Here is a 64462-nt window from a genome sequence, read left to right on the forward strand (position 1 = left end):
ATGAACCTAGATTTCTAAGCCATAAGATAGTTGTATTCCTATCTAGTCTGGTTAAAAAAAAAAACAAAGTGACATTATTCTAAGAAAAGAAGTGTGATTACCCCATTGTTATGTCTATTTAGAGAACAACTTAATGTAGTATGGGAGGGTCCCTGCAGCAAGGCTGGCAGGTTTGGGCTTGAGTGAGTGTGGTGCTGTGCTTACTATGCTAAAAATATCTAATTATCACAGAGAAAATACCTTTGTGAAGAAGGTCTCAAGCGCTTCTCCCAAAGGCCATAAATATCCAATGTCATCATATAAAAAGCTGATAAATCTATGCTGCATCTGTAAATAACATTTATATTTTATATTTTACTCACTTTTTCCTTTTTAACTTTGAACCTTCCTCTCGTATGGCCAAAGTCACATGATTATAAAGACAGATCTTAAGAAATCCATCATTCTCTTCATAATGAGGAAAAGGAAACTCTTAAGGTTAAATAAATAACCAAACAAGAAACAACTAGTGACAAAAGCCAGGGTTCAGTGCACAATTCTATAGTTAAATAATTTATTCAAAATTGATCCAGGAATATTCTATATGTTGAATGAAATAACAAAAAATAACTGTCTGATGTCATTTCCATCATTTTCCCCCAAAGGCTTGCTTAACAAATGGTTTATGGTTCTAAAGCTAAAAAATTCTCTAGCTTGTCAATCTTTGTTTTCAAAATTTTAGCTCATGCAATTGAATAATTAAAAACAGTACACACACACAAATTAAAAACAAGAAGATATTGTAGGAACTTCAGTAAACCACCTACTCAAAAATCTTTTTGCTCCTGTTTCATTATACTGGCTGAAATTAGCCTATTTGTTTAATGTTTAATCTAATTTCTCCATGCAAATTTTGCACTTTCAAGTTGAGAACAGTGGTTCAGCAGTGAGCGAAAGACCACTCTTTATACTTTATCCAAATCAATAGAAATGTTAAGTCAATTATCAAAATACCTAAAATTACTTTTTGTCAGTTGTGACTCATTCCACTGAATCTCACTTCAAGAATACAAATCAGTTTCACCTGCCACATCTCATTTCCTTCACAATGACAACCTCCAGCAAGTGTTGGAGAGGCTGCAGAGTCAAACAAATCCTGTTATACTATTGGCAGAGATGTAAATTGGTACAACTATTATAGAAAGCAGTCTGGATTCACCTGAAAAATTATAAGTATTGAAATACCATCTGATCCAGCAATTGTACTCTTGGACATATTTTCAAATATGATAGAATAGGAAGCCATCAACACAAAAATTTATATGTTCCACTGTTCATCACAGCATTGTTTACAATAGGTAAGACACAGAAGCAACTTAAAATTAATGCCCACTGATGGATGGACTATTGGGATCCAGAATGTGGTATATCCACACTATGGAGCATTATGAAGCCATAATGAAAGAGGAAATGCAGCATTTTCAACAAAATGGAGGGAGATTGAGAAAATTATATGTAGTAAAGCAAGTCATAAGGACAAAAATAAACAATGGACATTTACACTCGACTTTGCTCCTGGAATACACTTCACGTGACTCTCTGGCCTTGCTGGCCTGTCTTCTTGATTGTTATTTCTCACCTTGGCTAACTCATTCTCTTCTTCTGAGTCTTGATTCAGGTTTTTCCTGCCAGTGGGTGCTCTCCCATGTGTTCCCATGGTACCCCATAGTGTCCAGTTCACAGCACTTGTCACCATTTATGACAATACCGTTTGAATACTTATTTGCCTGGTGTCACATAGTCTTTATTAAATTAAAAAATAGTTAAATTTAGATAGTTAAATTTAGATATTATAATTCCATCTGTTGCTTTCATGTTCACTTTTTAAATATGAATACAGTCAAGAGAGGTTACATAACTTGCCGAAGATCATACAGTTTGTAGATAGTGGCATGAGAATTTGAGGGCAGGTACGATTGACTTCAAAATGTGTTTTCTTAAGAACTGTACCTGTGCCTTTCTCCAGACTGTAATCAGGTGTCTCTATCTTCTACAGACTCAACATTATGACCTTGCCTGCCTCTTGGGCACTGTATCACGCTGTCTGGTGGCTGCCTGGTACATAGCAGGTGCTCAAAATTATTTATTCAATGAATATGGCTGAATGTGAGTAAATAATTTGTTGGCCTGATTCTCCTCCTGAGAGGAGTGGGTGCTGGATTGTATAACACGCCTGTTATAACAAAATGTCCTGAACAAATATGGATACAAAGTCCCAAATAGAATTTCTCTGCACCTAAGTCAGAGATCTTTCCAATCCAGGTGCTTTCGTGTCCAGGGAACCTGGCGTGGTTGCGTTTGTTTTGTAATACTTACAAATAACCCCGAATGTAGAGCGCGCCGTGTTGCCTAGCAGGCCTCTCCACCTCCAATTCTCTATACTCTACAACCTGGAGAAGAGGTTGACGCGGGAAGCGTTCTCCATGGCTGCAACCCTGCTTAGTCAGCACCCTCGCCAACAGGCAGAATGAACAAGTCAAGGAAGAGCCGGGCATGCATTTCCTCCCGACTCTTTTTGTAAGCGACAGAGGATCCTTATCACAGAACGAAGCAAGACAGACATACAGACAGCCCTAAACCAACATTACCAGTGAACCCCCAACCCGTCCTAGTTGGGCGAAGACCAGGACGGCTAAAGGAGGTCAGCTGTTTTAAAAACGCTGTCAGCAAAATGCCGAGCCGTCTTCAGAAATGTTCTCTGCCCACGTGGATCGTGCAGACGCTCATTCCTAAGCAGCCGAGAAACCTGCAGCCGGGGAGGCCGGCCGCCCCACGGGGAATAAACCGGCACCTCTAGAAATAAGGCTCCGCAACCAATGCGGCGCTTCGGCCGGCGGGATTGGCAGCCTCGGCCGTGACGTGGCCTGGGCGGGCAGGGTCGGCTTGCGACGGGGGCCGCGGTCCCGGCCGGGGGAGCCGAGGGGGGACCCGCAGCTCGGCGCCGGGCTCTCCGCCAGTTGGGAAAGCCTCTCCCTTCCCCGCGCGCGTCGCCGGCGCCCCGAGCCGCGGCCCGGAACCCCCGAGCGGGCGTGGGCCCCGGGCCCCGCGGAGCCCAGCGCGGCCGCGACTCCTCGGCGTGCGGGCGGCGGGGGACACCGAGGTTTGGCCTGCGGGCGCGGGGCGTCTCCCGGGAGGGGGCCGGGCGGTCCAGGGCCGGGGCGGGATTCTCTGCGCGGCGGCTGCCCGCGCGGCTGCCCGGCGGGGGGCGCGAGGCGAGCCGGCGCGCGGGCGGAGGCGACCCGCGAGGGGGATCCAGGTTGCTTGGCGCGGCCGCGCCCGCGACCTACGGGGTGCGCGGGGCTCTGGGCTCTGCTCCCGCAACTTCACTTTTCCTGTCACCGGGGCGAGGGGGGCATGGAGAAGGGAGCGGAGGGCTTGGACGGGGGCCTGTTGGTAATGCCTGCTGCTGCGAAAACTTCTTCCCTGCCTGGGCGTGAAGGTATACGCGCGCGCTGAAGAAAATTTAGAAAGCGTGAGAAATTACTGTGTAAAGAAATGGGGAGTGGGGGTGGGGAAAAGGGGGGGTCCAGGGGGAATCACGTGTTGCCCCGGGGAGAAGGGGAAGCCGATTCGCTCCGCGAGCTGCAGCGCCCGGCGGACCGTGCGGCCGAGGATCCGGCGGGCTCAGCCGAGCGCCGAGATTTGGGGAAGTGGGAGCCGCAGGGGCCGGGCGGCCCGCGGAGAGCCCGCCACGCGCTGTTTGTTTCCTTTCACTTCCTGCGGCAGCTGCTCAAGATGAAGAGCGCGGGGCTGGGGCGCAGCGGCCTCGTCTCCTGCATCTGAGCGCTCACCACCCACCCCGGCCGCCGCCGGGACTTCCCAGCCCCACCTGGGTTTCAGCCATGAGTGCTTGGTGAATAAACCGGCGGCGTTGGGAGTCGCGGACCTGAGACCGCGGGAGGTAATGCTGGCTCGGTTTTGAGTGGCCTGGGGAAAGTGAAGAACCCCCCCACCCCCCAAAATGGAGGACTTTTCAACCAGGACCTACGGCACCAGTGGCCTGGACAACAGACCTCTGTTTGGAGAGACGTCGGCAAAGGTGAGTGCGCCGGGATTCCGGGCCCTGGGTGTGTTTATTTGTCTGTTTCTCTGCTTGTCTGCCCTATGGCCTGGAGTCCCCGCCGGGCCCGTCTGTGTTTCCTGAGGCACTTGGTGGAAGAAAGAGCCGGTTCTTCAACTCCGCTTCCCACTCAAGATATTTGCCCTGCCACTCGTCACCTTCTTTGGGGCCGGGCTGGCCCACAGCCTTGAACACCGGTAGTGAAGAAAAGTTCAGAAAGTTCTGGGCTGTTGGGGATTTACAGGGAAGAGCAGAGGCCTCTCTTTGGAGGGAAGGTGTACTATGGTCAGGTGGTACAAGCACCGGTGGAGCTGGAGTGCTCAGGTTCAAGAGGCTTCACTTGGGTGCTAGAGGCCTCCTTGGGAACCATAGAGCTGTACTGCTGATCGCTGTTTATTTAGGGCCGTGAAGAGTTTACTGCTGAGGCAGCCAAGCAGAGAAAAAGGAGAGAGACATGAAGTGAGGGCTGCCTTGATGGTGCCCCAGTCCAGGAAGTGATCAGAGACACTCTGGACCCAGATAAGCTCTAGTACATTATTTTCGGCTTTTTAAAAGTATAACTTCTTTTTACAAACTTAATCATGTGATGTCCTGAGCCAACAGTTGAAGAGCACCCCTTTCCTGTCCTCAACATTAACTTGAAGTAGTTTGCACAAGATTTAGACTCTTCGGTGGTTTTGTTGTTTCCCCACCTAGAAAGTGACATTGGTGATCTTTGACATCCGAAAGTACTTTCAGCTTTTCACAAAGTCAGGTGTAAATGGGTTCCTGAGCTGCCTGAGTTTCTCCGCTTTGACAGGGCCCTCTAACAGAAAAAGGATAGGGCACTTGTACACCTAGTACTTTGGGGCATAGCCTTGAACTTGTACCCTGCAGGTCTGTGACAAACTGCTGCTTTTTTTTTTTTTTTTTTTTTTACTTGCCTTTCATCTTTTCAAAGTGTCTTACTAAGAAAATGTTTTAAGCTTGAGCTCTAAGATGGACCATGTTATCTAATGGCTTGGCATAATCCCACTCCAGAGGACACTTGGTTTGAGAAACATGGCTCTGGTTCAGAGCATTATGTGGTAGATCTGGGGAGTCCGAGGAGCCCAGCAGAAATATGTAAACAGGTGCCCTTGTATCTGTGCCACCACAGGCGTTTAAAGAGGCATCTCAGGATACAGCAGAGAAACTAGTAACTTCCCTATGAGAAGTTTGGGAAAGACCTTACAGGATAGCTTTTCCATTTGGTCTGTGGTGCTTTAGACTTTCAGATGTGAGTGTCCCTAAATTGGAGTTTTACTGGAAGAGGATTTGGGGAGTAGAAGGCAGCTTTGCCGCCTGAAGAGGTCACATCCAGGGCAACTGGCTGCTCCACTGCCCCAGAGCTAAGAGGTTCACTTTTGCTCCCACATGCCTTGGGACACAAATTGGGGTTCCAGGTGGTATAGACTTCTGATCCCTTTTGTTGCCAAATGCAGAGAAGATGACTTGGTAATGGACTTGTTGATTTTTATAGATACTTAGAAATATTGATGTTTTCTGACTAGCTTGGGCTGAAATATTCAATGACTGTAAATTTCTGTGATCTATTTGAAACCTATACATTCTCCAAATGTATCTCTGTTTATTGCACACTTATTTAGTCCAAGAGTTTATATTGTTACTTAGGCAACTATGGCATTATAAGGATAGATTCAGTTACTCGGAGAAAAAGTTAAGAGTAACACATAATTCCAGATCTCTCAAAATTGCTCCCTTTATCTCCCTGTGAGGATCACAGGATGATTACACATGGAGGAATTGTTTAGAATGAAGAAAAGATATATCTCTGGTCTGAGGATGGAAGAAAGTATCATATTTATCATAAATTGAGATGCCAGGTCTGAAGGAGAGGTCTTGACAGCAAACGATTTTATTTGAGACCCAAGGTGGAAGGCAAGGCACAGTAGTGGATCTTAATAATGAAGGGTTAGGACACATGACAGGGGAGGCTTTGCCATAGTGGAGTCACTGGTTGAACAGGATGGGTTCCGGAGATCCCTGAGGAACCTTTGCTGGCTCGGGGATGTGGATGTTCCCAGCTGGCTCTGTTTCAGATGCCTGGAAACTGGGCACAACAGCCAGTCTTAGTGAACTACCACTTTGGAGGAAAATATCCAGAAAAAGGAAAACCTATTCCTGTCATACTTCTACAGTTCTTTGGAACTTTTAGTAATAGTATAATGCCTTAAAACAACTGGCCATATATAGCTTCTTAATTTTAAATCAGTAGAGCAGACCAGAGCCTTTAAGGACGGTCCCTAACTGTTAAGCAAAAATTACTTCAGCCCACAGAGTAGGATCTGGAGGGAAGTTTGTGTTTCCTCAGTGCCAGGTACCACGGAAGACTTTCAGCTGTTTTCAGCATTTCCTTGTTTGATATCGAATTCCTTTGTAAGACTGGTCTTGTTGTTCCTATTTTACAACTAGGGGAGTTGAACCTTAAAGCAGACTACTTGTTCTGCCCCACAACTCCTCCTTTTGTAATGTTTCGCAATGTGCATCCACATACCTGCTGCCCTTTCACAGGAAATGGGTGAAGTGGTTTCTTGAAGAAGTCGTGAAGTGATGAAAGGTCTGGAATCCACTTTAGAACAATACCTATGTAATCCAGTGGGCCTTGAGCAGCACCCTTGAGGGCAGTCCCTGAAGGGGACTGTCTTCACCTGTACTGGATGCAGGTGGGGATTTTGGCTACCCAGCCCCAAATTTTATTCAGTCTTTATTATGCTCCATAGGAATGACTTTATAAATGGAGCCATGGAGCAAAAGGTGAAAGGAAACAGTTCTTTTATCATTACATAAATAAGGAAAAGGAAGGATGTTCATCTTTTGTAGAAACATATTTTTCATTCCTTGATAACTTTGGAGTTACATATTGCTGTGTGGGCCTTCTCCAGAGTCATAGTCAGAAAGTCCAGATGCTCTTTTTTTTTTTTTCCTTTTTCTTTTTTCCTTCTGTTTTATCCATTCCTAAGTTCTGTGGTGCAAAAACAAGTGTGGCACAGATGCTGTGACAATATACATCTAAGGTTTTTAAACCTGTGCTATAGTTCAGCACTTTCAAAAGGAGTACAGACTAGTAGAAATATAATGAGTCACACAGGTAGTTTTAAATGTCTCGGTAGCCATGTTAAAGTATAAACAGATGAAGCTAATTTTAATAATGTATTTTCTTTAACACCATACATCCAAAGTAGTGTCATTTCAGTATATAATCAAAACACTATAATTTCTGTGTACAATCAACATGAAAGGTACAGATATTTTTACATTTATTTTTTGCTTAAAACCCCTCTTAGTTGCACAAGCGTATTTCAGGTGCTCATGAACCACCTAGCTAGCACTACCTTATTGAATGGCATAGTTCTAAAGCCAGTTATTAGTTCTGGTGGCTCCACACTCATGTTTGGGAAACATTTTTTTATATTCTGGGACTTCTTATAGCCTATATTGTGCTACTTTTCACAGGGACTCTAGTTAGTGGGCAAGTCGTACTTTTAGAACTATTTGGGGTCCAGCCTTTAATTAAGCACAGTGCCCTACCCAGTTCTTAGCTCCCCTGCACAGGAGCATTACTGAACCAAGCTTCCAGAGAACCCTTTGGGAAATGTCTAGGGATCTCCTTCCCCTGCCCCTCCCTTCTCTCACCCCTTGTGAACTAAAACCTGGAGATACTCCCCTCTCTCTCACCCAACCCTCCTTCAAAGTTTGCCCTAGGACAGCACACTGTTGGGGCCTCTTCTGTCGTGCTGGAAAGGCATTAAGTTGTCCTGGGGCTTATCAGCCCATCTAGATTTCTTGATTGCCAGCTGGCTACCCAACCATCTGAAATCAGTTCCAGCCCAGTATGGATTGGGGCGCCTCAGAGGGGAGTGGGAGGATGGTAATGTCTTTAAGAGAAAGCACACTCGTGGTCCAGAGCTTGTGCAGACGTGAAGAGGAGGATTGCAGCCCATGGTAGAAGGCAGTGCAAACTTCTTTCTGGACAAGCCTATTCTATTGACTTTTTTCACTGATCACAGAGGAAGTGATTCATCCTTTAAGATGTACCAGCATCCTCTCCTTTATATTTCTATTTGGATGTGATACAAGAAAAAGTAAGTGACTTTGGGGGAAATGCACTCAATTCAGCAGCTAGCAAGGGTGTGGGCACCTCTGTATAGGGAATAAGTTAGTCAACCCTGAATAGGTTACATCTTTTTGGTTCCAAAGCCAAAAAAATTCCGTGTGCTAAAACTTTATTTACCTCATCTTCCCTTCCTCTCCCTACTGAGGGAGGGAAAAGCAAACAAAAACAATGAAAATGAAAAGTAGGGTCTTTTATGATGTTTATCCAATTCAGGCAACCCAAACTTGGAGCAATTGGCTCCTGAAAATATTAATAGTAGGATAAGGTTAGAGCACCACTTAAAACCCTTTTTAAGTGGGGAATTGCTGCTTAATAAAGAACAAAATTGTGGTTGAAATTGTTGTTTCTAAACCTGCCTCCTCAAAGCCCTAAAGACTGTCCTCTGAGGAGTGTGGGGCGCTTGTTTCCATTCCCCTTGACAGCTTTTAGGTGATACTCTGAGCTCAACCCCTTGTCCCGTCCCAGGGATCAGATCTGTTTTCCCTTTGCCTCTCTTCCATCCTGACACACCACTTTTAAAAAGCTGCCATTTCTCTTGCTGGACAGTTTTGGATGCTAGACCTGGTGACTTATTCTTTACTTTCAGTAAGTGTTTTCTTACTTACCCCCAGACCAGGGCTGTCTGGGGTTGGGCTCAGATGTTGGTATTTTGAAAAAGCTCCTGAGAGGATGCTGGTACATGGGAAGGGGTGGGATCCCCTAGAAGCTAAGTAAGCCCAGTCCAGCCTCACATCTTCCTATGGACCCCTTTAGCTGCAAAGCTCACTCTTAACTCCCTGCTTTAGAATCTTCCTCACAACTCAGCCTGCATCTGTGCTCCTTCCTAAGAGCCTGGGGGTCAGAAAAGTCCTAGGACTTCTCTCCTTGTGCTGTGAGAAATATGTTTAGATATGGATCCTTGACTCAGTACCAGATCCTTGAGGATAGGAGCCTGTTGTCTCATTTCTTTGGCCTTTCTAGTGCTAGACACAATGCCTACCCAATTCTTGATTTTATTTATATTAAATTTTAAGGTAAAAAGATTTAACATCATCAAAAGTAACCTGTATTCTTGGGACATTTGAACCCACATGAGGTGGGGACTGTCTTCAGAAACATAGAATGCCAGACACCCAGAGGTACCTCCGTCTCTCAGACAGTTGAAGTCATCCCTCTCTCCCTGCATGAGCCACAGCACAGAAGCCATAGAAAGGGGTAATACGATATTATATAAAAAACTTAAGCCAAGGCCTGGCCTCGCAGAAGCTGGTGGCCTTCTGGGTTTACCTCTCTGTGGACATAGTTTTTGCAGTAATAGGCCGGGAATGTCTTTTTTTCCTTAGTCCACAGGTCACATTAAGGTAGAATTACTTTTATTTTCCAAGGGATATGTGGGTTGACGTGTTCTTATGGGAGTAATAAGAGTGCATTTGAAATTAGAGCAGCCCTAGAAATTGGGGCCAGGGCATAGGGCTCACTCAGCCCCCGGTCATCTCTGAGGACCTCATCTCTCATTGGTAAGATGCCTCATTAAGTGTAGTAGCAGTGACACTAATACCATGTTAGCTACTGCTTACTGACCCTCCGCTAAATGTGACTCTGTTCTGGGGGATTTACAGTTTCGTCATTGCACTGATAAGGAATCTAGGGTTAAATATAAAGTGAGTTGGCCTTGACCACATGCAGGCATAGGGCAAGAGAATTAATTAAAGGTCTGTGAGACTCCTCCCAGACCTTGAACTATGCCCAGCACAAATACAGACAGGTACTTCCCTGTAGGTTCTAAGTCTAGGGCTCATTTTTATCCCTTAAACATGTGGAGTAGGTTTGTCTTACTGTGAGCTGGTTTTTGTAAGTGGTACTTCAATGAGATTCTCCCGAGAAGGAGAATCTGTTAGAAGGGATATACAAAAATATTCACAACTGAACAATGCTTCAAAATATGAATCTGAAAAATAAGGGCACCATTTTAATATATCTACACGTTTACTTTCTTCTCCAAATGGACATGAGGAAAAAGTTGGTGTTAGGATCTACACTTAGCAGTGAAGGTCACGGTGTGTTGGAGAGTGTGAGTTGTAAAGTGTGGGTGTGTCTGTGTTCCCATAAATGCTTTCTCATGCATCCTCTGTTCCTGGCACTTTGTGAAGTTTGGTGTTTTTTGGGAAGTCTCCAAACAATAGTGCCTGTGATCAGATCCCCTTGCTTTGCCCAAGGTGAATGTCCCCATGATGGATGCTGTTCCCAGGACTGTTTCTGTCAATAGTGGGAGCGGAAGCCAGGGGGACCAAGAAAAACCCACTTTTAAAGTCTGGTTTTTTGCGTCAGCTGAGACCAAACCTTCCCCCACTTCTCACATCCTCATGGTGTGTTTATTCCTAGAGGGTTGCTGCACAGGCTTCTGACTGGGCCATTTCCAAGCTCCCCTGAATGGTTTTCCCCTGTGGTTTGGAAGAAGAAAAGGAAAATTCATTTCTGAGAACTGGGCTTTTATTTATGGTATTAGAACCCTTAAGTTTGAGAAAGGCAAAACTTGGGTTGCAAAATTGTAGGATGTGGCTCAAGGGTCTGAATCACTGTCCAGGTTAACAATTGTAGGAAGTAGTGCCTTTGGACATTTCTAATACTTGCTGAATGGATTGCCTTTCTTGACTCTCCCTCGCAAGAAGAGAGAATCACTGCCTGAGAGAGGGGAGAGGAGGATAAGCACTGAATAAAAAATGGGATTGGGGCCTCCCCAGTGGTGCAGCGGTTGAGCCCTGGGTTGCAAAGCTGCCCGCAGCCTCTGCAGCACCGGTTCGATCCCCAGCTGCTCCCCGGCCACTGGAGGAGGGTCCCACAAGGTGCGCAGACCTCTCCTGCCACCCGCTGCTCCCCTCAGCAGTGTACTTTGGTCCTTTTGCCAGCTCTGCTCCCCTCTCTGCCTCTGGTGAATTCTCTCACCCTCCCCTGCTTCTGACTGTACCCAGTGCTTGTATAAATAAATAAAAAAATAAATCTTTAAAAAAAAAAAGGGATTGAACCCTTTACTAGAGGGATGAACAAAGTGCCAGGGAGCATGGAAGAAGAGAATAATGCTATAGGAGGCATTGGGATACAGGATTTTTAAGCCTTAAACCTAAAAACAGCAGACAATATTTGAAGGAGGTAACTGGGAATCCCAAGCAAGAGCGCCTGCTTGTGTCAAAGGGGTTGGAGCAGGAAAAGTACAGGTATCGGTGAGGGACCTCCGAGTGCTTCATTGTGCCTGGACTCCAGAACTTGGAAGGAAAGGTCAGCAGAAAGGCTGGGCTAGGTAAAGACCTTCAATTGCTGTGCTAAGGAATATAATTTACTTGTGGAGCCTGGGTTAGAAATGTGCATGTATTCTTTAATTTACATTATATATTCTTTATAGTATGTATTCTGTAAGTTAGGCATGTATCCTATAACTTAGGTCATAAGTGTGCATGTATGTCTTCTTTTATTTAGTTGCTAATCAAGTGCATACTACATCCCAGGAAATGTGCTGGATAGTATATCTTGTATATCTTATTCCTTTTTCTTTTAAAGGCCCTGCTTAAATGGCATGCCCTTAGAGAGGATTCCTAGAACTTATTTTGAAAAACAGTCACCCATCTCCACCCTGGTCATTCTTCCTGTCCTGTTAGATTTTCTTCATAACATTAATCATGTGAAAAAGAGGAGGCACTGCATGCTTAACATCAAAGTGGGAAGCAGGATGATGGAAGGCTCTTCTGATATTGGAAGGAGCTGAGATTTTGGGGCCAGAGATGGACTTCAGGAGAGAGGTGGGATGAGGACAGAGATAATTAATCAAGTCAGAGGATGGGTGCAGAACTGGCGGAGAAGTAGGTCACATTCCGGTACTCTTCAGGCTGAAGGGACAGAAATGGGGAGGATGAATTTTCCTTTTTTTTCTTTACATTTTATTTTTATAAGGTTGTTTGCTGACTTGCTTTAAGAGTGGGATTGGGAACCTGAGTTGAATTGGAGTGTCAAACCACTTTCCGGAGACGCATGGAGAGGCCATGAAGTGCTGCTGGCCATTACGGGCAGCTGCCTTTTCATTCTTGCCGCTTCTGTGTTTTAAGGAAATGTAAAGGCTAATACTTTTCAATTTAAAGATTCCATTAAAAGTCCCACTTAATGACTAGGAGACAGAAACCCTTGTGAGATTTTGTACAAATGTCTGGAATATTGTCTTCTACATTTGCTTTTTTGTATCCCCTTTCTCTACATTTGAAGGATGGTGTTCTAAACAAAATTAATTCACTTGTTACTTAAGTTGACAACATGAGTTTAGCCGCCAGCATGTTATTTGTGGTAAACCCAATTAGTTTGTTCTTTCAACTGAGTTGAGCTTGTAACTTGGCGGGCACCATGGTAGCCAGAGGGATGCCACCACTGCCACCACCTGCTGGTACAGTGACTTCTCTAATGTGGTCGGTCAGGTTATCAGGTTACCTCTGTGTTTGATAGTGGCAGTTCCCAGAACTAATTGTCAGTATTAGAAAAGGGTGCTGTTGCCTCTGGGAGGACTCAAGCCTGTCCCAGAGTGCACAGCTCCGAGAGTGCTGCATTGGCTGGATTTCAGCCACACAGTTAAGTACAATGGCCCTGAACCCAACAATGAACAAAGAAGATATGGCCCTCAGGTTCCCAGACCTTACAGTGTGGAGGAGGAGATAGATGAGTAAACTCTTGAGATAGAATTGAGGTGTTTAAGTGAATAAATGACATTAGGCAATATATGCAGACTCTCTCTCAGAACTGTACTATGTATGAATATTTACATGTTGGTGTGTGTATGGTATATAAATACACACACACAAGCACGTGGGTTAAAACTTTTTCATATGGTTGTAATTTCTTTGGGAAGGACACCCCGCTTCCCAGTCCTGTTTTCTCTGCTGGTGAGGATCAGGGCTGATTCTGATCCTGGTGCCCTTCCTTGGGGAGTAAAAGTAAGCAACAATAGAGGGTGGAAAGCTCTGGAAGAGAATAATTTTGGTACATAGAAATAGGGTAATAGAATGGGAGGAGACAAAGCTATTTCCTGTGAGATAATAGTTGGAGACTAGCTGTAGAAGTGGAAATAACATGGATTTTCAGCTCATTCCATAAACAGCAAAGTTTAAATGCTGTATTCTTTCTCCTTGTAGTTGATTTGGAGCATATTACTTCTAATACTGCCCTTTGAAATGCTAAGTAGTGTCTTATTCTTTATTGTTGTCCTATCTTTAGAGAATGGGAAATGGGAGAGCCCCTAAAGCCTGAAAAATAACCTCTGGGCCTGGGAAGAGTCTTCACTCTGATTTGAACTTAATCAATATTTAAAGTGGTATAGTTGAGATTCTAAACTTTTAAGTGAGTTTACTAAATTAACCATTGAGTTCATTTAGATGTGCGCACAATGACCTGAGGCTCTTTTTCAAATGCAGATTCTGATTCTGTAGGTCTGGGGCAAGGGGTCTTCCTTGGTTTTGCACTTCTTGCAGGCTCGCAGCTGAGGCCTCTGCTTCCTAGGGCCACAGACCAACACTTCGTGTTGTAAGAATTGAGAACAGGGAGCCTGAGAATGGGGAGTCTTCCAAGGTTAATGCTTGTTTCTTTGGCCTGGATTCATGGTTACTTTGATAGAAGACCTGAAAGCCAAGACCTTGTCTTGAAGAAAGAAAACCCTGTGAAAAACCCCTCATTCATATCCTGAAGAGCTCTTCCCTTCTTGTGTTCAGTGAACTGTCTGGAAGGCAGAAAGGGCCAGGGAAGTATCTTAAATTTAGATTTCTTTCCACTGGAATAATTAAAATCATGCTTGCATGGCTAAGTTCAACAATAGGGAAAATCATGAGAAACCTTCACTTCTGAAATATATACACTTTAATGTAGTATTTTGCAAATAGAGTTTTTGAAATCTGCCTTATTTTTATCTAGTTCAACAGTAGCTTTTTAGGGTGCTCTTCCAATGAGGAGTACAAGTCTAGTATGTTGGCTTTCTTCATTTATTGGTATTGAGACCATGGGCAAATTCTCAGTTTTCTTGTGCTGCTTTCCATTATGTGTGATAGTCTATAGTTCCTGGAGTTTTTAGAAGATACACTAAAGCTCTTGGCATAGTTACTGTCCTTTCTCTATTATTATTCCCCTTCCCTCCAACCCCACACCATTCCCTGGCCCCCACCTTTAATTCTCCCTGGCAAACTTGCTTTGCTGTTAGGAAGTTATGATATTTTTTCTGGCTACCGCTCACCTGAACCTTTTCACTGGCTTCTTCCTATTGTGAGAGGCACACTAACCTTTCCAAACTTCTGCAATTCCCTGGAGCTTGTGGATGGGAGCAGATAGTCTTGATTTCTCAGAATAGACCAGATTTTAGTTGAACCTTTTTCATAAAGTGGAAATAATGAGGCTCCACAGGTTGTCTTATATATGTATTTTAAATACACACATTTGTCATGTATGAATAAGTGATTTGCCCTGGGTCTCTTCCTTAACAATTGGTCTTAATTGCAGACTACTGTGCGCTGTGTAAGCTTCCTTACTGAAGTAGTAATAAGATCTGAGTCCTCCAAGTTTAGTAAGGGTGTGGCTGGAGTTGTTTCCTTTGTCCTGTGTAACTGTTGAATTGTAATTTGTGGTTTGTCCTCGGAAGACCAGGCACACTGACATTATACTTGGCCTTCCTTCACCCTTCCTCCCAGCTTTGCCTGCCTCTTAAACTTCTTTGGGTTTTTATCTTTAATAGCAGATCACTTGGAATGAGTGTTCAGTGCTGCTCTGTGCTTGTTCAGTGTCCTTCCCACTTCTGGACCTTGGTTTCTTGGTGCTCACATTCCGTAGTCTGTTACCCTGCTGAGATTTACTGAGACAACCTTTATGACCACAGATTGATTTAAGACTCATCTTTGACTTCTCAGAAATAAGACTACTTGGTATTCACATGGCTTTAGTGTTTCTACTTAGGTCTCAACTCCTGTGGCTTTATTCTTTAAGCTCCTATAAACCCAAATCTTGTAAAATCAGTACTAATTAGGTTGTAGTTTTTCAAAACATTCTGTAAAATTGGTGGGGTGGGGTGGGAATGACAAGCAGCTCAATGGGTAGGATCCTAGGATCCCATTGAATCAAAATATACTCTTTTATGCTTTGAAGACTTTTGTTATTAAATAAGGTGGAAAACCACTTGACTAGATGTTCTAGGATTGTTCCTACCTTTGGCATGATCCTCTCTTAGCAGTACCATCTAGTTCTAGATTACAATGGACAAAGACACATAAGCCGTGTCACAAACTGTCCAAACTCATGACACCTGATATCATCTACATTCTGATTCCTGAGAATTTCACCAAGCCTCTGTGCTGGCCGTCTTAGTGCCTCGTCCCTTTGCTTCTGGTCATATGGTCCTGAACAGCACACATATGGTTGTGAGTCTCCTGTCCCCATTCATTCCTCCCCAATCTTGTGTACAAAATACGCTGTCTCTTCAAGAAGCCTCCAGTTAGTTGTCCGAGTGTTCCCAAAGTATCTTTTCCACTCTAGTAACATTATATATATATATTTGCTTCGTCTGGTGGTTGTATGTGTCAAGCTTAGAAAAGGGCAGGGTTTTTGGTTTCTTCATTTTAAATCACCCCAAAGCCTAGCACTATACTCTGAAAGTGCCACACTTCTACCACTTGGCTCAAAAAACTCTTTTTTTCTTTCTTTCAGGATCGAATCATCAATTTAGTTGTTGGTGGCTTAACATCCTTACTGATTCTAGTAAGTATCTTTATTTTGTATCTCACCCAGGCTTTTAACCAAAGCTCTGAAAACTTTATTGTGGTTCAGTTATTTCTCAAAAAAAGAAACAAAACATCAATAAAACTCCACCTTCTAGGGCCTCCCCTGGTGGCGCAGGGGGTTGAGCGCCATGCTGTGAAGCTGTCTGCAGCCTCAGCAGCGCCGGTTCAACCCCTGCCGGCCAGCAAGGGTCTCGTCCGCTGCTCCCCTCAGCAGTGTGTTTTGTCAGTCTGCCTGTTCTGGTCCCCGCTCTGTCTCTGGTGAATCCTCTCACCCTCCCGCGCATCTGGCCTGTACCCCGGTTCTTGTATAAATAAATAAATAAATCTTAAAAAAAAAAAAAAAAAAAAAAAAAAAAAAAAAACAAAGCAAAACACCACCATCTAAATGTGCCAGTATACCAGTATGTGAAGTATTGGTTTGTTCTGTTAACACTTTAGATGCCATGTTAACACTGAAACAAAATTGTAGTAGCTAAAATGATTTCTACCCCACCCCCAATTTATTATATGAAATCAACAACTAGGTTCTCTGAGTTTGTCATGTTTGTTCCCTAATACATTTGTAAATATGTCAGTGGTTACCAGCAACTTTCTTTTCTTATAGTTTACCTAATGCCTGATTTCTGCTAGTACCTTAAGTTAACTTTGTTCCTAAACCAGATTCATTATCCTCTGGTTTAAAAAGATTACTTGGTCAACATATAGTGACTTTTCATCTTGGTTTTTATAGCTTAGTGATATTACAGTTAAATAAAAACCTAGCTGTGTGTCCCAAGAATGACAATTCTGTGGCACATCTGATTAAAAGAATGTTAGTCAAGTTTGTTTCAATGAGTTTATGAAAAGAATGGATATTTCTATGGTAGAAAGAGAACTATAGGATATTACAACCCAGTTTCTCAGTATTTTTCATAATGTTAAGCAAAACAAGTTTGGGCATTTCTAATTGGAGTATTCAAAATAACAAAAAGGTTAAAATGTTTCCCAAAATAATCATCAATCCTGGGAATGATGCCTAAATGATTTTTAAGCTGTTAATGGAGAGGTTATTTTGAGGTTAATTTTACTCCACTATGATATTTTGGCCTCTTTTCGTAAGTATGTATGAAAGGTTAGGAAAAGCACAAAACCTACAATTGAACATATTTACAACTTTTGTTACATGAATGTTCCAGAAGACAAATCTTGTGTTAGATATCATTTTATAATATGACGCATTTTGTAATATTACATTGCCCGGACTACAGGCTAACCATCTTAGAATTACTCACGAGGCCTGACATAATTTCTCTTTGTACAGGTAACGCTGATCAGTGCTTTTGTTTTCCCTCAACTACCTCCAAAACCACTCAATATATTTTTTGCTGTCTGCATCTCTTTGAGTAGTATTACTGCCTGCATACTTGTGAGTACTATTTAGAATTTAAATGGAGTATCCTGAGGGCTAAGGGTTGCAGTGCCTAGAATGGTTACTAGGCCTGGGTCTATAGAACATACCCCCTCTACCATGTCATAATTCTCAATAGTGATTGCAGGGCATTTAAAGAAAAACAAAATATGAGTTTCCACCACACCTCCACCCCCAATCCTAAAGTGGTAAACCTATGTGAAAACTATTCCCTTGACAGTTGAAAAATGGAAGAAAAGACTTAGGTAGTCAAAAATTCCATATAGTTTACCTAACTCATCTTCCTTTGAGGACCACATACAGGGACCAGTAGACATTAAGACATGCTGTTCTCTTTAGGGAAAAGGTAAAAGCTAATCTTTGCTCTTATTTCCCAAAATGAAAGTAATTAATAGCAAGATTTCCTGTGAAACCTCAAGCTGCAGTTATATCCTTATATAGAATATTCAATTTTACTTATACAGAAGCCTTTCTTATAGGGTAAAGAAAGAAACATGGTGGTGGAGGCTCAGTTGGATGATTGCCAAGTGTTTAGCCAATTCATTAGTTGGTGGTTTTTCCATTTCCCTCAAGGAAAGGCAGAATCTAAAACAGTAAACCCTTAAAAACAGCTGTTTTGCTTTACATAGAGCTTAAATCATAACAGTAAAGTGCTTATCTAATATTAAACTAAGGGATATCTCCAAGCTTCTGATTTTGCTATACTCCTATGACCTAAGAAAGAATGGGCTCATCCCACTTTGGGAGCCATTGGAATGGAGCAATGGAGATGCCCTCCACCTCCAGCCCCATTACCAGAAGTGACCCAACAGTGATATATGCATTATGTAAGCCCTGTTTTGTATTGGCAATATGAATATCAGTTGATTAACTTCTTAGACCTGAAAGAGTTGTACCTTTTACCCAAATATATTTAAAATAAGCTTAGAAAGTATATATTCCTCCATGGCTTTTCCAATGAATTGGTGGATTCTATAGGTTTAAACATAGAAAAAGTTAATTGAGAAAGCAAGAATTAGTATGACTTTGGATGTGAAAACTCAGTTGATACTTCAGTTATGAAGAAAAAGAAATTCTGGCTGTGTTAGTCTCAGGAATATAAAGCCTGCCTCATTTAGGAGGAAAAGCATATACTGATGAAATTGGTCACAGTGGAAAAATTAGTTGTATTTAAATTTTTAATTTTTTAACATCTGTCCAGTGGCTATTACTTAAACTTTTATTTAATTTTTTTTTTTTTTTTAGATCTACTGGTACCGACAAGGAGACTTAGAACCGAAATTTAGAAATCTAATTTACTATATCTTATTTTCTATCATCATGTTATGTATATGTGCAAACCTGTACTTCCATGATGTGGGAAAATGAGGCGGCCAAGGAGAAATACTTATCAGATCTCTTCAACACGATAATATTAGGACTGTGAATAAGAGCTGGATAAGGTATGCCGAACAAGCTCCCACAGAAGTCTAATACATGATTTTCATGTTAATTGTAAATCTCAATTCCCTTTTTCGGGGGGAGACATATCACTTTGCTTTTCTTTGAGGACCTAATGCTGCACTCAAATATTCCAAGAGCACAAGTAATTTTCACTTTTGAAATGAAAATTTTTTATAATGTTATTACTGCATGGCGAAAGGCTATGTAACAATCTTGCATTTTAAGACAAATAATCTTTTATTTCTGTTAAACTGAATATACAATTATTGTTCCCTAGGCAACCAACTTTTGCTTATTACTACAATTTAATCTCACGTTAACAAAACACAGATGGTGAAAAGACAACTTTGATTGTGAATACCTAATTACAATAATAAATAAAATAATTTATACAAGGGGTTTTTTTGTGACTTTCTATAGGGATCATATTCATTAAAGCCCTAGAGGCTAGTTTTGGCTTAACCTTTTCTAGTATAGGAATGACTCTTGATTTGTTTCCTTTCATAACAAGTAAATTTTGTTTATTTTTTTAAAATTGCCTGAGAGGGAGAAGTTACATCCAATCCCCACCAGCTAATGCACTAAGTGAACAACAAACTTTGATACCCTCCTCAACTGTTTTCTGGGCAATTTATATAGCAAAACATGTAAGAAATGGTCGTGGTACAGGCACCATTACCTCCTTTTTCATTTAGGTTAATTTTACTTCAAAGTGCTAACTTTGTAAACTGATGACAGTGGTTCTGGGTGGGGGAAGGGGGTTATAACTCTACTTAGCTTCTGGTGAATTCTTTCTGTTACTACTCTCACTGTTACTATTTTCACTCGTTCCCTTTTAAAGTAATAATAAAAAAAAACCTGTAGTGAATTTTCTTAACTCCTTTAATGCTTTTCTTTCTACCTAGGCTAAATGTGCTCCCACTGCCAGCAATGGGTAAACCAAAAGGAACTGTCACACAATCACCTCCTAGGTCTCTGTACTGTATGATGGTCAAATCCCAAACTAATGATATTTAATCTCTTTGGAGAGGTTTACTGGTAAGCTGTGGACCTTGCTGATCTGACTTCTCTGAAATATAAACGGGTCTACTTGAGACTGACTAGGAAGCCATGTCCGTTCTTTAGGGATGAAGTACTACTTTTAGAGCAGAGTAATTAAGCTTTGGTGATTTTAAACTTTTCTTAGTAGCTGAAGTAAATAAAATTTCCTGTGGACAAATAACACTAATCATAGGGATTTATGCAGGTAAGACCCCACATTTTACACTCAACTATACACTGTCATAAGACTAGACCTCAGATGATATATTTAAGGAGGTAAAAAGTCATAGCAGCAACAATGTATGTGGCTTTGTAGCTATTTAAAAGCCAGAGGAATGGTAAATTAAGCCTTTTGGGGTTGCTCCTATTTCTTTGGAGATATAATTAACAGTGTGGTTTCTCTGCCTGAACTACCCGTTTCTAAGAAGTACCTAATGACAGTTTACCAAATCCTCAACATCCTTAGAGTCTTCTGAAACAGGACTGCCCAAAGATGAACCAATGATATTTGATTCTTCCTGATGATGTTGGAGTATGGGATCTGTAATGAGTTAAGTTTTAAATTAGTATTAAATGTATATATTCTCTAATTCATGTCAATATAAGAGAAAGTATTCCCCTTCCAAAGTGCAAAACTTAACAAGGTAACATATCTCTATTGTTTGATCAAGCAAGACTAAAACAACTGAATTAAATGTCTGGCTGCTTGTTTCCCCCCCTAAAATCTATCAGACTCATGAAGGGGCTGTATTACATACCTGTTAGTGTTGTCAAAGGCAAGACAGATACAGTATCTATAACATCAGATGCCTGGATAAAGCCATGTGGTGAAGGAACGATCAGTATAGTTTCATCATCAATTGTTGTTTGATCAACCCGTTCTTCTATGGTAGGAGACTCTAAATCCTAAAAATAATTAAGAAATGAGAATTTCATTTCAAAGTCCGCATAAGCTTTCCTTAAGGTCTCATGCATGTATAGGTTTGAAAGGACTTAACTTTCAAACATAGATAATATAAAAATTAGAATATAAAGAAAGTTAAGGTCTTAAAAAGTTGACAAAGGTAATAACCCCATACTCACATACAAAGTATCATATAAGAACTAAAAAGAACCAATTCAGTCATAGCTCATATAAATATATAAGAAACTGCTGTTATACTGTGAAGTGAGTTTCCTAAATGAACCACAATGATCTGTTCCTAACCACCCTAGGGAAATGCTTCCATTGATTCTACCAAACTTTTCTTAATCTACTGGAGGTGGCCAAGGAAAGGTTTTAATGAGGAACTGGTGTTTAACATAGAGCAGCTCTATTGGGTTTTGTGCAGGCCAAATGTAGGGTTTTGTGCTTAGTGTATCTAATAAAAAAAAGGAAGGTACAGGAGCATATACTATCATAAATCATTTCTCGGCTCTTTCCTAACTGCAGGTTTGAGGCTTAAGGCAAGAAATCATTAGGCCATGTTCAAGCGCAGTTTACCTCAGTAACATAAGCATGGGCTAAATGAGAGGGTGATTCCACTTCTTGTTTAAGGTCGGTGTCAGAAATTTCTTCTTCTGTTCTGACCATAACATTATTCATCAATTCTGTGCTGTTTTGGTCACTGAATTTGGATACATGAGCATCATTAAATGAAGGCTCTACAGTCATCTTAGGCTGATGAATTTCATCCGGGAAAGTGTCTGCTTCTAGTGCATCTGGAGGCTCAGGAAAATCAGAGGAGTGAATATCCCCATCTACTGTCAGTTCTGCCTGGGATATGGAAGAAGTGATGTCCTCTGTGGCAACAGTCTGAATGATGACTCTTGGGGTGTGACACTGCACGGTGACATTGTCACTTGTGTTCAACAAATGTTCTGGCTATAAAATATTAAAGAAAACAATCAATGGCAAAATGAAAAAGTACCTACCAGATTTAAGCTACCAGATTTAATGGCAACAAATGACATGTATAGTGGTACCCTGTTACCTTTCATACCTCTCACCTCTGAATGGCAGTATTCTTATCACTATTTTTCTAAAACCCCTGTTCTTTACCCACTGGAACCTTTGATCTCCTGATGTCTTTATTCCCTTACTGTAAGTCCATGTCATGTAAAGAGACACAGGGGATACAGGATCTATCCCAATAGTCAAGGCTGGGTGATGGTGTGAAACACTGTTCTTGGGACAAAAGCATTAGGAAAAATTGTTTAAAGATATACATTACTTTGGGCTCTTATTTTTGTACCAACTAATCCTGATCCCTAACAGGTATATAGGTTCTATCATAGTATTAAAAACAATAAAAAAAAAAAAAAAAACCTGGTATTCTTGTGACATACATCAATTAGCCAATCTTCTCTACAGAAACTAGAAAATGGAAGATAACATACAGATAAAGCATGAACGATGATTTGTTCGGGAGAAGCAGGAGCAGCAGCTGTCAGGGTTACTGTGGGACTGGCTGTCAGAGTTAGGGGAAGGCCTTGGCTCGAGCTTGTTTGGAGTAGGTAGGTGCCTGGAGTGCCAGTTGGCTGTAAGTGGAAAGACTAAAAGAAAGAGAAAAATAAGATGAGCACAGGTGCAGCAGAATGCCTTACTAAATCTAGTTTTCCATCCAAAGGGTCCCACAAACACAATCATGATAAATGCAAACCAGTTATAAAATTGTATTTTTTTAATTTTTTTTAATATATTGTGGTAACAATGGTTTACAGCCCTATATGTTTTAGAGGTGCCGGATCACACCTCTTCAGATGTATGAATGGTACCATATTCTTGACTGCCACCAGCCATTAGTCTGGAGATTTAACAGAAAGTGAGGTAAGGCCTTTACCCTATTCTTCATGTCTGTGTATTTCTATGTTTGGTCTCGGCCACTTGTTGTAGAGCACCATGACTTAGTCCATAAACTACTGATTTCAATGCAGTAACCCAGCATACTCAATCTTTATCCTTTCTCTGGAGCACATACTGGAAATCTCCCAGTTAAAAATAAACAAGTTTCACATTTTTGAAAAGGCACTATAGCAGAACTTCCTTAAATAGACAACTTTAGAAAATATCTTTTATATTAGAGGATATGTACAAAAATAGCAATTAGCAAAATTTCTAAGTTTCGGAAAAGAGAATTCCTATTTTAAAAGCTGTTTAAAAGCTGAGTTCTTTTTACCCAAGTAGTCTAAAGGAAAAGTACTTTACACTTAGAGCTGGGAGTTAGAAAGCTGAGGTAGTCTTATGAACTTAAGATACACCCCCCAGCTCTGGGGTCCTGACTCACTTATTCCAGTTTCCTTTTCAGCTAAAGTGGGTATAATAACTGTCTCTGATGGAAAGGGTGTAAGGATTAGAAATTACTATGATGGCATCCAGCACAGCGGGACTTCATTATCTTTACTCCCTCCTCCTTCATGAAAGTGAAAGTTTTCCCTAAAGTTGTAATTATTATTCACATGGTCAGGCAGTACAGTAAATAGTTTATATACATAATGCTCACTTTTTTTTTTTTAAGCTGAGGCACTATTAGCACCCTCTATTAATTAGGAGTGAAGTTTCTAAATATTTGTGATCCCATAAGTAAAAACCTGAACACATACCCCAAATATATGTGCATTTGCTTATGCGGCCACCAGTGGGACAGAGAGAAAGGGGGGAGAGGAGAAGAGAAAAATGAAGTTTTGTTATCTACCTGTGACAAATAGTTATCTTTATACATCCCTATTTTGGAGACCACTGGATTAGGAAAGTGAAGCTAGGTAAGTAAGTTGCTAATAGAAGCTCCAAAATTGTTCAAAAAGAGAACCTTCTGCTGTGTTAGCCATACTTGTGATATTTGTGTAGAGGATAAACTCTTGTACTAATACTTCTTACAATCTCCGCAGCAATTAAATCTTACAATTTAAATAAAATCTTTGTGTTTCCTTAAGGAAATATAAGCTAATTTGGGGTTTACCTATTTAGGAAGTGGGATAAGAACTAGATCTTAAAAATTTTTTCCCCATTATTCCCAAAAGAAACCTCTTACAAATGATCAGCCACACCCTGTATGTTCTCAAACCAAAACCTCTGAGAACAGGCAAATACTGATCTACTTTTTGTCTCTAGATTTACCTGTTCTGGACATTTCAAATAAATGGGAATCATAAACAATGTAAGTGAAAGAAATAGCATAATCTTTTCCAGGTTCATTCTTGCAGTAGTATGTCTCAGTAATTAGTTCTCTTTTACTGCCAAAAGGTTGTTTGTATGGCTCTTGCACACACTACCCATTTATCAGTGAATAGATATTTGGGTTGTTTCTACTTCTGAGTTATTACGAATATGAAGATGTACAAGTTTTTGTGTGGACAAATTATTTCATTCCTTTAGGCATACCTGGGATTAGAATTGGGTCCTATGTCTAGCCTTTTTAGAGATTACAAGATTATTTTCTAAAATGGCTATTTCATTTAAGATTGGGATTTTTAATTTCTGTATCCCCAATGACTAGTGCAGTATTTAATGAATGAATGTTGTTAAATCATGTTAAGTACAAGCCCATTGAATGCACCCTACTCACTGGCACAATCATTTATATAAAAGAGCATATTATTAGATTATATACAGATGAAGAAAAATTATAAGGTCTGACTATGTTATAGCCATTTATCCTTAGAATCATGGACATATTTGCATGTGATGCCAATCATGTTAACTTTTATATTTCATGTTCTTATATGGCAACATTTCTAAAACTGACACTAACTGTTCCTTCTTTCTTATTAAAATGGCCAATATCTAATTTGTGAAGTATTACTCACTGGAAGAATCTCAAATGTCTGTAGTGTTCCACTGTTTAGTGTTATTGTTTCCGAGTCAACAGTAGGAGCAGGGGAGTCTGCTGAAGCTGTGGTGAGAATAAAGACAACAAATAAATTGACTTTGTAAATTTAAATTTCCCCTAGTATCCTTATAATTATGAAGGCCATCACATACTGAATAATTTTCCTGGTAACCTGAAGTCATTCAAATTTCTTAAATAAGAAATCTAACAGATTTGTTGGCGATGACAAACTATGGCCCACAGTCAAATCCAGAGCACTACGGTTCTTGTAACTAACGTATTATCAGAACACAGGCATACCTATTCATTGATGTATTTTCTATGGTGGTTTCTGTACTACAAGGGCAGAGTTGAGTAGCTGTGGCAGAGACAGTATTTGCTAATCCCTAGTATAGATCATAGAATGTTTCTGATGACAGTAAGAGGAATACACTAAGGCTAACCTACAAAAAGATAGGAACTTGGTAAAAACAATTTTTTCTGAACATTGTGGTAAGCAATATTGTATGTTTTGGTAGTCCCAAAACCCAAGTCTTTAGTTTCTAACACTAACACTTGCTAGCTTTGTAAACGTGGGTAAATTACATAATGTATATATTAAGAGATTTTATCTGTCCTACTTCAGTTAGGTCAAAAACATGAAATAAATGTAAGACAGTATTAATCAGAAAACCACTTTGGGAGCATGAACAGCACTTGAGAAATCTGATAGTATAATCTCTTTATAGGTGTATCTACTAAGGCTCAGATTTGATCAGTGTCAGCTCATGTTTATATAGCTCTAACACTAGAAGAAATGTGATTGCTTTCAGTCATATCTGTAGGTAGAAAGGTGATTTGGGATTGATTTTGAACATGTAGCATTTATTGTTTATTATATTCTGGTTTGAAAAAATTGTTACACCCTTTCCAAAAAACCTTCACTTGATTCATGTTCTTTCTCTTACTATCTAATGTATTCTTAGGATTATACCTGATAGAACTTGAAGTGATTCCACATAAATAACCTAAATCAAGGGTAAACAAACTGTGGCTACTCACATATGTAACTCAGAGAACTGTGGCCTGTAAAGTCTAACATATTCACATTTACTATTCTGGCCCTAAAGTTTGCTGATTCCTAAACCCTAACGCGAAGGAAGAAACAACCATGAGATTTTAGCTAGAATACCAAAAGTAACAGGTGCATTGTAAAATCCTTAACTATAATCACTTTTTTAGCTAGAAGAAATAAATTCTACATACTTAAAAAAAAAGCCACACTGTAAATGAATATTAAGGTATATACCATTTATATGTTTGCTGAGTTCCCAGTAAGTATTAATAACCTAAGAGCCAGGGAAAATTTTAACTATCTGCATGCACAATTTATAGCCAATAGTAGCTCTCATATTTATGGTGGCCTAGTAATTTCATTTGCTTTGCAATCTACAGACTATAAAACAAAACAAGTAGAGCCAAAGAAATTCTTCATGTTTTACTACACTGGTAGAAAGCTAGAACAAACAATCACATTTAAATTAGAAAATTAAATTAGGCATGACTAGTTTAAATGTCTCTAAGGATAACTCTTGACACTCTTGCATATTAAAGATATATAGTATTAATAACACCAATATGTGGCCCAGGGATTCTGAAACAGGATTATAAGGTACATCTGAAAATCTACAAGGTGTTTCTATTTGTCACAATGATTGGAAAGTACTACTAACATTTCTGGGTGGGGTCCAAGGGTACCAAGTGCCCTACAATGTGTGGAACAGCTCTGCAAAGAACTCTCACTTTAATGTCAATAGCCCCTCAGTTGAGAAGAACACAATGATTGGTACACTTTTGCCAATGACCTTGCCAATGAAAGACAAATAGGATTATATAGGGGAGGAAAAGTAAGGTAAAAAAGTGAATAATTACGGTTCTAAGAATTTCATTCTTATTCATTCTTTTTGCCTTCATAATGGAAAGGCAGAGAGACAGATCAACCTGAATAAGATCTTATCTGGCTTAGACTGTGATCTGGACATGCTGCACACTGGAATTTCCCTTCCCTAAAACACCAGATTTGTCTACTGGTGAATTATGACATGCAACCTTATGAACTTGTGAAACTATTTTATATAGTTTCCAATTAATCCAATTCTTTATAACATATGGAAAGATGATTTAAAATGGTTTTTAATGGCTGGGCAGTTGGTTATCACATGATAACTTGCCATTATGGAGTAACATATTCATCTTTTGTGGAAATATTGACGATATAAACTTAAAAGGCCTTAGATGTCCTTTACTTCATCAACTTGGATAAATTTCTATCAATGTTCCAGAAGACTGACAGGTATCAGTCATTAACCAAATCATATCAATCAAACAGCAAGAAGTCTTAGTCAAATACTTACAAACGTGGGTGATCTGGACTGGAATCTGCAAGGCTGTCATGGGGCTTGGAGAGATGGCTGCATTATCTTCCAAGTGGGCAACTCTGATCTGGACATGCTGCACACTGGAATTGGAATTACTGTTTGGAACTCCAGATCCTGATTTATTCTCCAAAAGCGTAGGGTTGTTTTTTTGATTCTCATGTAACTGTTTAAGACCTTTTATTAAGACTGAAGGGAGATGGGTAGACAAAAAGAACATTGATTCTCCGACAGACCACCATCTAAGCAGCAGGGGAGGTGGGGGGTAAGGAGGGAAAGTATTTGGAATAAATAATTGTGTACTGGATGCCAGAGCTTACCAAAATAACAATAAATATATCTTAAAACTATTACTTGTCTGAAAATTTTTGGAAATGTTATCCATTATAACAGACTTTAAAAATGCATATCTTAATATAGTCTTGCCATCTAAGACACATTAAAAAAAACTGAATATCATGCAAATAAGACATTTTCTGTGTCCTTATATTTCTTAATGAAATTCTTGTTATTTTAAAAGAATATTATTAATGCTAAGTAGCTTGTTTTCATTTTTAAATGAATAGTGTACTTCTTTATCCCCAAGAATTTAAGGGTACTTGACTGTTGGCTGTGAATCTAACTCAACTTCAGAGGTAGCAGCTGATCTTTTCCACACAGTAATACGAAAGCATCCTGAGTTCCTGAATGGGGACGCCAACTCTAAAGGTATCTTCCTCCACTCGTCAAGATAAACTACATTATCCACTCAGGTGAGGTTGCAATCTGGCTAGGTTCATGATACATTACTATTCATTCACGCTTCTGATTTTAGTATCAAATATATAAATTTATAGTTGGGTATTTAATATAAAAATCAAATTTTCATCAAGCCTATGTTCATAGCACTTATTTTTCATTTGGAAAACTGGAGCACAACACTAATGGGGTTGAATTTGAAGGAATGAATTTAATTACCTAATTTGAACAGGCTATACACCTTAATTTCAGGCCATATAACTTAGTTTGTGCCTAAGTGCTAACTAAGTAGGCAATGAAGAAGTATGTGTCTCACTTTTAAGCAAACCCAATTTAAGACTTTCAGATTTATATAAAATTAAGAAATTTATAGAGCCTCTGCTCTATAAAACAAAGAAATTCTCTAAAAAGCAGTTAAGATATTTAAAATTAATGAACTCATAAAAGTTGATTTAAGTATGTTTTTGAAAATACCTCTTTGTACACAGTGAAAATACAGTTACCTCCTATTCACAATTTTGCTTTCTGTGGTTTCAGTTACCCTCTACCTACTAAAATATTTTGAGAGAGCCCTCATTCACACAACTTTCATTATAGAAAATATTTTTTTCATTATATCATTGTAAATCTTTGTGCCTAATTTATAAATTAAATTTTATCATAGCTAGGTATATAAGCAAAAAAGTATAGATAGGGTTTGTTATTATCCATGATTCTAGGCATCCACCGGGGATTCCTGGAAGGTATTGGGAGGGCTAAGGGGCAAGGGATAATAAAAACATATATTATCTAAATATAACTCTCTATATGTAAAATGTATTTTCTCCCAATAATTATATCAGAGAACAAGACTATAGAAATGTGTATATTTTCATCGTAGGTGCTCTGAGACTCATAAATCACACTCACTTTTCTCAAGAGTTACCCAAAGACATAAAACAGAGGTTAAAGTAAAAACCTACTTTGACTAGTATCTCAAGCTGAGGCAACATATTTTGAACTTCTAATTTTAGGAGTAAATTTGGTACGAGAAAGGGACGGATTTAGGAAGTAATACATTACCAGGGAATGAAACATCCTTATGGTTTGCAATTTGCCTTTTGATGGTCCACCATTTACTTCGAAGCCACTGTGGTGAACGGACACTGCTCCATCCCTCTGCTAACAGATCCCAGTTTATGTCATTTTCATCAGCTACATCAAGCTCTGCTATCCTACAGGTTACAAAATAAGCATGTTAGATGTTAATTTAGTTCTCTGTAAAAACCCTCCTCTGACTACACATGACAAAACTGGCAATAAAGCAGATAGCAGGTTATGTCATTGAGATGCTCTTAAGTTGCATGGGAAAGGGTTCCAGGAGCGAAGACGTGCTTCCAGAGGTAAGAGCTATGAAGTATCACCAGCAACATCATCATGTTAAGGTTACAACCAATGGGATGACCCATAAATGATCAGAATCATATGAAGTACTATAAAGGAAAAGGAATAATCTAAAGTTAGAACAGTAGCTGTATTTGTTTTCCAGTATGTAGTAAGTTATTTCCTGGATTGGAGCTATTCTATTTATAAACAAAAACGTTTAGAAATGAGCTGTTTTTAAAGATGAATTTGAAAAAAAAAAATCTACTAAAAACAAAAATCTACACCAAAAAGTTTTAGACAAAAAAATAGCCAGGAATTACCAAGAACCCTACCCAACACAAGAATACAACTAAATTTGGGGCTTTATGATTTGTTTGTTTTCTTGCTTTAACTGTGGTAGTGATTTTGATTTTCAGTAGGGAGTAGCCACAGTGAGAGCTTCCACTAGAGTCTTAAATATTTTTACTCATTAGATTAATTAAAAAAGATAAGCTTAGGGTTATTATCTTAAAGCTATTTTGGGGTATGAAATGTATAAAATGGAAATGTCTGATTTGGTCCAGTTTGAAGGGATGGGGTAACTATAGATTGGACCTTGTTGCCTTTTTTAGCATAGTAGCCAAAGATTGAAGGGCATGGAGACTGAATAGCCCTCTTACCCTTAACATGCTCCCACTAGGTTAGGCCTAAGGCACATTGGTGGGACAGTGGAAAAGCTGCACTGCCGCTGCCTGTGCCATACCTGTTCTGTGGATATAGGGAGGACTTCAGTCTCCACGCCTTCAATCTGGTACCTTGCAGGAGCACTAAATCCACTACAAAGGAACAAACACAAAAGAAAAAGAGCTCAATATGAAATACTTAGGATATTAAATAATGGCTCCCTATGGGAAGGATGCTTTTCAGGTATTAGGCATCTAGGAAAACCCAAAGAGGAAAATCAGTTAAGACATCTACAGCCACTAAGGAGATTCTATTATTAAAAGATTTAGGACACAAACCTGAGGACGAGATTGATTTCATCTTCCTTGGTCCACTCAGTACCTCCACTCTGTTTCCAGTTCAGGTAGTTTAGCCATTTAGAACGACATTGCTTTTCTGAGCGGGTACCCACTCGTTCTGCCACAGCTGCCCATGACACACCCTGGGTGACTATGTCACCTGGTTCAGTGCTCGTCAATTCATGAACTACCTCTGCAAGTCTCTTTTCTTCTTCCTCCGTCCATTTCCCTGAAAGAAGGAAATCATCCAAACAACTACTGCTACCTTTTCCCTTTTTTTGGCAAATCAGATCTAGCACCATCTTTCTAAGGACTGATGGGGAAGTATACACATACCTACCAAGATAGCTGCATTTTACTAGCACAGCTAAGATTCTTAGTACAAAAAAATAGTCTTAGTAGAAAGTGTCAACTGACTCTTTAAGGAAAGAAAAACTACACAAAACATAATTAAAAAGGAGTATGTACTCTCAAGTTAGATTAAGCCTTAATGGGAAGAACTTCATCAATGGCATGACGGACATAGAAATTCATACTTTCTTTAAGTCTCATTTAAGACTCCCTGCGCTATAGAAGTGGAGTAAGCAAGTTCACTGGAGACCACTGCTTACAAGAATAAATGATGATGGCCAAGGAAATACCCATGACTTTTCACCAGTGAAAATGAAAACTAGGTTTATACCATCCACTTTCTCCAGCTCCAGGCTACTTTGATGGAATATCAGTAAAGTGTGAGACTGCTATTTAAGCATACTTTTATTCCAGGTTTTTCTGAACCTGTAAAGCCACTAAGGACATCAAATGTTTTACTTAGTCCATTTCCTAAGGAGCTTGAGCAGATAATAACTTTTCGAAAACTTCTACAAGGTGATGTGCTTGCTTCATCGATCATACATTCAACAAATATTTATTAAATGTCTATTATGTTATATGCCCACCATGGATTCAAGAATAAGTTCTGCTCTCCCATTTTAGCATGATATGAAAGGAAGGGAAAACTCAGTCTGTATTGTTTCATGGTGCGACAGAAGAGAACGCCTAGTCAGAAATAATGCCCAGCAGTTGGAAAGGAAGATGGTAGGTGAATCCCTCAGACTGGCAGTCAGGGAATGGCACGTTTCCCCAAATTATGCTAACAAAAGGTGTTCTGTATTCAGTTATCTTATATGAATCTCTGGGTCCCATCCTAAATCTAAGCTGCCATTCCCGCTTTATTCATTTATGCTGTCATCCTCCACAGAAGACAAAGTTGGTGGAATTTATGTTCTCACTGCCTTGCAGTTAATAATGCTGGTGGACTATTTAAGCAGGAATCATTCTTGATTCCACTCTGGCAATGTAGAGGGAGTGAGGATAGGAAACACTAGTTCCTGGAAGTTCAAGCTTAACTTGAGTACTGTTCTTATTGAAAGACTGAACATGCATTGTGGATTCTTTGGGGAACATCAGGGCTAAAGGGCAACTATGAGATCGCCTATTCTGACTTCTTCACTTTACAGAGGGAACTGAGATTCAGAAAGGTTAAATGACAGGTAGTGGTAGACCATTAAATACTGCTATTGGTTACAAAGGGTAGGTGTAATGGCATCACTAGTATATTTCTACACATTAAGAACTGAAAAGCCATTTATGCTCTAGGCTGGGTAGTGAAACACCAGCCACATTTTTTTTTTCCTACAGAAAAACGTAAGTTTGAAGTAAGGAAAATACACAAACCTTTGGAACACAGCTTCTTCCTAAATTGGGAATTCCTGGAGCTAAGTGTTTTCATAAACGTGAATTGATTAAGAAACCGTTAATATAAGTTCAACAGTTAGGTGGGACTAAAGTAAAATTACTTGCAGTATATATGCCTTAAAAATACCTGTATACAATAGTCTTAAAAATACTTTTCCAACTAGAATTTTGAATTGCTACAAAATTTCAACATGATAGATCCAAATCTTTAGAAACTGAGATGATACTGGATCCCCATGAGCAATGTCACTTTACACAAAAGCACAACAATGAAAGGTTAATGGGTCTATTAAGCTTCAGGGAAAAAAGGAAATTTAGAAAATAAAATTTAATGTGAATGACATTTCTTTTCAGAACAAAAGAATAAAGCAGTATCTGACAGAGGTAAGATGCTCAAATGGCAGCCAAAAAACGTCACCCATGGCACTCACAGTACCTGTGTTGCAAGTATCCTTCATCAGTCTGCACCGATCTTTGACGGAAGATGCACTTCTTCCTAGCGCCGCCCCTATTGTTGCCCAGTCATTGCCATGCTTTATCCGGAGCCTAAAACAAGAGTCTGCCAATCAGCATTGGGTTCAACTGTTTTCTCCCTTTTAATTTCATCATTTATTCTTCATTCTTCTTCTTCCCATTTGACTGGTTTGGAAGTTGTGGGCAGCAATACTTTGAGAGCCAAAGTTTGAAAGTGTGGCCTTTTTTTGGGGTCCACAGTTGTCTGTGGGTGAAAAAAAAACAGGCAGCAATTGCCTTTTTCCTGGGTCAGAGAAGAAATAAGTAACTTGGATATGTGTTCAAAAAAGACCAAATTTCCCCTCAGGTTATTGATACAATCTCCCAGGCAATCCCCAGATTTTTCCCGTTTGAGTAATCCTAGTAAGCTCTTCTTGGATAGCTGAAAAAGTTCCACAAGTCCTTATCACCATGAACAGGATCAACTTTCAATTGTTTTTTATGATCCACACACATAATCCATTAATACCTAACTCAATGTACAAAATTATGTTTCCTGTGAAATAGCCTTTCTAAACAGAATGGTTAGCCCAGAAATCCAGCAAAATATTTGGAAAAAAATCACTCTAAACTAAGCCATATAGTATAACCCTGATTTTGATCTGGTTTGTAAGTTCTCCAAATTTAGTCCTCAGTCTACCAAGAATGGCTTCTGATCTCTTCTGTAAATCCCATTAGTGGTCTAAAGACACATTTGTTTGGTGACTAGCAACAGGAAGAGACTAAATTTAAGAGTATGACTATTTGGTGCAGGTTTGTATTTTATAAACTCTTTTAATGGTCAAACATACTCAACAGCAGGATTAAATTATACTAATCTAACAAAAATCTGACATTTTAAAGTGAAAACTAAGACTAAAAAAAAAAAAAACAACAAAAACTTATCCTCCCCACCCAACTATCAGGATCAATGAAAAAATTTAAAAACTTACTCCTTGAGCTTTTCAATTTCCTCAGGTGTATATCTGAAAATTTAAAGAAATTAAAAAAAATCAATTAAAATAAAGAATGCCAAAAGCCACAATAAAAATTTTACTTAGGGAGTTGAATGTTAAGTCACTTGGAATACTGAAAATTAATTTTTAAATTTAAAGTAGTCAATTTCAAACTAGATTAATAATTATTAAAATTAATGTTTCTATTTTCCTTTTTAAAAAACAAATACTTTTAGTATAATAAAGTGAGCACAGTACAATTTCTCTAGGAAAACTCAACACTTAAATCATGTGTTTCTCCTATGCTGCCTGATTCTTCCTTTATTTCAAAATTAAGCTCAGGCACTAAAATAGCACAATTATTTCAAAATTCATGGATGACACTATAAACCAGAGCTAAAGAGAAATCTACAGTGAATTTTCACAAAGCACTTAATTTAAATTGTTTTCTTTTTTTTTTTTTTAACTCATGCATGGATGTATGACACACTCTTATGCCAATGTAACAGGTCTTTTTTTAAAGTGGAGAAGAACTCAATACAGTCAATGTATTGTTCTTTAAAAAAGCAATATCTAGGATGCCATACTACCAACACCTATAATTTCCAAAGAGAAACTAAAAATGTTAGTAACACCATATAAATTTTTCCACTATTGCCTGCCAGTAAATATTATGTATAATAAAAATCCATGCATCATTTCCAGATATTTAGTTACTATCCACTCTGGTTTTATTTTAAAAAGCGACTAACCAAGGAACTGCTATACTATAAGGATGAACAGGTAAAATGTTATTGAAGAATTTTAGAGCTCTTCCCATTATCTCCCAAATCTTCAACACTATAATTTTTATGTTACTTTTTACTACAAAAGCAGACTTTGATGTATATAGTCAGTTAATTAAAACTAGCTTACAGGTTTTTAATATTCTAATTTCTAAAAGGGGCTTTATTACACTAAAGTTTCACCATATTCACACTATAGACCTGGAGAATAAAAATATTAACATAATTCAACAGTAATCCATAGCTGTCTCTAATTAAAGTCTTGATTATAACTACATTAAAAAAGACAGTTCCTAAATTATTTCCCTTAATTACATGAAAACATGCAGCATTACAAGTTTTCATACTTTCCCACATGGTTTCTGTCATCATACATGCGAAGAACTCTTCTATAAACTGCAAACAAAGGCCGGTTCAGACCCCATGCTATAGTCCTGTAGAAATCTTTTCTTTCGTCTTTTGACATCTCAAAGATGATTTCTGTAGCATCTTTTATTCCGCGAGCCTAAATGGGTTACATTTCTTTGATTTAGGGATTTCTGATAAAATGCTTTTTAAAAGTTGTTTTTCTATGTCAAAAATCATCAATGGCATTTAGAAAAATAATGCACTGCTAATTCATTAATAAGTCAAATATAAACTTTAAAATGTGGCAAAGGAAATAAAGTGATACTCAAATGCTCCCAAAATACTGTCTTAAATCCATAAAGTCCTGCCACCCCCTTTTAAAAATCATAAAAATTTAAAATCTAAATAGAATGAAAAAAAAAAATCAGAAAGAAAATTAATGGATACAAATCAAATAAAAAACAGGAAAAATAAAACAATGCAATAAAAATTGATTCTCTGAAAAATCTCCATCAAGATTTATAAAATACAAAAAGATAAACAGGGGAAAACGAACAATAGAAATGAAAAATGGGGTATTAATAAGTATGATATGCTATAGACATTAGTCAAACATTATGAAAATTTTATGGCAATAATTTGAAAACTTACAAAAACAATAAACTTGAATAAATTTAAGAATAAATTCCTAGAAAAAGGCAACTTACCAAAACTGACTCAGGAAAAGAGAAAAAGTCTATTAAGTACAGACCATTAACAAAATTTTATCAATTAGTAATTTTCCCACAATGAAAAACAATACGCCCAGACGATTTTACAGCTAAATCCTACAAATGAATCAGTCAAAGAAACATAATTCCGATTTTAAACTATTCAAGAATAAAGAAAAAAATGAGGGGGGCTCTCTACCTTTTATTTTATTAGGCTAGCCTAATCTGAATAGCAAAACCAGACAAGTTTCAGAGAAGAATTCTCAGATCAAGATCATTTATTAACATAGATTCCCAAATTCTTAAAATATTTTATCACACTGAATCTAGCAATGTATAAAAAGGTTAATAATAAAAAATTATTATTAATCATATGTAGATTTATGAAGAAAAATGTAGTCTCAATAGATGTTAAAAGAACATTCATAAAATTCAATATCCATATTTAATAAACTTTCAAAAAACATTAAAGAACTAAAATAGGGCACGCACTATACAACATTCAACAGGAAGATGGAATATTGTAAGGATGCGCATTCCCTTCAAAATAATGCAAAACTTCAGTGCAATGCCAAGAAAAATCCCACAAGTCTTTCATTCTTACAAATCGATTCTAAATTTATAATTGAAGAGCAAAGAGATAATTAAGAACAGTCAAGACATTTATGAAGAGACTTGCCCTATAAGAAACCAGGATTTCTCAAGTCAGTGCTAGTAGTGTAGGTATCAACAAACAGAACCTGGGAATACATTTGAAAGCTTGAAGAATACAAGTCTCTGGAGGCTTGATTTAGGAGATGGAAAAAATATCATTCCATAATAATGATTGAACAATTGTCATTCATGCAAAAGACCCAGAGCAATGAAACCCTATTATCACGCCTGCAGGGAAAAAAATCAGTATGAAAGGCAAAACTATCAAGACACTATATAATATCTTTAAGCCCTTGAGGTAAAAGAGGATTTCTTAAATAAGAATGTAAATCATAAAAGTAAAAAGATGATTTTGATACTGAAATTAAGAATACTTTTTAATCAAATGATACTTCATGAGAAGGAAAAGATACGGCACTTAATTGAGACAAGAGATCTGTGACACAAATAACCAAAAAGCTATTGGTATGCTACATATATTAAGGATGTGCAGAAAAAGAAACAATCCTGTAGAAAAATTGGTGAAAGAAACAGGCATTTCAAAGAAGAAACACAAATGGTCAATAAGCATAAAAATATGTGGTCAGAGAAACACAAATTAAAACAATGTCACTCACACCATTCAAATTTATACAAATTAAAAAATCAAGTAACTAGAAAGGACCCAAAAGACCAATAACTGTGGAATGGATAACTTATAGTAAATATACTTGCACAATGAAGTACAGTTTTAAATCAAGAGGATGGATCTCAAACCACGAAAGGAGCCAGTTATAGGACACTCTACAAAAAGTTCAAAACAGGTAAAATTACAGTGGTATATACATTGTATACTCTCCTGAGTGTATAAGACTTAATGTAAAAGTCTCAGTAAAATGTTTGAGTTTTATAATCTTTTCTAAAATTCTTCTGTTTATGCAATTTCAATTCTATAAACGATTAAACCTAATTATTTACCAAGCACCTACATACAAAGCACTGTTGCAGGATGACCATACAGTGAGATAAATGATTCTCACCCCCCTTTTTTTGGTTTGTCAGTGACTTTTATTTATCCTTTTACCCAAATTATGGAATATATGATGTCTACTAATTGGTTTAAAAATGGTTTTACTATGTTATTAAAAATATCCCATAATAAAAACAATGGTCAAAAATCAAATTCAAACAAATGATCTTTTCCTAAGATCAGTATATCTTCTTGGACATTTGTTTTTTCCTACTATCCCATTAGCATTCTTCCAGTCATCCAAAACAAACATTACTCATTTTCCTTCTGCCCTAATATCCAGTCATCAACCTTCCTTAGATAAAGGCTTAATTATTTGCTCTTTCCCAGCCAATTCTATTTCCACCATGTAGTTCCAAGTTCTTACTACCCACACCTGGTCAAGTGATGGTCATCTTAATTGTTTCAAAGTTTAGTTATGATCCTGTCCTCTAATCATACAGTTGGAAGGGTCCTTGGAGATTATCTACTCTAATCCCTAGACAAGAAACAGGCTTACTTCCTAAAGTTTGGTATTCTTACGACTTGCTACTGATTTATCTAAATCCACAGCCTTTCTCCAGTCTTAACTAAAGCGTATGTGACCAGTGTACAACTTCACTACATTTCTGATGGTCACTGTATTTGTTTCTTCTCAAACAATTAGTTTGGTGAAGAGAATATTCATGAAGAAAGGATTAAAGTTTTTAACTACAGTATACAAAGTTTTGTTTAGGAAGAGTGCAACTTAAAATTAAGCTTAAGAAAGATTAAGAAATATTATAAATAACCTAAGTACCAAGCAATATGAGAATGGTTAAATAAATTCTTAAATAATGCTAATGATCTATATTTCAAATATGTACTACTTGACTCCATTACAGGGACCAACAGCAAGTCCTTGGAAAGATGTCGTTGAGAAGAGCTCAGAACTATCTCACTGATGTCTCATTTAATTAAGGTACCTTTTTTTTTCATTTTTATAGGACAAAGTTCTAATTCTTTGGGCTAGACTCCAAAGACTAGTTTGCAGAAGCTAATTATCTTGGTTCAAGTTAAAGGGATTAATTAAATGTTCTCTGGATTTGATCTCTGGTTCCTTAGTACTTAACATTTTACTCATGCTGCTCCCTCCAGTCTTATTCTAGTGTGAGTTCTACCCCTTTAAACTCAGCTCACATCCTTGTTCTTGAAAAATGTTTCCATAATTGTACAATTGTGAGAATATACTCTTCTCTCATTTCATTCAGAATTCACAACATGTATTTCTCACATGCTACAAAGCCTTATAGCATTCTTTAGCTGTCTTCAGCATTCCCAAATGAAATGCCAGGCCTTTTAAAATGCAAACACTACATGTTAAATAATTTTATCTCCAGCACCTCAAAAATATGTGTTCAACAGACATTCTAATCAAGAGAACAATTAAGCTAACAGGAAATCAGCCCAAATATGAAAATAAACCAAATTTTTTAAAACAAGGGAATGACTTAATTATAATTATAATTTAATTCAAAGAGGATACATATCTTAGGCTTTAGAAAATGTAAGCTTAAACGCTAATTACTGGCTGCTTAAAAAGACAAAGCATTATGATTCTGAGAGACTATTAAAATTGTGTTTGAATTTCAGGTGTTGACTAAAGCAATAAAGCTATTTTAAACTGAAAAGTCAATTATTAAATTACAATATATTGACCAATCATCCATTACAAAAGTTAACAAAAAACTCTTTATATATAATATGCTGCCTTGGGAGTTTTGGAATTGGCAGTAAACAAATTAGAAAAACAAAAATATATGCGGCAAGATACCTTTAGATAGCGTTCAATATTGTTCATCAAAATATCAATTTCTTCCTTGGACCACATTCCCTGCTTCCATTTATGTCCTTTAAAAGAAAAAAAGTGAGGTCACGAAAATGTTATTCCTTGAGAGGAATAAAATACCAAAGATTTATTTTGTTATATAGTAATTTATCTGTAAGAATAAAATATAGCTAATGCAATTTCTCATTCATCTGAAAACTGAAAGATCTCCAGAGAAAGCTGCTTTTTATAACCTCTAGTTTTATATATTTGATCATACTAAATAAAGACAGTGAGTAAAAGTTTGAAAAAAAATTACTTCCCCTCAGTTATTTATTTCTCTTACACTTTCGGCAGTACAGAACAACTAAGGACTTAAAAATATAGAAAAGCCAAATCATACTCAAACTTTCTGAAAAGTTTTTCTAACGAAAAATAAATTTTATGGGCTAAAGAATAAGTACAAAAGATTTTAAGATGAGGTAAACAAAATACAGTGGATAATAAGTGAGTAATACATTCCAAATGAGTATTTACAGCGGTGGAAAACAGTCTATTTAGCTTACTTTTGTTTCCTTTCTGTAATTCACAGTGTCATATACTTGTGGCAACTTCCTAGCAATCCTTAGGAGCAAAGCAACACTAAACACTATGCTACTTTAAATTTCTATGATCTTTAAAAAGGCTTCACTTGACTTCACACTTCCATATACAAGTGTTTTGTCTTCTAAACGTCACCCTGTACGTGTGTTCAAAATTAACAAGATAAAATCTACTTCATATCAAAAAATAATCATCGATTACTGAAAAACAAATGTTGGTGTCATGGTCTCATTCAGAGCTAAATTTAAGTCAATTAGAAAAGCTCAATTTTTGTAACTAATCAATCACAATTATTTGAAGGTCTAATCCAGAATAATCCTGTTGACTATAAGCTTTTTTACCTCCATTATTTTCCACTGGACACTAAAATTCACTGTATGTCGTACCTTTGTTAGTCAGAGAATCTTTATCTTCTTTAGTTGTAAACCATGCTTGGCTAACTGCTGAAACTTCCTCATTACCCAAGGGAGATATTTCATCTAGTTGCTCATTCTGTAGAATCTTAAAATGGCAAAAGTGAAAGGAAAAAAAAAAAGGCAACATGATTTAATAACCAACTCAATTCACCTTTGTTTATAATTCATTCATAGAGTAAAAATATATTTAAAATTTCTAGAAAGACAGTCTTTATAATTGTGGCAATGTGAAAACAAAATTATATACATTAAATAAAATACGACCTTCATTTACGCAAGTAGCTCTGTACTGATGAGCTGAATTTTACAGACTATTCCATTAAGCATTTAAATCAATATAGGCTATCCAAAACTATGTCTTTATATTTGTAAAATGAGCTCATATATACAATAAATGGAAATGCTAGGATTGAGTTATGATTGTTAATGTCTTCATAGGTAATCCGCTGCCTATATATCTGTAATATAATCTCTTGCTAAATTTAAATAATTAACAGGCCATCAGAAGGCATTATTGCAAAATCTTGATTTATTGTTTACTGACAATTTTGTTTTAGCCGACCACTAGAGCTGATTTGCCCTCATTAATATGGCTTCTTCTTAAATAGCTATATAGTACTATTTCTTTTATTACTGCAGTTAAAGCAGTTTTTGTTGAGAAATGCATATTTCAAAAAATATCTTTACTGAGATAAAAGTCACATACCATAAAATTAATCTTTCAAGTATACAAAACCAGTGGTTTTCAGTATATATATGCTAATGTCACAGGTATATTTTAAATTACAGACATACTTAATCTAACATATTATGCAGGAACAAAGATACCTTTCAGAGAGTTGACCTTGGGCTAAAGAGAGCTATAGTATAAGACAGGAAGATTTGGTAACAGTAACACCTTAGTCAGGTATGAACCTATCACAGGCAAATTGGTAAGGGGAGTCACATGCCTAGTGACCACTCAACCCAGTTTACTCTCTGAAATGAATCAACTGTGAAGCATTATCACTGGATAGAGGTAAATCCTGACTGTCCTAATAGTCCTGGACTATTTCTTGTTTAAGCAGAAAATGAATTTCTAATTCCAAGAAGGAATGAAACCAATTTCACTGAGAAAAAGAGAAGCTGTCAGTGAGCAACCAAAGCCTAATGAGAAAAGTCACACCTCTATTGTCATTTACTTTATTTTTATATCTGGTGATAATGAATATACTCTATTTATGAAAATACCTTTTTAAATTTTTTAAATCCATGGGCAAAAAGCTAGAAATCACTGGAATAAATATGGAAAGTTTTAAAACCCATACTTATGTGTCATACATTTAAAATATTCTGTATAAAGCTGAGAATTGAGACAGGCCTGACAGATGATGTCTAGGGTCTTTTGTATTCTGAAGATCACAAATGCATTGAATTTCATTAGAAGTTATTCAATAAGGATGATGAAGCTAGCTATCAAAAGACTTTAATACACACAATACCCTCTTTTAAGTTCTGTAATATAGAAAGTAAAGAATTAACAAGCTATCATCGTTTTGTTTATGCTGAATCCTAAATTAATGAGTTGGTCTTCTCTTAATCAGTTGGTCAAAAGAATAAAATCAGCATTTCCCAAAGTGAGTTTATATATACAGCAATGTCCACTTTATGTGCCTTAGGAACAAACCCATTATGCTGATTAATTGCTATCTTTAGGTAAATAATGTCTTATAGCTCAAATTTTTGTGATGAATAACAATTATTACTTAAGTTGTATAATGTTAAACAACTAGACAGTCATCAAATGAAGCAAATAATTATTAAGGTTAGCAGAAATATTCAACACCGCCAATAACAAATGAGTAAATGAGAATAGCAGGACAATTAGAGACCTTAAAGTGTCCATCTATGCCTAGTATATAGATATTAATACCTTTCATGGTATTTTATTGATCTTTCTCTATGCAGAAATCTTAAAATTACTCAAGCTTTATTTGATATAATGCTGCTTTTAAAATAAGTCTGAAAATTGTTCGTCTATAACATATACGGGCTTAGAAATCTTAAAAAAAAAAACAACAACCTGAAAATGGCACCAAATGAGTCCTTGCAACCACAAAGTTCTATATATATATGTGAGAGAGAGAGAGATCCCCATCACTGGAATAAGACATCATATATTAACTATTGAACTGCAAAATTTCTGTAACTGGTTTCGTGAAAAAGGGTATAGCCAAAGTTCAAAACTATTTCTGAATTTTATGACATGTTGACCTTCATTCACAACCTTTCTTAATGTAATTAAACAAACTTAGGAATTATAAAAGTTTTCCACTTATTAAAACGGTAATAACAAACCAAGAAACTAATATTAAATTGTAACTCATTAATTTAGGATACAGCCCAAACAAAATGATCCTATAATTTGTCTTATAACATTGCTACTGCTCAATCTTAGATAACCAGGTTGTAAATCAAATCAAACATATGTATACAGTTATTTTTACTGTATCAAAAACAGAACTGAAGTGACTACATAGACTTTGAATCTGTTAAGTCCCATTTGAAAGATGTGTTCTAATTATTCAGAGGGCTTGGAAAAACTTCTTGTTTAAATCACCCTCTGAAATTCAAGGGCAGATTATGAAGATCTCCAGCCTAGCTCAGAGTTATTTGAAGCACATCAGAGACTCACTGCTCTGGAAATCCTCAAATCTGAAATAACTCTGAAGCTCCCTGTTGCAAAAGAGTCACTGTGCACCCATGGCAAGATGTCCTCATTCTTGATGTTATGCATCAACTTGAAACTATTATGCTTCTTAACTGAATAAGGGTCATTGTGATGCTTCACATAAAAAAAAAAAATAAAACTAATGGTACAATGTCTCTACTGCCTACTTCAAAAATATTTTATTAAATAAAAGATAAAGGAAAAAGGATGAAAGGCACAATCAATCAGAGAGAAAGTTTTAAAATAAAATAGATTTAAGTTGCAGCCTTAAAGAGAGAGCAAAGAATTTGGCTTACTTTTGACAGGAGTAACTTAGCTAGTTATATGAGACAATTAAAGAATACACATTAAGGAAAAAACTGTAAGACAATAATTATCCAAAATCTTAACACATGGCAAAGTGTATCTAGCGCTATAAGTACCAAAAGGAGAGGTACTAATGTAGCTATGACTGTTATTATTAAAAATATATTTAAAATGACTAGCTTCCATTCACAATAGAACAAACAATGCACAGGACCTTTCTAAATCAGTCACTACAGGCAATTGGTAGGTAAAACTTAAATTAAAAAGGTTTATATCCTAACAAGCATCTCATGCAACTGTAGGATAAAATGTAAAGTTATTCAGTAACTCAGGTGAAATCACTTCATGTAAATAAAGAATGCCCATGCATCATCTGTTTCAACAGATGTGAACCACTCCACAGGGAATGAATTTTAAAACTGTCTTTGCTTACAATTTGAAACTTGTATATGAAATTGAAATGAAGTAGTAATAGTAAGTCTTACCTCAATTTTGTGGTTACTTTGTCAAACAAAATATATTCTCATCATTTTTCCAGCTTAACTATGCATAAAGGATAATTCTCTCACACCAAGTAGACTTACTATACCTGGATCTGTGTCACTGTTCCCTCAGTAATCTCATCATCTGCCACCTCTGTGGTTGCAGTCATGGTCACCTCAAAGCTCTGATCATTTTCTGAAACTTCAAGAAAAAAAGAACAGTCCAACTCCAGAATAATAATGGTAGGTTCTAATTCTTTTTTAAAAAATTCATGAAAACACAAGTGACAATCTAATTTCTTAATATTCTTTGCCAATATACCTGCTTATTTATATGCTTAACAGATATTTATTGTACAGCTAATACATACTATATTATTGCTCTGGGTGATGAGACTGCAGAGAGCAAAAGTAACAAAAACCCTGACTTCATGGCAATTGCAGTGGTGGAGGAGACACATAATGAAAACATCATGTTGGAAGGTGATAAGGAAAAAAATAAAGCAGGAAAGAGAATGTGTTGAGAGAATGGGGGTGGGGGTGGTGTTTTGAAATTTTAGATAGGAGGCCAGCAAAAGTAACCAAGACTTGGAACAAAGTAAGAAGGGGAGTTGAACATGCAAGTATCTTGAGAAAAAAGCACTTCAGGCAGAAGAAAAGTCAAAGGACAAAGGCTCTGAGATAGGAGCATGCTTGGACTATTCACAGAAATACCCAGCAGTATGATGTGCCCAGAGCAGATTGAAGAAGGTCAGAAAGATATCATGTGGCAACTCAAGCCACTGTAAAAACTTTGGCTTTTTAATTTTCTTGTGGGAAACTACTGGCAGATATAGAGGAGTGATATAATCTGACTTTTATTTTAACAGGATCACTCTAGTTGCTATGGGGAAAACAACCAAAAGGGCCAGTATGAAATCAGTTAAGAAGCTAACAGACGAGAGAGAGCTCAGTTTTAAACATAATAGTTTGAGAAACATAATAAACCTCTAAAGTTACTGGAAATGTGGACTGGAATAAATCTGGGAATCACCTCTAGAAATAGGATTTAACACCACAAATTACAGAGAGTAAAAACAGAAAACGGAATTCATCTGAGTCCTAGGGTACTCCCCACAGTTAGAGGTTGGGGAGCTAGCATGAGAGGCTGAAGAGAAATGGATGGAAAATGAAGAAGAAAACTAGAGGAATATGTTTCTCAGGAAGACAAGCAACAAAATGTGTTAGGGAGGAGGAGATGATAAGCAATATCAAAAACTGGTTAGATCAAGTACAATAAAAAACTAAATTATCATTGGTTTTAGCAACAAGAAGTTCTCTACAGATCTGGGAAGGGCAGTTTTGGTAAAATGTTTGAGATGAAAGCCTGAATGGAGTGGTTTAAGGAAGGATGGAGAAAGAAATGAAGGCAAGTATAGAAAATTCTTTTAGGTATTCTGCTCTAAAGAACATGAGAGAAACTGTATGGGAGCCAAAAATGGCCCAATGGAACTTCTTATCTTAAGATATGATATGCTAGTAATGCTAATAGGGATGATCCAATAGAGAACGAAAAATTATTGATTCAGAAGAATAATCAGAAAGTTGTTGCAACAATGTACTATTCCTTGAATTCCATTTCCTATTCCTTGAATAGGAAAAAGGGTAATATCTAGTAAACTGAAGGGCTGGCCTTAGCTAGGAGAAAAGATGAAATATACGGACGTAAAAATGTGTGGTAGTTGAAACTTGTAAATACTATTTTCTGGCTACTTCAGTTTCTCAGTAAAGTAGAAAGCAGGGTTATCCACTGAGAATAAGAAAGGTAGAGAAAATGTACCTAGGATATATGAAATAGTCATCTCAGAGTGGGAGAAAGAACTCAGTATGCTATGAATGGTAGACAACATTATAAGCGCACCTTAAGTAAATGATCATAGATTTTATAAAGTGAGACCAATCAGCTTGCTTGTACTGTTTTCCTCGATCCCTTCCAATTAGCTGTACTGGTACAGACATAAATAGGCAGATATATTTAATTAGTTATTTTTTTTTTGAAGCTATATTTATTTTTATACAAGAACTGGGGTTCTTTATACAGAGGCACGGGAGGGTGAGAGGATTCGCCAGAGAAAGAGCGGAGAGCAGAACAGGCAGATGGACTGACAGTGCTGCTGAGGGGAGCAGCAGGCGAGACAGGAGAGGTCTGCCACCCACGTGGGAATCTCCCTGGCCGGTCGGGAATTGAACCGGAGTTACAGAGGGTGCAGACAGCTCCACAATGCAGCACTCAACCTGCTGCACAACCGGGGAGGCCCCTAATTAGTTATGTTTTCACCAAAAATTAATGAAGTGAGAAGGAACAGATACAGTTTGAGAGTAAATGCAAGATATTGATTATAATGATTAAGAAACTGAAAGTGTGTAAGAATTACAGCATATAGTGGTAAAGGAACAATGAATAAATTAAGATTAATGGGCCCCAGTGGGCAAAGGATTGCAGGAGTTAAAAGTGTATTAGAGGAAGCAAACTGGAAAGACGGGAAGCAGTAGTAGGAAATCAATGCCTAAAGCAGATCACAAATGGACTCCAGTCAATAGGTAATGGCAGGATGGGAGTGATAAATGAGGCAGTGTGGAGAGTGGAAGAAGTAAGAGGCTAAGGTACTGCAAAAATCATATAAATGAACAGTCATCTAGAGTTGTAACTATGAATACAGAATATAATAATTATGGTAGTAGATGAATATTAAAAGAAGTGGTCAGGTAATGGTCCTGTCTGATTAATATGAGAATTAAGAGAATTTTTAAGCCCCAGACAGATAAATGTTATCATCAGTTTTATAAAGCATATAAAGAAAACCTGCATATTAAATTTAAAGGTATATCTTTAAAAACTAAAATTCACCTCCACAAATTCTCACAAATAATGATTTGCCCATTCATCATCAGTCCTAGATGATAGTGATAAATATAAGATTTAATGCTTTAATGTAACTGTTAAAATGTATAAACTATCCCATGTTGATTTTATCAGCATACTTTTTATAAATTCAGGGAACATGTAAAAGTTCAAGTCTGCTCTTCATAAATTCAGTTTTATTGTAAATATTAGGCTCCAGAGAACATCTTCCATGAAATGATGCTGATATAATACTATGCAGTACTTCTGCTGTTATGTCAATACTTCCATATTATCTTATCCAGTTAAATGAATGAGGGTGTGAAGAATTCAGTCTAACATCATTAAATAGAACAAATTTATCAGGTGCAGTTTTGAATTTCACTCTAACCAAATGAATTAACCACTCATTGTTTATATTACAATGATTACTCAAAAATTCTAGCTTAAATAAGTCTCAGAGATATGATATACAGGATATTACTATCCTAAATAAAAATACATTGCCTATTTTAAAATTGCTAAGAGAGATTTTCAAAATTCTCATTAAAGGAAAAAGAATTTGTAAATATGTGGTGATGGATGTTAACTATGTGTACACAGACACACACACACACTTCACTGTACGACCAAAACTAATGTTATGTCAAGTCCATCTCCATTTTGTATTCCATCTCTGTAAATAGGTCAATCATTTTAAAACTGAATCACAATATAATGCCAGTCGACTTAGGAGAGAGTTTTAAAAATCACATGAATCCTCATTAGAAGGAAATCATCTAACTAGAAGTAAATTATATAAGCCATAAATGAAATGAATAAACTATTAACATTTAACATTGTCAGTAAACTGTATAATTTCTTTTCTCTCCAATTTACTAAGCAATTAATTCTGTAAATACAGAACACATATCTACTTGTAGAGACATGATTTTCCAAGATGAAAACTAGTCTTAGTTTTTCCCACTGGAAGAGGGTATGATTTTGCTGAATGCTGGGCACAGAATGAAAGTTCTTAGATATGACAAGACTCTTCTGCATAGAGTGCCATCAATTGCTTTGTGTCCCAACCCCATTGCCAGGGACTGAAACATTTATTCCAGCCTTTTGGGGTCACTATAATTCAACAAGATTTCATATTCTTGCTAAACACATCAGAAATAAAATCTGGTGTTATAGCTGGCACACTGTAGTATTTAGTCAATAGTATTCCACACCATGTAATATTCAGTCAATAGTATAGTAAAAATACTATATCTTCTTAGAAGCTGGTTTATTTTCAATAATCTTGAAATATAAACATGTTAAAAACTTTCTTAAGAGAATAAACTAATCAGGCTTCTCTCTAACCTTCATTTAGCTATATTCCATATAAAGAGGCAGGGTAGCACTGTGGCTAATAGTATGAACTGCAAGACTCAAAAGGCTTGAGATGACTTTAGAATAGTTATTAGACCTCTCTGTACCTTCATATCCTCATTTTTACAGTAAGGTAATATTAATATCTATACTAAAACAAACTTTCTCATTAAGGGCACATATGCTTATTGAGGGCAGGTGGAAAAATCATACTCTTTAATACAAAGCAAGGACATACATATAATTCATTAATGAAAAGACTGAGAAGATTAGACATTATATGCAGAAAGATTTAGAGCTATGTCTGGCATATAAATATGCATTCATTAGGTATTAATTAAAAAGTTGTTTTTTTTTTTCCCCCACTAAATGAAGAGAAAAATAATGTGTCCAAGCCTACGTTGAAATGCAACTTGGTCTCTTTTAAGCTAAAATTTTCTTTCAAAAGGGAGCTCTCAGTTCATAATATACAGTAACTTACGTGGAAGTGCAACAACTGATATGCAAGGAGTAGAACCATCAATACTCTGATCATCCTCAGAAGAGAGACAAAGTCTTTTATGTGGAGGTTCAGTACTATCTTCTGAGTCTATTTCATCAGCTTCTAATGAAAATAAAGTAACAAAAATCTCAGAATTTCCAAACTTATTGAGAAAAGACAAAATCTTACAAAACAATCTTCCTACTGATTTAGTTCAGTGAACTAAATCCATTTTTGTAAGCAGGACTCAAAAAGACATTGCATTCTGTATGTATACCTAGTGCAGTACCTTAGTTTCTATTCTTATGACAAAGGACTATGAACAAACCGTACCATTTTTTTAAAAATATCACACTTTTGAGCTGTTATTTACTTGGCCAAATATGTCACATGTAAAGACAAAGGCTGGTTATTTATTCGTTCACAAGTATTTGTTTAATGTCTACTCTCTGCTAAATACTGGTAACAGAACAATGAAAGGTACCCTGTCTGTCAAGGCACTTACACTGTAGGGCGGGAAATGACTGAAGTAATATCTAGTGTAATAAGAGCTGTGAAAGTGGAATGAAGGGGATGTTATACAAACAGAGAGGAGAGGTATTTGATTCAGACTGGAGGTGAAGGAAGTTTTTCTGGAGAAGATGTCTTAAACTTGAAAGGGAAACAGAAACCAGGGGAAAATAATTATTACTGGAAGTAGGAGTAGTATGTTCAGCGAAAGTGAGGTATGAAAGGCTAACATTAAGTTAGGAAAATAAAAAGTCATGACTGTTGCAACAGATATAGGAAATGTGGCAGGGAATTGAGGCTGAAAGGAAAGCTGAAATGCTAAGACGCTTATGTGCCAAATAAAAAAATCCTAAATTACATTCTATAAAACATGGAAAACTTAAAAAAAAATCTTCATATAATACTAAGTAGCATGACCATTGTGATCCAAAGTTTGAAATGAATTACAAGGAGACTGTCAAAAGGCTACTAGAACTAACCAGGTGAGAAGTAAGACTCTGAACCAAGAATGGATTTTAGACAGAGAGGAAGGAATGGATTCAAGATATATACTATCAAGTCCTCATGATGGAATTCACGTGGGAGGTGAGAGAAGAATTTATTCCTATTCCTACTTATGATCTGAGATACAAAACAATGAAACTGACCAAGAAAAGAAAAAATAAAACTAGATTTGGGAATTTTGTGAAAGAATATAATTTGGGACATGTGAAATTTAAGGAGCCTATGACAAACAGAGAATTCAGAATAAAGACAAAAGGATGAGTCATTTTGATAGGTAGATACACTTAAAACCATAAGCTTGAATGAAATAAACCCAGGGATTATGTATTGAGTGAAAAGAGAAGACAGAACTAAGGTTAAGCAAAGATGAACGTAAAAGTAAAATATAAATAACAGGTAGAAAATTAACAACATAATCACAAGCCTCAAGGCTGTTGAATCTTATTCACTATTGAATAGTTCACCTACTCACTATGGCAGGATTTCTACATTTTCTAATGTACTACATACACCAACAGTATCGATAGTATCAAAGGGGAAGTGTATTATAGTTATCCATTATCCTCTTTGGAGGCTCAACAGATTCTACTTATAAAATAGATATGAGATTCATAAAGGTTAAAACTTATGGCAAATTAAAAAAATATACAAAGGTATATTTAAAAAATATAAAAACATGAATTAACATTAATGTATAATCCAAAACAGATAACCTCTTTTTTCTACTCTTTTAAGGTTAAACCATCTGGTTGATAGGGATCAAAAGTGTCATAAAGTCAGAAATCTCAAGAGATTTATAATAATATGTCACCAAGTTCTCCTACCATTCTGAGGGCAATGAAGAATGAGGTTCCCGTCTGTGTCCTGAGTCAAAGTCACTGAGTTCACAGTTTCTACTGTTACTGTGTCAGAATCCTCTTCAACTGTGCTCATACTCAAATCTGTACAACAAATTTCAGATTAGGATTCAAAAAGTTATTTCCAAATATAAACAAAGTAGTTCTCTAAATTCTGCCTTTCCCACGCCTCCAAAAAAACCTGCCAAAATTTGGGAATGTGTAATGCTCTTTACATGAAATTATGACAGTTCAGATTTCAAGAATGGTTTTTGTCTTAGATGTAATAGTTTCCTAGAATCTGTTATCATATATCTTTTTTTAAAGAGTTGTTTTTACCACATCCAATGAAAGGATCTGTTCCAAGTTGTCTGTCATATCATCAAAATTCTTTTTGTTGCTCTTTTTATACTGGAAGCTTTGTGATATATTCAAATAGATCTTTACCCTCTGATTCTTTAGCAGATTCATCCAAACTTTTATCTTAATCTAAGAATTGCTTCTCCAAACACTCATTACAAGTATTTGAATTCTATTATCTAAAAAGGGGAAATACTAATTCATCTTGCTGTTTATTTCATATTATTAAACAAGTACATAGATCCATCATCGATCAAATTGTTTTTCTAATAAATATGAAGCTAGACCTTCTTTTGAATTAGAGAACTGATTGTTTAAAGTGCCTTCAACCTGCTATTATTTTCTTCTCATTTAGAAAGATTAAAAGATCACTCTTAGAATATATACATATATAATGGTTGCTGGGTAAATATACTGAATTATAATCATGGCCTGACTGAAATCTTCAGGTTTACCTAATATTAGTCAGTAAAGTTCTAGTTCTTAATACTCAGTTTTGGTCTTGCCCACTTATTTTTTTTAACCACTTAAATAATACAGAGCTCACATGCCTTGATGTGTACTTATCATTCAATATTTATTTGGCTCCTAGTCACTTATTAACCTGTTCATATATTTACCCAAAGGCATTTCCCTTGGCAGTAAAACTTAAGATCTATTAGCACTTATATGATAAAGATCCAGTGATTCATTAAATTCTCCTATGCAAGTTATAGTTTTAAAAGGACATCCTTCATCTTACAGTGTAATGATGCCATTCCCAAAGATAAATGGAAATCATGATCCAGTTATGACTAGAACTGGCAAATAATGAGGTGAACAACTTAGAACAACTTACCTAGAAAACAGATGGATCAGCTATAGCCCTTCCCACAGAGTCACGTCGCCTTCTCTTAGCCACCAGCATTACTCTCATGTTATCCAGATTGCTTCTTCCCCATGTTCCTACCTCTGTAACACTCTGAAAAAGTAACAGCATTATATAAGGCTTCACCAGAACAATTGTGTCCTAGCACTAAGTTGATCACATTCTAAGCCTCAAGTCTCTGTGGTGTCTCAATTAGAAGAATGACAAAAATCATAATTATTCTTTAATTATATCTTTTGGACATCACTTCTAAAAGGTATTCCCAATGATGTGCAGAAACAATGAGATCCTATACATTTAGTTTATAAGCAGTTTCTTAATCCAAGCTGTCCCTCATCAAACAATAAAACCCTCTTAGGGAAAAAAAATGTTCAACTACATTAGTAGTTGTAGGTTCTGTAGCTCTTGGTACCTTATGTAATATGACCCATCAATCAACATAGTACCATAAATATTACCAGAAAATCTTTTTTCGCTTTGTTGATACCTCCCTTTAGATAAACTGTATTTTATCTTAAAGCACTAAAAATTACCTAACATCTATAGAATAACCTTGCCTAGGGATCTGTGAAAAAGAATAGCCAGAAATGGTAAATGACAAGCAGAAATGGTAAATGACAAGCAAGTTTTTGAATGCAATGTAAAACCACAAAATTTGAAGTGACTGAATTTTAAAGGTTTCATTCAATAGCCTTCCCATCTCTATCCCAAAGCGTTAGCCAAAATTTTAAAAAGCACAAAGTTCAAAGGCTTATTTCAGCAAAAACTAAGGATTAGAACGCCCATCTCCAGAATGGTTTTTTACACACACACACGTTATATATACACAAAATATAAAAAATTTATAAAGATAAAAATAAGTATATATAAGACATAGAAATATTTATATATAAAAGTGTATTAATATAAATAATACATCTCATTGGAAAAGGCACAGATCGTATAGGAAAACCTCCAGTCAGCTATTAGATTTCAGATTGTTTTCATTTCTGAATCTATTAAAAATTTTAAGTTGGTGTCTAACATCTACTGCAGAAGATGGAGAAATAAAATGTCAAGAAATATAACAAAAAAGTTAACATCATCTACAAAGTTAAGACAATCAGTTCAATCTCTTTGGGGTGTGTGTATGAGACTGTCTTGCATAAGCAGTTTTATAGCCTGCTTTTTAAGAGTTTATTCATATTGAAAAATGTAAAGAAAACCAAGTTAGAAATTTAACAAAAATTTTCTTATTGTTTAAAACTTATATTGTATAAAAAATATATTATTTAACAATTACTTATTTTAGGGCATTTATGTTATTTTTCATTTCTTTACTATCTGTTCAACCATTTATATACTTTATTTTTCTAAGTAATATTATTTACAATTATTGAATATTATAACAGAAATGACAAAATTTAGAATTTAAGTCATTATTACAATCTATTTTTTAGAAAGGTTGTACAAATTCATATTTTAAGCATTGAAACAGAAACTCTACTAGTAACCTTGCCAGTATTTTTATTTTAAAAGAAACCATTAAAAACAAAAATACCACAACTACTCATTTGAGAGTTAAAAAATGATTACTAGGTTAATATTTTAATATGTCACCTTGGAACCCAAGTTAATCTAAAACTTCAGGAAAAAGAAAAAAAAGTGGACTTGAGAAGATATATAGTTAAGATAATAGTCAAGGAGGGCCTCCCTGGTGGCGCAGCGGTTGAACGCTGGGTTGCGAAGCGGCCCGCAGCCTCTGCAGTGCCGGTTCGATCCCCAGCTGCTGGGTGAGGGTCCCACATGGCGCACAGACCTCTCCTGCCGCCCACTGCTCCCCTCAGCAGTGTATTTCGTCAGTCTCTCTGTTCTGCTCTCTGCTCTCTGGCTCTGGTGAATTCTTTCACCGTCCTGCGCTTCTGACTGTACCCAGTGCTTGTATAAATAAATTAATTAGGAAAAAAAAAAAAAAAGACTCGCAACTCTTAAAAAAAAAAAAAAAGATAATAGTCAAAGAAAAGGGGAAAAGGGGAGTCTGAAAGAGCTAAAGTATTTCATTCCTGACAACCTGTATTGCTTCGAGGTGATCCACACAGTGTATTACCTTTCCATCAGGAAAACCTGGATTCGTTTTTTAAAGTTCAGCAGCTCATGTTAGAGATTAAGTAAATTTGCAAAGTAACAGGAATATTTGTTCAATTAACAAATACATACCACATGTCAGACACTCGGGACTTAATGGCCACTTTTTTTTTTAATCACTCTGACACCTTAGATATGTTCTTAATTCATTTTCCAACTGACCTGGTTTCAGTTTTGATTTACTTTTAATAGGTAACATTTACATGGTTCAGAATTCAAAAGATAAATCCACTTGTATCACGGAGTCTACTTCCCACTCCAGTTCTCCAGTCACACAGGCTCCCTCCCTGGAGTAAATATGTTAGCAATTTCTCATGCTTCCCATTATTTCATGCATTTATATATATATAATGCATCTCTCCAGATACTTTTTACAGAAATAGTGTACTACTACAAACAATGAATTGCACTTTAATGGTAACTTTACAGCTGTCTGAAGGCAAGATGAGAGAACACTCCCAAGTATGAGACTGCGAGCTAGTCAAGTGGTTAATAGAAAAATCCCTAAGGTAAGACATGATTGGGCCTGTTCAGAGAGGGAAAACAGCAAGCACTGCCGCAGAATTCTGAGAAAGCAAAGTAAGGTTAAGTTTGGAGATGAAGATGGGCAAATCTCACAAGGCAAATCCTTGCAAGATGTTAAGTTGGGGAACTGCCATTTTTAAAAGATCAGACTGCAGTGTGGAGGAAGGATGAGACTAAGTTATAAAGACAAACTGCAGTCCAAGAGAAGATTGTCTTTTGAAATAGGCAGCAAGCAGCAGTCAAGGAAAGGAAAGAAGCTAGACAGAGGATATATGATGGAGATTAAGGGGAGCTACCTCAAGATGATTGCTAGACTTTTGAGTTAACCAGCTTTGAGTTTTGGAGCACTTACCTGTATTTATTACATATCTTTCTCAGTAACCAAAAATACAAGGTATCCAACTGAAGGTCAAGTGGACCTTTGGAAGATGGAAATCAGTGGGCAAGGATTTGACATATACATTTGAGTTAGTGACATACAAATTGTTTTTAGAGATAAGAGCACCGAAAAAGGTTAAAAACAGTCTGAATTTTAGTTTTAGAGTACTCTAAAGATTTGGAAGTCAAGGGATACATAAATAAGCAAGGGACAGATACAGACAAGATGGAGAAAACTAAAAGGCACAAGAATGTTTTTTATGGAGTGTTAAGTAGTCAACCGTATTAAATACCGCCTACAGGCTAAGATGATGAAATTACTATTTGATTTGGCAGTAATGAGGTCATTGGTAACCTTAACAAAAGTAGTGAGAAGAGTAGAAGGGTATAAGTCCTACTGGGATACTTAGAGACCTGGACTACAGGTCTTTTATGAGATTTAGCTTTCAAGATAAGTAGAGAGGATGCTGGCTACACTGGGGTTGTTATTTAAAAGAGCACATCTGTATTCTGATATGACGAAGAAATGTTGAATAAATCAATTCACAATAGTAAAGAACAAAACCGAATATTCTAGTGCCTTATAAATTCTAATTCATTATACATGAATATAATACTTCACTTCTGACCCATTCCCCATTTGGTTTATCAGAGAAATTCATCAGGAAGCTCTCCAATTGTACCATCAAATGTTTTGTCCTATATGAGGCAAATAAATACACATCAGCACATTTAAAGTTTTTCCCTTCTCTGTAATGGGTTACACTATATATACTACTTTTAAGCTAACTAGAATGAGAAGATAAAAGGGAAAAAAAATTAACAGCTATTTTAACTGGTGAAATCAGATTGTGGCATGTTTACACCACTTGGTGGATAGCTGAAACCTAACAGCCTTAAAAAAAATTACAAGAATACCTTAAGTGTGGTATGAAAGAATTATAATGTAGTATTTATATATACTGACATTTCATATTTAAATAAGAAATGCAGTTTTCATTTATATTTTCCAGTGAACATGACTTTAATATAGAAAAACCTGTATTGTTAACACAGATTTTAAAGAAATGAGCTCTTTAACTCTATTTCAGTACTGATTTTATGAATTTTCTTACATTTAACCAAGTCCATGGTTTTCCTAATTTCCTGGGCAACTATCAAATTTCTAAAAACTAGAACCAAGAGAAGTGGCATTTCTTCCTGTTTTGGGGATCAATTCTGTAGCAAAATTTGTTATTTGTTCCCAAGCACAGTATAATACAAGTAAGGATGGGTAGATTCTATTGTAGATTATTGTATTATATTGTAGATTCTATTTGATGAAAACCCTAAGTGCTAATATTTGCAGACCCTAGAAGCTTGGATGAGACTGAGTGCTATGAAAAACATTCAGTATTGTAAGACACTTTTTCTAAGAAGAAACCAAGCAAGCTAGTGAAGGAACATACAGTGCCAGAATTTTATGGGATGAGTTAAACATTGAGAAATACTAGCTGAGAGGCAGTTTTTGGCATAGAAACTAATAAGGCAGTAAGGACACATTGTTTTCAAAATTTTTAAATCTATTTTAATAAGAAAAATTACATTTATTCCACCATTACTTTTTTATGATCTTCCAAGTTTTTAATCCATGTATCAAAATAGCCGTATTTTTTAAATATTAAGATGCCACATCTTTTATAACTTTTGACATAATTTTTTCAAGAGCATTTTCCAATATTTATTATTCCACATTATTTTACAGGAGTACATAGAATGTACCTAAATTTATCTAACCATTAACTATTACTGAATATTTACTGTTGAGATCATGCTTTTATAGACTCCATATTGACTACCACCATACTTATTGCATTGCATTTAAATAATGCCTTAGAAAATGCATAAATGGTTTGCTTGGTACTGTATAATAAGGATCTTGAAAAGGTTTTTATTTTGAAAAGATTAAGCTCTTTGTAAACAGCAAGGTTTTAGTAAAAGAGAACACATTCCTGAATATGGGTACATACAGGGATATCGGGATATCGTGAAAGAAAATTAAGAGTAGGACCTCCCTGATGACTTGTGTGTGTGTGTGTGTGTAAATCCCCAAAGACACTTGTTTCACATTATTTTATTCAATCTCACAGGCATTATCCTAAGCCAATATAACTAATGGAGCATTAAAAAAATGCAACTCTTTAAAAATAATGAGATGTAATATTCCAGGACATATAAATTTATTTAAAAAATTGGGGTCTGTAGATAAATGGAGTAGACAAACATTACAGGGGGGAAATTAAGGACCAGTTTCATTCTTGTAATTTAAATACTAACATCTAATTAACCTTACACTTATTTCTCCCAATGCCTTGGGGTGAAATGGGATGTTTGTTCACCTTAAAAGAGAAAATAAAGCCAGCAAAAAGAAGAGGACTTAAAAAAATGAAGACCCCCTTCTTTTGATATATTTCTCTGCAGATATAACTTCTGATCATGCTCTGCTTTCAAAGCTCAAATCCTAACTCCAAATTTTTTTTGGTGATTGCTTCTCCTCAAAATACTTTGAAAACCTCAAAACCCAGTGAAAAAATGTCTATATACCATATACTTATTCATATAACTGTTAAAAGTGTGGACTTCAAAAATGTTCGAAACAAATATGCAACGCCCATACTGATCGACTCACGATGAAGACAGGAAAACAGCATTTTGTCTCCACCATCTAGCTCAACTGCAGTCAATTAAAAGAGATTCAAACATAACACGCAGGTCCTGTTCAGTCCCCAAAAGCATATTTTGGGTGAGTCTTAACTAAAATAGTAAAGAAAAATAGCTTGTTTGGTGGCACATAAAAGCACTTAGTATATAGGAATTAAAATTACAAAACAAGCATTTTTTCCATAACTGTAATGATTTTTTTTTTCCTAGACAGCATCAAGCTACTTTTTATTTATACCCTGTGAATGGAAGGGAAAAAGCTTGATTCTCACACCAAATTTTATTCAGCCGGACCATTTTGATAATGTTCAGGAATGTAATTTAAATTTCCCCCCTAAATCTTAACCTGAGAAAGTCTTACCACTACTACACCATCATAAAGCTAAACTTTTGGCGTATAAATCACCAGTCTTTTGACACTTAGTGGTGATAAATTACTCAAATTACTTTTAAAAAGTTAAAATATAGTAACATTCAAAGTTATTTAAACCAGAGTTTTTAAAACCAAAAAAAGAATCTTTAGTAATGAAAATCCGTGACTGGAAAAAAAACGGTTCTCTGTGCAATTTTGAACACAATGGAAGAATATTTTCTTACTTGGAGTTTAAACGCTATCGATGGTTTATAATTATAAAAATATAAAGTATAATTAATGAAACAATATTTCCAGGTTTTATTAGTCTTAAGTTTAAAACATTGCATATTATAAAGTAATCCTAGAGAAAACGCATTTTGTCAGATGTCCCAACTAAGAGCCTCCGCTGTCAGAAAAGGAGTTACGTGACGATGAATCAAGTGCCGAGAAAAGCAGACACACACTGAATTTGAATTTCCAAATTCATTCGGGGAAAGGGGGAGTCCTGACTTACATTTCATAGAATTATCGCCCTCCTCTTAGCTACACCCAATATTTTAATTGTAAAAACACAAGCTGTATCGTTCAACTGCACAGAACGACTCTTGGCCCCTTCTCTCAAATCACACCGGTGACTGGGTTAACATACTCTATCGCCCCTAAAGCGATTCTCAAAATAAAGTATTTTGTAGGACAAAGGAGACAGATTTTTTTTGAACTTCAGAACTCGGCAAAATATGACAATTGCTACTTTGAGATGCAGTTTACTGTTCTCAGGCTATGCTAGGATCGGTCCCCGCACTCCAGCCCACGTCCCTCCTTTTGAAGAGATTCAGGCTAACAGAAGATAGTTCGAACAGTAATCCAGATTCCCTCTGCCTGGGCCATGAATGGCTTAAGAGTCAACCCCAAAAGATGGGGAAAAGAGACTAAGACGCAAACAAGGTAAAAGAGAAAAGGGGGGAGGGACTGGGGCGATATTCACCCCAACTCTTTCAATCCCACCCAAGCATATTAAAATCGGAAAGGTAACAAAATATTTACAAAAAGAATACCACCAGAAAGCAAGTGAGGCTTACTTGCTCTCCACATTCCCGGGCCTAATTCTTTACCGAAGCTCCTGGCCCACCCCACCCCCAGGGGTCCCGGCGCCATTTAGCTCCTCCGAAGCCGCCGCCATTTTCCGCCCCCGCCGGTTTGCCGCTGTTCCTCGGCGGCCACTCGCTACCCTGTTCTGTAGCCCGAGCCACCGCCGCAGGCCCGGCCCCGAGAGGGAGGCCCTGGCCTGAGCGTGCGAGTACGGCAGCTCCAGCGTCACGAAGCCTTGCTCCGACCCCGCCCGCAGAGCCCGGGAGCCGACAGCTTGCGAAGGCCGGCGAGACCAAGCGGGCAGCAAGGGGGCCGGTCAGGCTCCACTGGGCGGAGCGGCCCTGGCGGCGGTTGGGACCTGAAGGTTCCATCGCACTTACTTCCTGTTTTGGGTCCGGGCACTTTGGAAGAACCAGGATGGAGGCTCCAAAAAATACCAGGATGGAGGAAGCAGCCACGGGCAAGAGTGGCTGCAGCTGGAGTGAGCGAGCGCGACGAGCCACCGGAAACGGAGCTGTGGCCGCGCCCCGCCCCCAGCCCCCGCACGCTCCCCCTCCCGCTCTCCTCCCCCCTTGGGGCGGCCCTGCGCGCCGGCTACTGCCGTCACTTCCGGCTAATTCCGAGCGCGAAAAAAGGTTCGAGGTTTGGTGCCTTCCCTGTGCCGCGGTGTTGTAGTCGACTAATTTCTCCACAGAAACTTCTGTGTCGACTCTCCGCTGCTGAATTTTAGAAAGGAGGCCCTTTTTGCTTTGGCGCAATGGTGGTCCTCCTGGCTCGGGGTCAGTTGGGGCCCGCCCTGTTCTATTCGCGGGGCCGGAGCGGAGGGAATCGCGATGTGCAGCAGCTTGAAAGGTGGGGTCTGAGTGCAAAGTAAAGTAGGGAGTTGCAAGTGTTACCCTTCACTTTTGGTTTGCCTTGAGATAAGAGGCTTAAACTGAGATGTTACTTGTTTGTTATTCATTTGAGGAAATGAATCTCCTTGGAGTGTAGGACGATGTTTCTCCGCTGTTCATGCTAATGCACTGGTTTTCTAGGTAGGTTGCTTTGAAGTTACTTGGTGAGCGTTAGAGAGAAGATGAATACTAGGGCCGTGTCCTCAGACCACTGTTTCATAATCATAACAAAGACCCTGTGACAGATGTTGTTTTTGAAGAGTTCCAAAACCTTGAAACTCAGAAGACTGAGTCATTTGAACCTTGCTAAAAAAAAAAAAAAAAAAAACATTTCTTGATTCCAATATCATGAACCTTGCTAAAAAAAAAAAAAAAAAACAAAACATTTCTTGATTCCAATATCATTTTACCTACTTACAAAGCCAGATTCATTGTACTTTTTCTGTACTAGAATGGCAGGCTTAAGGTTACACTTGATTAATAATCTTGTTTCCAATGACAAGGAGACTCAACATTGTGACAATGGGAATGTAGTCAGCATTAGTTGTCAAAGTCAGTTGAAGGCTATCACTATGTAACTCCCAATTGGTGTAGGCTCTATGGAAAAGTCTATGGAGAGTCCTCAAAAATATAAAAATGGAAATACCGTATGATCCAGTAATACTACTTCTACTTATTTACTTGAAGAATAAGAAAACATACCAAAAAATTCTGCACTCCTATTTTCATAAGCAACATTACTCACAACAGCTAAGACTTGGAACCTACCTAAATGCCTGACAGGTGACTGGATAAGAAATCACAGAATGTGTACTAGATGTGTAGTCCTCAGTTATTAAAAAAAGACGAAATAGTGGTTTCTGAGGGAAAAAAAATGAATGGATCTTGAGGCAATTATGCTAGGTGTAATGGTTTCACTCCTTTGAAGAATATAAATAGCCAAAACAAAACAAACTGGCAAGTGCAACAAAAGTAACTCCTACACTCTGAAAACTAGAGCTTTGCCAGAGGGGATGGGACTGGGAAAAGTAGGCAAAGTGATTGGGTATTGACACTGAATCTTTGGTGGAGTATAAGTGAAGTATGTGTACATATGGAAGTGTGAAGTTGTATGTATATAAAGGATTGAAAAATTAAAATAAAAAAATACTCATGCTTAAATTTACCACTATTAAAAAAATAATTGAAACCATTTTTGAAGGTCAGGAGAGGAAAAGAAAATGAATGAAATAGACCCTGCCCTTTAGCTGTTTGTAAACACCATTCCTGACCTAGGTGCTCTTAATTACAAAACCAAACATTCTTTCCATATACAGCAATTGCTCTTTGATATTTCCCCAAATGAGTTGAAAGCTGTGTCCACATAAAAACCAGTATACAGTTGCTTATGGTAAGTTTATTCATAATCGCCAAAACTTGGAAGCAATTGCAATGTCCTTCAGTAGGTGAATGGATAAACTCTACATTCATACAATATAATATTAGCCAGCACTAAAAAAAAACAAACAAAAAACAAACAAACCGGCTATTAAGCCATGAAAAGACATGGAGAAACTTATATTCTTTGTGATTCGAACTGGATGACATTCTGGAAAGGGGAAAGACTGTAGATAGTAAACAGAGCAGTAGTTGTCAGGACTAGGGATAGGAGGGAATGGTAAAGCCCTTTACTTTCAGGTGGTAACTCTCCTGTATGACACTAACGGAAGACACATGCCATACGTTTATCAAAACCCATGGAACCTATGAGTGAACACTAAACTATAGACTTTGGGTGATAATAATATGTCAACGTTGGTTCATTAATTGTGGGAGTCAGTGTCTGGTGGGAGATGCTGGTAGTGGAGATGCTATGCTTTTGGGGAGCTGGGGACATATGGGAAATCTGCCTTCTCTTCAGTTTTGCAGTGAATCTTAAACTGCTCTAGAAGATAAAGTAAATCTACTTAAAAAAAAGAAAGCATGGGGCCTCCCTGGTGGCACAAGGGCTTAAGCACCGCACTATGAAGCAATCCACAGCCTCTGCAGCACAAATTTGATCCCTGGTGGCCCGCGAGAATCCCATATGGCAAGGCAGACCTCTCCTGTCTCGCCTGCTGCTCCCCTCAACAGTGTATTTCAGTCAGTCTGCCTGTTCTGTTCCCCACTCTGTCTCTGGTGAATCCTTTCATCCCCTGCATCTCTGGCCTGTGCCCCAGCTCCTGTGTGCATAAATAAATAAATCTTTTTTTTTTAAAAAAAAAAGCATGAAAGGGCTAAATATTAGTCTTTGGATTTGGACAATGTAAGCAGAAAGATTTTGGGAGTGCTTTGTGTCAAATGCTTTACAAATGCATTAGTGCATTTATTACAAATGAATACCATTAAGGCAAAACAAAATGAAGGTATGTGTCCAAGCAAATAAGTAGGAGAGTCAGAATGGAAATGTTAGTTCCAGAACCTATGCTCTGAACTACCTCTTTTGGAAAGGCAAAATTATTGCAGCTAACAAAATACACTTTGACAAGTCTTTTTATGATGAGAGAGATTATTGCGACCAGTTCCCAGATTCTTTATGAAACTTGAAGATAGATGTTTGATATTTTCAAAAATAAATGCCATATACAGCATTTTATTACATCTGACATTATCACTATGATACTTTGTATCCTCCTGGTTTTGTTTTGTTTTGTTTTTGTTTTTTAAGATTTATTTATACAAGAGCTGGGGTGCAGTCCAGATGCACGGGGTGGAAGTGGGTGGGGGCGAGAGGATTCAGCAGAGACAGAGCAGGGAACAGAACAGGCAGACTGACGAAATACACTGCTGAGGGGAGTAGCAGGCGAGACAGGAGAGGTCTGCTCGCCATGTGGGTTGCTCCGAGGCCAGCAGGGATTGAACCGGCGCTGCAGAGGCTGTGGACAACTTCACAGCGCTGCGCTCAATGCGCTCAACTGCCTGCCCCACCAGGGAGGCCCTGTATCCTCCTGTTGTGGCTATAACATACCATAAAAATTATAAATTACTACGTAAGTATTATGTAAGGAAATCCATGAGGCAGGATAGTATTGTAGTATAGACATTGAAGTCAGACCCGAGTGTGAGTGTTGGCTTTGTTACTGAGAAGTAGGTATGGCACGTCACCTCACTAAACTTCATTTGCCTTAGAAAAATGGGGCTAATAAAATTTACCTTGCAGAATAATGTAATATCCTTTGCCTAGAGCCTGGCATTTGTAATAAGCACTTTAAAAATGGAAACTAATAAACCCCTGATCCAGAAAAGCAATTAAACTGCTTAAAGAGCAGTTGTAATGAAACAATAATTACATACATAAAATTGTTAACATTTATGAGGAGGTGGTTCCTAATTAGCCACACTTTTCATAAAACATAACCATATAGGATTCTTTTCACTAAGGCATAGGTAGTGATGGCTAAATTATAGTCTGGTTGCTTATTCTGCAATATCTTAGGTCAGCCTGCATTCTGCTATTAATTCCATTAAAAAGTCAAGTGCAGCCTCATAATTAATTCTCCCTTTTTTGGGTGAATTTGACAACTATCTTTTCCAAGGTCAGTTGGTATTTACTTGGGGAAGCCAATGTATTTTAATACTAACTTAATATTTAATTTTGAATGTAAATCTATTATAATAACATCTTTATACAGAGGTAAAATTAAAACTTGAATAATCAATTTGAGATTATCCTTGACAATTTGAATCCTAGAGTAATTTTCTGACATTACCTTTCTAAGTTATTCTTACTCATTATTTAGTCAATGTGTACCTAGAAAATGTGTGAGATTTACTGCTGTCCTAGCATTTACCTAATTATGAATTAAATATTTTGTAAAGAATCATAAGAAATATTTCTATACCAAAATGAAGTTATAAAAGAATATATACCACAGTCATGATGTTTGCTGCATTTGCTAGTTATGATTAACTTTGTTGGACTCCAGATTTTTTATTTTTTTTTATTTATTTATTTATTTTTTTATAGATAGAAACTGCTAATTTATTTATTTATTTTTTTTTTGTGGTATATATTCTTTTTTTTTTTTTTTTTTTATAAATTTTATTGTTATATTCCCCATACAATTGCAGCACCCCCATTCTGACCCCAATCCCTCCCCTCCCGCCCCCGCCCCCCTAAAAGTGTCTCTGGTTCATAGTTTTTTGTTGATTTTGATTTTCACTTTCTTATAGTTATTCATTTTCCTGGTCCCTTATTTAAGTTTTCTAGATTCCTGCTATGAGTGAGACCATCCGGTATTTTTCTTTTTCTTTTTGGCTTATTTCGCTGAGCATGATCCCTTCCAGCGCCATCCATGTTGCTGCAAATTGCATGTGTTTATCTTTTTTGAATGCTGAGTAATATTCCATGGTATATATGTACCACATCTTCTTGATCCAGTCATCTATTTTTGGGCATTTGGGTTGTTTCCAAAGCTTAGCTATTGTAAACAGTGCTGCTATAAACATAGGGGTGCAGGTGTTCTTTGGAATTGATGTTTCTGTGTCCTTTGGGTAAATACCTAGGAGTGGAATTGCTGGATCATATGGAAGCTCTATGTTTAGTAGGTCCAGAAATCTCCACACAGCTCTCCACAGTGGTTGGACCAGTTTGCACTCCCACCAACAGTGCAGAAGAGTTCCTTTTTCTCCACACCCTCGCCAGCATTTGTTGTTGCTAGTTTTTTTAATATGTGCCATTCTCACTGGTGTAAGATGGTATCTCATGGTAGTTTTGATTTGCATTTCCCTGATGGCAAGTGATGTTGAACATTTTTTCATATGCCTGTTGGCCATTTGCATTTCCTCTTCAGAGAAGTTTCTTTTTAGCTCTTCTGCCCATTTTTTGACTGGATTATTTTCTTTGTTGTTGCTGAGTCTCATCAGCTCTTTGCAGATTTTTGTGATCAGTCCTTTATCATTAGTGTTGGGTGCAAAAATGTTCTCCCAGTTGGTGGGGTTTCTCTTTGTTTTTGTTATTGTCTCTTTTGCTGTGCAGAAGCTCTTTAATTTGATGTGGACTCCAGATTTTTTATAACACTTTGATGACCCTCATCAGTGATTAGCTATTGATAATTGCCTTCTTTTATTAAAGGATGATACATTAATATAAAAATATTTCAAATACTGAGAAGCAGGTTCTGTTGTTTCATGATTGTCTTAGGTCTGGATGGTATGATTCAGAAAAAAAAAGGTATGCTTGCAAAGGCTTTTTGCTCCAAGTAAAAGAAAAATATAATTACTGAGTAGTGTATAATCCTGCAGTCTCTGAGTTCTCTTAATAGAGCTGATAAGTATATTTGGGGGTATATTTTCCATAACTTTTGGAGAGCTAATGGGGACTCTTATGCTAACAGAAGAATGAATTA

The 64462-nt window shown here is 37.2% G+C and overlaps 2 protein-coding genes across 4 annotated transcripts; one reads left to right on the top strand and one right to left on the bottom strand.

Moving 5' to 3' along the window:
* Positions 1-3697: 3697 nt before the first annotated feature.
* Positions 3698-22614, top strand: TMEM243 (transmembrane protein 243). Its single transcript, XM_037510693.2, has 4 exons — positions 3698-4078; positions 15948-15998; positions 17322-17426; positions 18675-22614. The coding sequence occupies exons 1-4, from the start codon at positions 4001-4003 to the stop codon at positions 18795-18797; spliced, it is 357 nt and encodes a 118-aa protein (XP_037366590.1). The 5' UTR covers positions 3698-4000; the 3' UTR covers positions 18798-22614.
* DMTF1 (cyclin D binding myb like transcription factor 1) lies at positions 16406-58727 on the bottom strand. Of its 3 annotated transcripts, none has more exons than XM_037510669.2 (18): positions 58584-58727; positions 51003-51125; positions 49793-49909; positions 47955-48077; positions 43341-43435; positions 39706-39820; positions 38723-38799; positions 34557-34714; positions 33422-33454; positions 32413-32522; positions 30240-30468; positions 28936-29087; positions 27115-27324; positions 24699-24784; positions 22293-22448; positions 21397-21777; positions 20672-20819; positions 16407-20454 (listed from the first exon to the last, which is right to left on the bottom strand). In XM_037510669.2, the coding sequence occupies exons 3-18, from the start codon at positions 49899-49901 to the stop codon at positions 20345-20347; spliced, it is 2292 nt and encodes a 763-aa protein (XP_037366566.1). In that variant the 5' UTR covers positions 49902-49909; positions 51003-51125; positions 58584-58727; the 3' UTR covers positions 16407-20344. The 3 variants fall into 3 exon arrangements, with proteins under 3 accessions (XP_037366581.1, XP_037366566.1, XP_037366574.1); XM_037510677.2 differs by lacking the exon at positions 58584-58727 and adding an exon at positions 58194-58436; XM_037510684.2 differs by lacking the exon at positions 47955-48077 and having other exon boundaries at positions 16406-20454; positions 58584-58717.
* Positions 58728-64462: the final 5735 nt, after the last annotated feature.

The sequence above is a fragment of the Talpa occidentalis genome, unplaced genomic scaffold (genome assembly GCF_014898055.3).
Source record: "Talpa occidentalis isolate TD23 unplaced genomic scaffold, MPIMG_talOcc4v2.1, whole genome shotgun sequence".
NCBI lineage: Eukaryota > Metazoa > Chordata > Mammalia > Eulipotyphla > Talpidae > Talpa > Talpa occidentalis.

Coding starts and splice junctions, on each gene's coding strand:
- TMEM243 (XM_037510693.2), top strand. CDS start 4,001: ATGGAGGACTTTTCAACCAGGACCTACGGCACCAGTGGCCTGGACAAC. Junction 15,999..17,321: donor TAACATCCTTACTGATTCTA/GTAAGTATCTTT, acceptor CTCTTTGTACAG/GTAACGCTGATCAGTGCTTT. Junction 17,427..18,674: donor GTATTACTGCCTGCATACTT/GTGAGTACTATT, acceptor TTTTTTTTTTAG/ATCTACTGGTACCGACAAGG.
- DMTF1 (XM_037510669.2), bottom strand. CDS start 49,901: ATGAGCACAGTTGAAGAGGATTCTGACACAGTAACAGTAGAAACTGTG. Junction 34,715..38,722: donor ATATTGAACGCTATCTAAAG/GTATCTTGCCGC, acceptor TAACCCATTTAG/GCTCGCGGAATAAAAGATGC. Junction 20,820..21,396: donor CCCATGCTTATGTTACTGAG/GTAAACTGCGCT, acceptor AATTATTTTTAG/GATTTAGAGTCTCCTACCAT.